Source organism: Dasypus novemcinctus, chromosome 12 (assembly GCF_030445035.2).
Source record: "Dasypus novemcinctus isolate mDasNov1 chromosome 12, mDasNov1.1.hap2, whole genome shotgun sequence".
NCBI classification, from domain to species: Eukaryota; Metazoa; Chordata; class Mammalia; order Cingulata; family Dasypodidae; genus Dasypus; species Dasypus novemcinctus.
Genome location: NC_080684.1, coordinates 50,877,020 through 50,949,108, shown reverse-complemented (window position 1 = coordinate 50,949,108; position 72,089 = coordinate 50,877,020). Strand labels below are relative to the sequence as shown.

The 72,089-nt window shown below is 36.2% G+C and overlaps 1 protein-coding gene across 3 annotated transcripts; it reads right to left on the bottom strand.

Moving 5' to 3' along the window:
• Positions 1-31,280: 31,280 nt before the first annotated feature.
• CPSF6 (cleavage and polyadenylation specific factor 6) lies at positions 31,281-68,620 on the bottom strand. 3 transcript variants are annotated; one of them, XM_004479185.3, is made up of 11 exons: positions 68,334-68,495; positions 61,335-61,544; positions 59,883-59,986; positions 53,772-53,917; positions 52,711-52,884; positions 52,472-52,582; positions 51,522-52,026; positions 49,739-49,854; positions 49,071-49,224; positions 42,974-43,165; positions 31,281-36,082 (listed from the first exon to the last, which is right to left on the bottom strand). In XM_004479185.3, the coding sequence occupies exons 1-10, from the start codon at positions 68,391-68,393 to the stop codon at positions 42,979-42,981; spliced, it is 1,767 nt and encodes a 588-aa protein (XP_004479242.1). In that variant the 5' UTR covers positions 68,394-68,495; the 3' UTR covers positions 31,281-36,082; positions 42,974-42,978. The 3 variants fall into 3 exon arrangements, with proteins under 3 accessions (XP_004479242.1, XP_004479243.1, XP_023440605.1); XM_004479186.4 differs by lacking the exon at positions 52,472-52,582 and having other exon boundaries at positions 68,334-68,620; XM_023584837.3 differs by lacking the exon at positions 52,472-52,582 and having other exon boundaries at positions 42,974-43,168; positions 68,334-68,486.
• Positions 68,621-72,089: the final 3,469 nt, after the last annotated feature.

Sequence of the window (72,089 nt, the reverse complement as noted above, 5' to 3'; positions counted from 1 at the left end):
AAGCTGCCTTTACAGTAATAAGATTGTATGCTAATGGATCAAACTCCCCAATCAAAACACACAGATTGGCAGAATGCATAAGAAAGTAAGAGCCATCTACGCACTGTCTGCAAGAGACTCACCTTAGACCCAAGGATACCAAGACATTGAAAGTGAAAGACTGGACAAAGATAGTCCACACATGCAATAACAACAACAACAACAAAATAAAAATAGAGAGAAAAAAAGCTGGAGTAGCTATACTTATATTGGATGAAATAGATTTTAAAATCAAAATCATTATTAGAGACAAGGAAGGGCATTATATATTAATAGAAGGGGTGATTCACCAGGAAGAAATAACAATCATAAATGTTATGCACCTAACCAGGATGCCCCAGGTTACATGAGGCAAACACTGGCAAAACTGAATGGAGAAATAGATATCTCTACAGCAATAGTTGGAGACTTCAATACACCACTCTCAGCATTGTGATAGAACATCTGGGGAAAGGATCAATAAAGAAACAGAGACTGATTAATAAAACAAACTAAACCTAATACACATACACAGGACACTGACTCCAAAATAGCATATAAATTCTTCTCAAGTGCTCATGGGTCTCTCTCCAGGATAGACCATATGTTGATTCACAAAGCATATCTCAATAATTTCAACAAGATCAAAATTATAGAAAGCAGATTCTCTGATCATAATGGAATGAAGTTAGAAATAACAAGAGGCAGAAAAAGGGAAAATTCACAAATATAAGGAGATTAAACAACACAGTGTTAAGTAATCAGTGGGTCAGAGAAGAAATTTTGAGAGAAATCAATAAATATCTCGAGATGAATGAAAGTGAGAACATCACATATCAGAACCTATGGGATGCGGCAAAGGCAGTGCTGATGGGGAACTATATAGCCCCGAATGCTTACATTAAAAGAGAAGAAAGAGCTAAAATCAATCACCTAACTACACAGCTGAAGGAACTAGAAGAAGAACAGCAAACTATTCCCAAAGCAAGTAGAAGGAATGAAATAACAAAGATCAGAGGTGAAATAAACACAGTTGAGAACAAAAACACAGTAGAGAGAATTAACAAAAGCAAAAGCTGGTTCTTTGAGAAGATTAACATAGTTGACAAACCCTTAACTAGACTGACAAAGAAAAAGAGAGAGAAGATGCAAGCAAAATAAAAAATGAAAATGGAGACATTATTACTGACCTCACAGAAATAAACAAGATCATGAGAGGATACTATGCACAACTGTATGCCAACAAAGTAGACTATGTACCTGAAAAGGAAAAATTCCTAGAAATGTACAAACAACCTACACTGACCCTAGAAGGAATAGAAGACCTCAATAAACAATTACAAGTAAAGAGATCAAAACAGTCATCAAACAAGTCCCCAAAATGAAAAGCCCAGGACCAGATGAGTTCTACCAAGCATTCAAAGAAGATTTAGGGAAGAGGACTTGGCCCAGTGGTTGGGGCATCCATCTGCCACATGGGAGGTCCGCGGTTCAAGCCCCGGACCTCCTTGACCTGTGTGGAGCTGGCCCACGCGCGGTGCTGATGCGCGCGGCAAGTGCCGTGCCACGCAGGGGTGTCCCCGTGTGGGGGAGCCCCACGTGCAGGGAGTGCACCCTGTAAGGAGAGCCGCCCAGAGCAAAAGAAATTGCAGCCTGCCCAGGAGTGGCACCGCCCACGTGGAGAGCTGACACAACAAGATGACGCAACAAAAAGAAACAAAGATTCCCATGCCGCTGACAACAACAGAAGCGGACAAAGAAGAACACACAGCCAATAGACACAGAGAACAGACAACTGGGGCAGGGAGGAAGGGGAGAGAAATAAATAAATAAATCTTAAAAAAAAAGATTTAATACCAATCTTCCTCAAGCTCTTCAAAAAAACTGAACATGAAAGAACACTGCCAAACTCATGAAGCCAATATCACCCTAAGGCACCAAAGGCAGATTAAGATATTATGAAAAAGGAAAATTACAAACCCATTTCCCTAATGAATAGGGATGCAAAATCCTCAAAAAATACTTGCTAATTGAATACAACAACACATTAAAAGAATTACTCATCACGAACAAGTGGGTTTTATCCCAGGCATGCAAGGGTTGTTTGACACAAGAATATCAATCAATAATACATCACATTAACAAACCAAAGAAGAAAAATCACATAATCCTATCAATTGGTGCAGAAAAGGCATTTGAGAAAACACAGCATACATTCTTCATAAAAATACTACAAAAGATTGGAATTGAAGGAAACTTTCTCAACATGATAATGGCCATATATGAAAAACGCACAGCTAACATTGTACTCAATGGTGAAAGACTGAAAGCTTTCCCTTTGAGATCAGGAACATGACAAGGATGCCCACTGTCACCACTATTGTTCAATATAGTGCTAGAGGTTCTAGCTAGAGCAATCAGGCAAGAAAAAGAAATAAAAGGCATCCAAATTGGAGAGGAAGAAGTAAAACTTTTGCTACTCAAAGATGATATGATCCTATACCTACAAAGTCCCATGGAATCTACAGCAAAGCTGCTAGAGTGAATAAAATTGCAGCAGCGTGTCAGGATACACGATCAATATGGAAAAATCAGTGGTGTTTCTAAACACCAGTAATGTGCAATCTGAGGAGGAAGTCAGGAAAAAAAATTCCATTTACAATAGCAACTAAAAGAATCAAATATTCAGGAATAAGCTTAACCAAGGGTGTAAAGCACTTGTATGCAGAAAACCACAATGCATCCCTAAAAGAAATTTTTTAAAGGCATAAATAATTGGAAGAACATTCCATGCTCATGGATTGGAGGACTAAATATCATTAAGATTCTACCTAAATTGATAGATGGATTCAATGCAATCCCAGTAAAAATTCCACCAGCATTTTAAAAACAAATGGAAAACACAATATCAAATTTATGTGGAAGGGTATGGGGCCCCAAATAGCCAGAAACATCTTAAAAAGGAAAAGGGAAGTTGGAGGATTCTCACTTCCCGACTTGAAATCATATTACCTACTACAGTGGTAAAAACAGCATGGTAATGGTGTAAAAATAGACACATAGGCCGATGGAACTGAATTGATGGCTCAGAAACAGACCCTTACATCTATGCTCAAGTGATTTTTTTCCCTTCTTTTTTTAATTGTTTTTTTTTTAAAGATACATAGATCACACAAAATGTTACATTAAAAAATATAAGAGGTTCACACATACCCCCCCATACCCCCACCCCCACCCCAGTCCACCCACATCAGCAACCTCTTTCATCAGTGTGGCACATTCATTGCATTTGATGAATACGTTTTGGAGCACAGCCACACTGCATGGAGTATAGTTTACATTGTAGTTGATACTTTCCTCCAGTCCATGCAGTGGGTTATGGCAGGATATATAATGTCCTGCATCTGTCCCTGCAATATCATCCAGGACAACTCCAAGACCCGAAAATACCCCCCCATCACACCTCAAGTGATTTTTCACAAGGCTGTCAAACCCATCCAGCTGGGACAGAATACTTTATTCAACAAATGGTGCAGGGAGAACTGGCTATCCTTATAGGACACAAAGGATAATATAGAAAGAATGAGGACCCCTCTCTCACACCTTATACAAGAATTAGCTCAAAATGGATCAAAGACCTAAATATAAAAGCTTGAACCATAAAACTCCTAGAACAAAATATAGGAAAACATCTTCAAGACCTGATGGTAGGTGGTGGGTTCTTAAACCTTACACTGAAAGCACGAGCAGTGAAAGAAAACATGGATAAATGGGACATCCTCAAACTTACTCAAAGGACTTCATCAAGAATGGGCAAAGGTAGTTCATCCAATGGGAGAAAATATTTAGAAACCACATATCCAATAAGGGTTTGATTTCCATTCTATATAAAGAGATTGTATAACTCAACAATTAAAGAGCAAGCAGTCCAATTTAAAAGTGGGCAAAGGACTTAATTAGGCATTTCTCCAAAGACAAAATACAAACAGCCAAAAAGCACATGAAAAAAATGTTCTCTATCACTAGCTATCAGGGAAATATAAGTCAAAACAATGAGATATCATCTCATACCGTGTAGAATGGTCATTATTCAAAAAAACAGAAAACAGTAAGTGCTGGAGAAGATGAGGAGAAATAGAAACACTCCTTCACTGTTGGTGGGATTGTAAAATGGTGCAGCCTCTGTGGAAGACTGGCGGTTTCTCAGAAAGCTAAGTATAGAACTGCCATATGACCCAGCAATTCCTCTACTAAGAATATATCCAGGAGAACTGAAAATCTTGATGCAAAAGGACACTTGCCCACTGATATTCATAGTGGTGTTATTCACAATTACCAAAAGATGGAAACAACCCAAGTGCCCATCAATCAATGAATGAGTAAACAAAATATGGTATATACATATACCATAGGATACTATGCTGCAATAAGTGAAATTGGGACACGTATGACAACATGGATGGCTACTGAAGACATTATGCTCAGTGAAAGTAACCAGATACAAAAGGACAAATATTGCATGGTCTCACTAATATGAACTAAATATGAAAATAAACACATGGAGTTAAAACCTTGAGTACTGGTTATTAGGAGGCCAAGAGGAGGGCTGAGAAGGAGTACTGATGCTTAATGTATATAGAAGTTTTCATTAACTTGATGGTAAAAATATGGAAATGGATAAAGTTGATGGTAACGCATTTTAGTGAGTAGAACTAACACAGCTTGTTTATAAATGGGAATGCTGAAATGGGTAGTCTATGGATGTAAATTTTAACTGAAAGAAAGCTAGAGAATTATCTAGGGACTCAATAACACCGTGAACCCAGAGGTGGATGAGAATTGTAGTTAATAGTACAAATTCAAGAGTGTCCTGTGAACTAGAAAGGTTGTACATTGCTATTGCACAGCTTTTGAAATGTGGAGAGGCATGAGAGACATACAATTAATGTAGCCTGTGGGTTATAGTTAACAGCAGAAGTGTAGTATTCGTGCATCAATGCCAAAGAGATACTTTTATTAGTAGGGAGATATGGGAAAACATGCCAAACATACACTAGTTAGTGGGAATAGTACACTAACTACACTAGTAGTGTATTTAGTGGAAATAGTACACTAACTACACCAATAGTGTAGTTAGTGGGAATAGTCTGGTGCTATTATCTCATAATCCATAACAAATGTTCCACAAATATGTGGTGTGTTGGTGAACGGGTGTGGTATGGGAATTCCACACATGTGCATGATTGTTTTGTAAGTTCATGAGCTCTGTAATAAAAAAAAAATTTTTTTTTAAATAAAGGCCCTGGGAGATTCTCTGTAGGATGGTAGAGACCAGAGAAGGACTCCTCAAACATTGATTTGAAAAAAGAAAAATATCAGATCCAGTGCCTTAAGCTGAAAGTGGACGTGCATTGTTAAGCTTTGCTCATTTTCTGTCTGTCTGGTTGTGAGCGAAAATACAGAGGAAGAAAGATGCCAACTGAGGTGGTGACAATGCCATCACAAGAGTTAGTGACCTTAAGAGATGTGGCTGTAGACTTCATCCAGGAAGAGTAGGTCCTGTTAGACACATCCTCATAAAAGCTGTTCTGAAAAGTGATGCTGGAGAATATTACCTGGTCTCAGAAGGAAAAGCGTCTTTAAAAAACAGGAAATGATAGAAATGATATTCAAACCTACCTGTAGGAAAGACTTCTAAAACCATGTCACTGAGAACATGAGAGAACACACAAAGGGCAGAAATACTATGAATGCCATCTTTGTGGAAAGGCTACTTTTGTCATTCTTGCATTAAACGGCATGTGAGAATTCACACTGGAGACAAATCACATGAATTTCATGTAGGTATCTGTCTATATTCTCATCTTAAATGACATGAAAGAGCTCACACTGGAGAGAAACCCTATGGATGGCATATATGTGGCAAAGGCTTCAGTCAATATTCTCATCTTACATGACATGAGAGAACTCACATCGGAGAGAACGTGATTTCCCACACAGATGACATTCTGTGTGAGAAACCATTCTTTCAGAGTCAACACCTTCCAGAACAAGGTATTAGTCATGTGGGGATTTCATCAAACTCCAACCACAGTGCCAGACCTATCTTCCCTCAACTTCAAAGGTATAGCCAGTGGATTTTACACTCTTGTCAGGCAGGGACTACTCCCCCTAATCAGCAGGAAGCAGCTATAGAATAATGACCATCATCCTTCAGCTCCCCTTTAAGAATAAAGGTGTAAGTTGAGGGGGGAGTTGAAGCAGATTTAGGAGAGGGAAAGAGGGAAGGCAGCTGGGACCCAGCAGATAGCATGGCCATGAGACCCTGCCTGGAAACCCCTGCTATTAAGAACAAAGCAGGAAAGATACTGCCTAGACCTTGGCTATGAGGTCCCATCCAGGGTCAAGGGAAAGCCCTGGATAACTCCAAACAGGCCTCCCATTCATACCCTGAGAGCTAACAGGCAAGGATCATAAGACAACCGATCAGAACAGCAAGCAACTCCCGTCCCCAACTTTAGTAATGGGGAAGAGGAAAGGTCTTAAAAAGGCCTAACTTGGGCCCCATGTGTGCATCTTGCCCTATAGCACTCCTGCAACCCATGTCTCGGATTATGTACTTATTCTAATTTTCTTGTTTCTTAATAAACTCTTTACTCCCTTGCCAAAAAGAAAATATGACTTCAAGGAAAAAGAGAAATCCAAAATTACAGTCAGATAGTTAAATATCCTTTTTTCAACAACTGATAGAACAAATATACAGAAAATCATCACTGATATAGTAGCCTTGAACAACACTAGCAACCAAAATGACCTGAGTGACATTTGTAGAACACTCCACTCAAAGACAGTAGACTATATACTCTTCTCAAGTACATGTAGAATGCTTACTAAGATAAACTATCATCTATGACATGAAACAAGTCTCAATAAATTCAAAAGGATTCAAGTAACACACAAAAAGTTCTCTGACCACATGGAATTAAATTAGAAAGCAAAAAAAAAAAAAGGAAGATCTCTAGAAATTACTCCAGATACTTGAAAATTAAATAACACTTCTGAATAATCCAAGGGCCAAAGAAGAAATTAAAAGGAAAAATGAAGAAAAATTATGAACTCCATTGCTAGACTAGTGCAGCCACTATTCCAGATCACTCCATACTCCCACTACTCCCTGATCTGAAGTAACTCAATGCAGGGTGGACGTTTAGTAAAAATATGCACTTCTTGGGACTTTAACATTTTATTAGGATAGACTCAAATTGGAAGATGGCCTATCAAATGCAGAATAGATATTCTGCATCTGTCATCATGACACTTGCCCTGTGCAAAGCCCCAGACTTTCATTGCTCCATAACATCCTCTTCTGGCTATTTTCCCATTTCTATGCTCTTCTTTTACAGCAATATTATTTTAAAGACCATCTGTACTTTTTCCTTCCATTCCATCCTGTATTGACTCTGATCATTCTTTTGTCCTCACCACTCCAAAGAGCCAATCCTACTCAGAGTCACCAATGAATTCCAGACTGCCAATTATCAGTCTATATCTTATTCAACTTCTCTATAGTATGTGATACTACTTCATTGGTTCCTTTTTTGTTAAACCTGGTTTCTGAGACATACCCACCTTCTTTTTGGCTCCCCATGATTCAGTCTACTGACTCTTCCCCAGTCCCCTTCTATTGTCACTCTATCTCTCTGATTCGACTCGTAAATACTATTTATACACTGATCAGCCCTGATCTTAAGAATTCCAGTTTTGTAAATACAAATTTCTACTTGACATCTTCACTTGATAGCCTAATAGTTTTCTCCAATTCAAAAATCCAAAACTAAACTACTGTCTTGATTACCCCGACTCCAACCACTGAGAAAACCCAGCACCCATCCTAGCTCCCCCATCTTTTCCAAGTCAGTAAAAGTCATCTCCATTTTTTGTTGCTTAGGTCAAACACTTTGGAGATATCCTTGATTGCTTTCCCTCCTATTCACTTCTGTTCTTCCAGCACAAGAAGATCTTTCTACCTTCAAAAAATATATTCAGAATATAACTACTTCTCACCATCTCCACTAATATCAACCTAAACTACCATAATTTCTCACCTACACTAATGCAAAATCAACCCAATTGTTCTGCCTGCTTCCACAACTACAGTGATAAAATGTTAAGATGATTTCACTCCTCTGTTTATAACCTTCCAAGTTTCCTATAACACAATGAGTAGAAACCATAATCTTTACCATTTCTTATAAAGTCCTACACAATACCCTGATACGTTTCTAAACCCACTTCCTACCATTCTCTTCCCTCATTCTACAGCCTTCTGAACAAACTGTCTCATTTACACTTTAAGGAATTTTCACTTACCTGTCTCTGCTACATGATCTTCTCCTTGATATCCACATGGGTGACTCCCTATCTTCATGTTTTGGTTCATACTGCACCTTATAAGGGCCTTACCTGTCCAACCTATATAAAAATACCCTGCTTTATTTCACTTAATAGAATTTAACACCACCCACTATACATACACTTATATACATACATGATCAATGATCAATGTATATTTGATCATTGTCTATCCTCACTAACATGAGCTTCAAGAAAAGAATGATAGTGCCTGTTATATTCACTCCTGCACACCCAAAGCTAGATCAGTGGCCAGTATATTTGTTTTAATGAATATCTTCCACAGAAGAGATACTATTTGATGTCCTAATTTAGTCCCCTCATTTGACCTTACATACTTCTGTCCCAAAACATCCAGAATACAGCAGCATCACCTCTTTTTGAACTAATCTTATAAATTACACACATGAAAGTTTAAAAAGTAAAATTCCTGAGCTACATCTTATTTAACAAGATACCAGTCATAGTAGATTGGGAGCCATCCAAAAGGATTTTTTAAGAATGCTTCATGTAAGAATTCACTTATTTCTTCACTAATCTTGAGATGCGAGGGTTTTGTTTGGCTTTGCCTTCACCCAGTTCCTTTTTCCCCCTTCATTTCATTTATTGTCAGAATACTGACTTACAGCTTTCTCATATAGATGACACTCATTGGATTTCTCTCCAGCGTGCATCTCTCATATTATCTAACAAGAAAATACTATCTGAACCCTTTCCCACATACATGATATTCATGGGGTTTCTGTCCACTGTGAGTTCTCCCATATTATTTAAGGAAAGAACAATGAACAAAGGCTTTCCCACAAAGATAGTATACAAAGGGTTTCTCTCTAGTGTGAATATTTTCATGTTGTCTAAGATTAGAAAATTGACTGAAGGTTTTCCCACATAGATGACATTCGTGGGGTTTCTCTCCAGTGTGACTTCTCAAATGTCATTTAAGGGCATAGGGATAAATGAAGGCTTTCCCACAAAATGGCATTCATAGGGTTTCTTTCCAGTATGAATTTTGTCATACATCTAAGATGAGAGTAACGACTGAATGGTTTCTCACACAGAATGTCATCTGTGTGGGAAATCACGTTCTCTCCGATATGAGTTCTCTCATGTCATGTAAGATGAGAATATTGACTGAAGCCTTTGCCACATATATGCCATCCATAGGGTTTCTCTCCAGTGTGAGCTCTTTCATGTCATTTAAGATGAGAATATAGACAGATACCTACATGAAATTCATGTGATTTGTCTCCAGTGTGAATTCTCACATGCCGTTTAATGCAAGAATGACAAAAGTAGCCTTTCCACAAAGATGGCATTCATAGTATTTCTGCCCTTTGTGTGTTCTCTCATGTTCTCAGTGACATGGTTTTAGAAGTCTTTCCTACAGGTAGGTTTGAATATCATTTCTATCATTTCCTGTTTTTTAAAGACGCTTTTCCTTCTGAGACCAGGTAATATTCTCCAGCATCACTTTTCAGAACAGCTTTTATGAGGATGTGTCTAACAGGACCTACTCTTCCTGGATGAAGTCTACAGCCACATCTCTTAAGGTCACTAACTCTTGTGATGGCATTGTCACCACCTCAGTTGGCATCTTTCTTCCTCTGTATTTTCGCTCACAACCAGACAGACAGAAAATGAGCAAAGCTTAACAATGCACGTCCACTTTCAGCTTAAGGCACTGGATCTGATATTTTTCTTTTTTCAAATCAATGTTTGAGGAGTCCTTCTCTGGTCTCTACCATCCTACAGAGAATCTCCCAGGGCCTTTATTTAAAAAAAAATTTTTTTTTATTACAGAGCTCATGAACTTACAAAACAATCATGCACATGTGTGGAATTCCCATACCACACCCGTTCACCAACACACCACATATTTGTGGAACATTTGTTATGGATTATGAGATAATAGCACCAGACTATTCCCACTAACTACACTATTGGTGTAGTTAGTGTACTATTTCCACTAAATACACTACTAGTGTAGTTAGTGTACTATTCCCACTAACTAGTGTATGTTTGGCATGTTTTCCCATATCTCCCTACTAATAAAAGTATCTCTTTGGCATTGATGCACGAATACTACACTTCTGCTGTTAACTATAACCCACAGGCTACATTAATTGTATGTCTCTCATGCCTCTCCACATTTCAAAAGCTGTGCAATAGCAATGTACAACCTTTCTAGTTCACAGGACACTCTTGAATTTGTACTATTAACTACAATTCTCATCCACCTCTGGGTTCACGGTGTTATTGAGTCCCTAGATAATTCTCTAGCTTTCTTTCAGTTAAAATTTACATCCATAGACTACCCATTTCAGCATTCCCATTTATAAACAAGCTGTGTTAGTTCTACTCACTAAAATGCGTTACCATCAACTTTATCCATTTCCATATTTTTACCATCAAGTTAATGAAAACTTCTATATACATTAAGCATCAGTACTCCTTCTCAGCCCTCCTCTTGGCCTCCTAATAACCAGTACTCAAGGTTTTAACTCCATGTGTTTATTTTCATATTTAGTTCATATTAGTGAGACCATGCAATATTTGTCCTTTTGTATCTGGTTACTTTCACTGAGCATAATGTCTTCAGTAGCCATCCATGTTGTCATACGTGTCCCAATTTCACTTATTGCAGCATAGTATCCTATGGTATATGTATATACCATATTTTGTTTACTCATTCATTGATTGATGGGCACTTGGGTTGTTTCCATCTTTTGGTAATTGTGAATAACACCACTATGAATATCAGTGGGCAAGTGTCCTTTTGCATCAAGATTTTCAGTTCTCCTGGATATATTCTTAGTAGAGGAATTGCTGGGTCATATGGCAGTTCTATACTTAGCTTTCTGAGAAACCGCCAGTCTTCCACAGAGGCTGCACCATTTTACAATCCCACCAACAGTGAAGGAGTGTTTCTATTTCTCCTCATCTTCTCCAGCACTTACTGTTTTCTGTTTTTTTGAATAATGACCATTCTACACGGTATGAGATGATATCTCATTGTTTTGACTTATATTTCCCTGATAGCTAGTGATAGAGAACATTTTTTTCATGTGCTTTTTGGCTGTTTGTATTTTGTCTTTGGAGAAATGCCTAATTAAGTCCTTTGCCCACTTTTAAATTGGACTGCTTGCTCTTTAATTGTTGAGTTATACAATCTCTTTATATAGAATGGAAATCAAACCCTTATTGGATATGTGGTTTCTAAATATTTTCTCCCATTGGATGAACTACCTTTGCCCATTCTTGATGAAGTCCTTTGAGTAAGTTTGAGGATGTCCCATTTATCCATGTTTTCTTTCACTGCTCGTGCTTTCAGTGTAAGGTTTAAGAACCCACCACCTACCATCAGGTCTTGAAGATGTTTTCCTATATTTTGTTCTAGGAGTTTTATGGTTCAAGCTTTTATATTTAGGTCTTTGATCCATTTTGAGCTAATTCTTGTATAAGGTGTGAGAGAGGGGTCCTCATTCTTTCTATATTATCCTTTGTGTCCTATAAGGATAGCCAGTTCTCCCTGCACCATTTGTTGAATAAAGTATTCTGTCCCAGCTGGATGGGTTTGACAGCCTTGTGAAAAATCACTTGAGGTGTGATGGGGGGGTATTTTCGGGTCTTGGAGTTGTCCTGGATGATATTGCAGGGACAGATGCAGGACATTATATATCCTGCCATAACCCACTGCATGGACTGGAGGAAAGTATCAACTACAATGTAAACTATACTCCATGCAGTGTGGCTGTGCTCCAAAACGTATTCATCAAATGCAATGAATGTGCCACACTGATGAAAGAGGTTGCTGATGTGGGTGGACTGGGGTGGGGGTGGGGGTATGGGGGGGTATGTGTGAACCTCTTATATTTTTTAATGTAACATTTTGTGTGATCTATGTATCTTTAAAAAAAAAACAATTAAAAAAAGAAGGGAAAAAAATCACTTGAGCATAGATGTAAGGGTCTGTTTCTGAGCCATCAATTCAGTTCCATCGGCCTATGTGTCTATTTTTACACCATTACCATGCTGTTTTTACCACTGTAGTAGGTAATATGATTTCAAGTCGGGAAGTGAGAATCCTCCAACTTCCCTTTTCCTTTTTAAGATGTTTCTGGCTATTTGGGGCCCCATACCCTTCCACATAAATTTGATATTGTGTTTTCCATTTGTTTTTAAAATGCTGGTGGAATTTTTACTGGGATTGCATTGAATCCATCTATCAATTTAGGTAGAATCTTAATGATATTTAGTCCTCCAATCCATGAGCATGGAATGTTCTTCCAATTATTTATGCCTTTAAAAAATTTCTTTTAGGGATGCATTGTGGTTTTCTGCATACAAGTGCTTTACACCCTTGGTTAAGCTTATTCCTGAATATTTGATTCTTTTAGTTGCTATTGTAAATGGAATTTTTTTTCCTGACTTCCTCCTCAGATTGCACATTACTGGTGTTTAGAAACACCACTGATTTTTCCATATTGATCGTGTATCCTGACACGCTGCTGCAATTTTATTCACTCTAGCAGCTTTGCTGTAGATTCCATGGGACTTTGTAGGTATAGGATCATATCATCTTTGAGTAGCAAAAGTTTTACTTCTTCCTCTCCAATTTGGATGCCTTTTATTTCTTTTTCTTGCCTGATTGCTCTAGCTAGAACCTCTAGCACTATATTGAACAATAGTGGTGACAGTGGGCATCCTTGTCATGTTCCTGATCTCAAAGGGAAAGCTTTCAGTCTTTCACCATTGAGTACAATGTTAGCTGTGCGTTTTTCATATATGGCCATTATCATGTTGAGAAAGTTTCCTTCAATTCCAATCTTTTGTAGTATTTTTATGAAGAATGTATGCTGTGTTTTCTCAAATGCCTTTTCTGCACCAATTGATAGGATTATGTGATTTTTCTTCTTTGGTTTGTTAATGTGATGTATTATTGATTGATATTCTTGTGTCAAACAACCCTTGCATGCCTGGGATAAAACCCACTTGTTCGTGATGAGTAATTCTTTTAATGTGTTGTTGTATTCAATTAGCAAGTATTTTTTGAGGATTTTGCATCCCTATTCATTAGGGAAATGGGTTTGTAATTTTCCTTTTTCATAATATCTTAATCTGCCTTTGGTGCCTTAGGGTGATATTGGCTTCATGAGTTTGGCAGTGTTCTTTCATGTTCAGTTTTTTTGAAGAGCTTGAGGAAGATTGGTATTAAATCTTTTTTTTTTAAGATTTATTTATTTATTTCTCTCCCCTTCCTCCCTGCCCCAGTTGTCTGTTCTCTGTGTCTATTGGCTGTGTGTTCTTCTTTGTCCGCTTCTGTTGTTGTCAGCGGCATGGGAATCTTTGTTTCTTTTTGTTGCGTCATCTTGTTGTGTCAGCTCTCCACGTGGGCGGTGCCACTCCTGGGCAGGCTGCAATTTCTTTTGCTCTGGGCGGCTCTCCTTACAGGGTGCACTCCCTGCACGTGGGGCTCCCCCACACGGGGACACCCCTGCGTGGCACGGCACTTGCCGCGCGCATCAGCACCGCGCGTGGGCCAGCTCCACACAGGTCAAGGAGGTCCGGGGCTTGAACCGCGGACCTCCCATGTGGCAGATGGATGCCCCAACCACTGGGCCAAGTCCTCTTCCCTAAATCTTCTTTGAATGCTTGGTAGAACTCATCTGGTCCTGGGCTTTTCATTTTGGGGACTTGTTTGATGACTGTTTTGATCTCTTTACTTGTAATTGTTTATTGAGGTCTTCTATTCCTTCTAGGGTCAGTGTAGGTTGTTTGTACATTTCTAGGAATTTTTCCTTTTCAGGTACATAGTCTACTTTGTTGGCATACAGTTGTGCATAGTATCCTCTCATGATCTTGTTTATTTCTGTGAGGTCAGTAATAATGTCTCCATTTTCATTTTTTATTTTGCTTGCATCTTCTCTCTCTTTTTCTTTGTCAGTCTAGTTAAGGGTTTGTCAACTATGTTAATCTTCTCAAAGAACCAGCTTTTGCTTTTGTTAATTCTCTCTACTGTGTTTTTGTTCTCAACTGTGTTTATTTCACCTCTGATCTTTGTTATTTCATTCCTTCTACTTGCTTTGGGAATAGTTTGCTGTTCTTCTTCTAGTTCCTTCAGCTGTGTAGTTAGGTGATTGATTTTAGCTCTTTCTTCTCTTTTAATGTAAGCATTCGGGGCTATATAGTTCCCCATCAGCACTGCCTTTGCCGCATCCCATAGGTTCTGATATGTGATGTTCTCACTTTCATTCATCTCGAGATATTTATTGATTTCTCTCAAAATTTCTTCTCTGACCCACTGATTACTTAACACTGTGTTGTTTAATCTCCTTATATTTGTGAATTTTCCCTTTTTCTGCCTCTTGTTATTTCTAACTTCATTCCATTATGATCAGAGAATCTGCTTTCTATAATTTTGATCTTGTTGAAATTATTGAGATATGCTTTGTGAATCAACATATGGTCTATCCTGGAGAGAGACCCATGAGCACTTGAGAAGAATTTATATGCTATTTTGGAGTCAGTGTCCTGTGTATGTGTATTAGGTTTAGTTTGTTTTATTAATCAGTCTCTGTTTCTTTATTGATCCTTTCCCCAGATGTTCTATCACAATGCTGAGAGTGGTGTATTGAAGTCTCCAACTATTGCTGTAGAGATATCTATTTCTCCATTCAGTTTTGCCAGTGTTTGCCTCATGTAACCTGGGGCATCCTGGTTAGGTGCATAACATTTATGATTGTTATTTCTTCCTGGTGAATCACCCCTTCTATTAATATATAATGCCCTTCCTTGTCTCTAATAATGATTTTGATTTTAAAATCTATTTCATCCAATATAAGTATAGCTACTCCAGCTTTTTTTCTCTCTATTTTTATTTTGTTGTTGTTGTTGTTATTGCATGTGTGGACTATCTTTGTCCAGTCTTTCACTTTCAATGTCTTGGTATCCTTGGGTCTAAGGTGAGTCTCTTGCAGACAGTGCGTAGATGGCTCTTACTTTCTTATGCATTCTGCCAATCTGTGTGTTTTGATTGGGGAGTTTGATCCATTAGCATACAATCTTATTACTGTAAAGGCAGCTTTTATCTCACCCATTCTGACCTTTGGGTTTTATCTGTCATATTTTATTTTCACCACTCTCTTACACTTTCAGTTACTTTTACTGATATAATCTCCATTTCTAGACCCTCTTCCCAACGTCTGTCTCCTGTTTCTGTTCAGGCTGCAACACTCACTTTAGTATGTCCTGCAAAGCTTGTCTCACAGTTACAAACTCTCTCAGTTTCTGTTTATCTGTGAATATTCTAAACTCATCCTCATTTTTGAAAGAGAATATCTCTGGATATAAGATTCTTGACTGGAAGTTTTTCTCTTGCAGTTTCTTAAATATACCACTGCCTTCCTGCCTCCATGGTTTCTGATGAGAAATTGGCACTTAATCTCATTGGATATCCCTTGTATGTTATGCTTTGCTTTCTCTTGCTGCTCTCAGAATTCTCTTTGTCTATGGCATGTGACATTCTGATTAGAATGTGTCTTGGAGTAGGTCTATTCAGGTTTGCTCAAATGAGAGTACGTTGCACTACATGGACACAAATACCTGTCCTTCGTAGGGTTGGGAAATTTTCTACCATTAATTCTTCAAATAATCTTTCTGCCCCTTTTCCATTCCCTTTTCCTTCTGGATACCCATGACATGTATGTTTGCACGTCTCTCCCCATCATTTGGTTCCCTGAGACCCCGTTCAAGTTTTTCCATTCTTTGGTTCTTTTGTATGGCCCTTTCAGGGGCCAGGTCTTTAAGCTCACCGATCCCACTTCTGCCTTCTCAGATCTGCTGTTTTATGCCTCTAGTGTATTTTTATTTCATTTATAGTGACTTTCTTTCCTTTAAGAGCCGGTATTTTTTTCTTTATGCTTTCAAATTCTTCTTTGTGCTCACCCAGTGTCATCTTAATATTCTTAATCTCTTTAGCCATCTCATTGACTTTATTAAGATTTGTTGAAACATCTGTGATTAGTTGTTTCAACTCCTTTATATCACCTGGAGGCTTATCATGTTCCTCTGACTGGCTCACATCTTCCTGTTTCTTGGTATGGGTTGTAATTTTTTGTTGGTGCCTTGGCATCTGCCTTAATAGATGTATTTATTCTGCATGCAGTTTCCCCCTTTAACTTAGGGCTTTCTTGCCCTTTCTCCCTTGCTGGTTGTGTAGTAGGAGCTGAAGATGTAGTTTGCACTGTAAGCTGGGGAGGCTGAAACTGTCCGTGTTGCCCCAGGAACTGATGAAGCTTCTCCTACCTTTCTCCTCTGCCAGGGGTAGAGACAGAGCTGCAACTATGTGTAGTTTTCCAAGCCATACATGCCAAGGCCATCTGTCGTTGCCCAAGGAGACTGATGAAGCTTCATGCTCCTCCTTCCCCTGCCTGTGGTGGTGATGGAGCTGCAGGTGTGAGCAACAATCTATGACATGTAGGTCCAAAATGACTGCAGTTTCCTAAGTAGACTGGTATAGTAGCAGCTCCTGTTCTCCTCTGCCAGGAAATGGACCCTCTGGAGTGCCCAACAATCTAATCCTTGTGGAACAAATGCACCCTAGGTTGCCATGAGAGGCTGAGGGAATACCGTCTCTCCTGCCCTTTAATGGGTGGGGTGTGAACCAAAGGCACACAAATGTTCAGTCCATGAAGGTCAAAAGTGCCTCCTGTTGCTGTGAGAAGCTGAGGAAACTCCAGTTCCCTCCCTCCTATTCTATTGTGGGTTGGAAGTAGATCCTCTGTCACCCAACAGATCTGTCCATGGAAGCTCAAAGTGCCTGTCGTTGCCTAGATAGGCTAAGCAAACACCAGCCCTCTTTTATCTTTCTTGAGGGAAGGGATGAACCTATAGGTTTCTGACTATTCAGTCTGTGTGGGCCAAAAATCACCTGCAGTTACCCAGAGAGGCTGAGGAAACATTAGCCCAGTGCATTTTACCTAGTGGGCAACTCAGAATATTCTGAATGAACACACAGAACCTTTTGGTAATTAAAACCTTTCACTTGTTCACTTTCACCCCAGTCCTAGCTTCCCCAACCTAATGGCAGTTGCTTACAATTCATACTAGAGGCCATACTGTCCCAAGACGACTCTGGTTCTGGTGACATACATTTTAGTCAATTTCTAGAGGAAGTAGATTCCAATGGAAGTCATTATTTTGGGAAAATTTGGGAGCTGTTAGCATTAAAATATATATATTTGAGAAAAGGAGGCACAAAACCTAAGCTAGGAAGAAATATTTTTGTATGGGCAGATTACTGCCTAGTTGCAAATTTGGAAGGCTGCAAAATAGGTTCACCCAAGTTGTTTTAAGAGGCATAAAATTCCTGCCTAGTCTTGCCCCATGAGGGAGGATGGCTGTACAGCCTGTTATACAGGTCTTCATATAAGTACATTATTTATATTGATCACTGAATCCCACTCAAGACAATGAATCCAGGCACTTCTGAATAGCTTCACACCCAACTCAATGTTTCAGACTGTTTACCTTGTTACTGACCTGGAAATACCATCACTGGCAATTGCACTTCTCCCAACACCCAGTTCAATACACTGGGACATTGGTGGCTAGGTACACAGTGCTGTGTGAAGACTAACTTTACGGTTATCATATGAGAAAGTAGTGTTATGAACTCATTTCTGATCAATATAAACTGTATACTGTCCTTTGATGTTATTTGATATTTTGAAATGAAGAATATAAAAGCAATAGTAGTTTTAAAATAAATGCTTTTTCAAACTCTACATGTCCCTTTATTCCAAGTTGAGAATCTCTGGTGGAAGAGGTTATAACACATTGCTAATTTATTACCTCCGTGCCCTTGCTGGGCTGTGTATTTCTCACTTTAAGTCAATTAAACTCAAAACAAACTTTCACACATAAATAGGAAACTGTTTTCAAGTAGCATTTGCCATATTTTCATTGGGGAACTATCTTAAGAATTATTTTAAATAATTCAATTAATATCATTTTCTAGGTTTCTTGGCAGTTTGAATGGTTTAGTATCCAGTTAACTTCAATAACAAAAACATGTTTCTATTACTTTAATTTTATATAAAAAATGTGTATTTCATTGTATGACTTCCTTGTATCCACGCTATTGTTGGTGGATATTTGAGCTGTATCTAGTTCTTTGCTATTAGATATAATATTGCTATAAATAATCTTGTAAACATGTCCTAGTGCAAAGATATGTAACATTTTGTTCAGAGTATATACCTAGCAATGAGACATACATGCACTTTACAAAATAATGCTAAATGCTTTCAAGTGGTCTATCAATTTACATCTCTTCCAGCAGTATTTTCCTTTGCAGCATATCTTAGACAATGCTTAGAAATGATTTATCAATGCAAACCACTTGGGATTTCAATAGAAGTTGCTTCGATGTTATAGATCAGTTTGGGGAGAATTGCTATACTGACTTTTACTATCTAAAATCATCATATATCCATTGTTCTTTTTTTTAAAATGTCTTCCAAAAAGGTTTAGTTTTCCCCCAAAAAGAGCTTGCACATCTTTTGTTAAGTTTAATCCTGGCCACTTTTCACTTGGATTTGATATCAATTTTGTCATTGCGCTTGCTAAACTTTAAATTCTAATAGTTTATCTGACAGCCACATTTCCACATAATCATACAACATGCAAATAATGACCATTTTGGTACTCCCCAACCCCATTTCCTTCCCCCAAGTTACAAGGCTAATTTATCTGTCAATTAGCCATTTTACTATACTGGATAGAGCCTCAAATATGATGTGAATGTGAATTGGTAAAAATGAGTATCCTTCACTTGTTCTGATGCTAAAGGGATTGTTTTAAACATGTCACCATTAATAATAAATTTTAAAGAACACTTCCTGCAGCAAAAAAAAACCAAGTTTTTGTTGTTTGACACAGTAATATAATCCATGTCACATGATCATAACAGACTTGTGTGAAATGCATGTGGTTCAGGGAAAAACAACTATGAAACTGCTCGTTTCTCCTTGTCTCCTTGCCAGTGAGGAAAGCCTCTTGTTTTATCTACTTCATGTTTTTCATTTTTAAACCTTAGTTTACATTGTGAAATATATGAAGGCACTTCTCTAGGCACAGTGACATGCCAGTGGCTGAGCCAACTTCTCCACACAGTGAACTGGCTTCTTCCAAGTAGCTAATGTACCCAGCCAGGATACTATTAGACCTCTCTTTCCACCAAGCTACCAGTATCTTGGATATTTCTATTGGATTGCTGGGACTCAAGTCACAAAGAGCATATACAGATAATTGTATACACTATGATATATCTTCATCCTGAGCATGCTGTATGAACATAGCAACAACCCAAGTGATATTTTTGGCAGCAGATGGGAAAAAATTGAAATTAACAATATGAAAATATTGATTCCTGAACTATTTTCAGATTCTGCACTCAAAGATTGGCTAGGAAGAATTAAATCAGCTAGAAGAGAACCAGAAGAGTCTTCCACTCTCTTAGCTAGAAATGGGCCACAAAACTTTGTCTGAAGGTTTAGTAGGTAATTGGTCAGAGTACAGAAGAGACAGCCTTTAGCAGAAACTCACTGTAACATGTTTTCTTCATATCTCTAAAGTTCCTTAAATATATTTAACTATCAGGGAGAGCACATCTGAAGAGTAGAAATTCAATTGCAGGTTTTTTTTTATCAATTCCATGTACAAAAAAAGATTCAGAGACGATGGACTGGCAGATTTCCATGTGTGCAGTGCACATAGGGACAGTGCTAAAATATGCTTCACATGCGAGGATATTCCACTTTGGACATTTTAGTACTTGTATATAAAAAATAGGTTTATTAACTCACCATGGTTCTGATTTTTCTTAACTTCATTTTTCTTAAAACTCTTGTGATTTTTATTTTTTAAAAATAAAGCAAACCCTGCACATTTAAAAATTGTAAATTTTTAGTAGATACTTTTTATCAGCTTGGGACAGTCCCTTTAATTGTTTTAACTAAAACAAAGAATGCATTGAATGCTTTTCCCTCCTTTATTGAGACCATCAACTCTTTATCCTTTGACCTGTTAACATTGAGAATTACATTATCTATTAAATCACCCTAGTATCCCTCATATAACTTCAATTTTGTCATAATAAGCTATCTTTTATACATTGTTCTTTGTGATATGCTAACATTTTAAGGATTTATGTATCTATGTTGATAAGTAAGTCTGGCCCATAGTTTTTCTTTCTTGTACTGTCTCTGGTAGTGTTCCAAAATGTATTCATCAAATGCAATAATGTGCCACAATGATGAAAGAGGTTGTTGATGCGGGAGGAGTGGGGGGATGGGGAGTGGGGGTATATGGGAACCTCATATTTTTTAATGTAACATTCTGTGTGATCTTTGTATCTTTAAAAAAAAAGATAAAAAAAGACTTAAAATTTTTGGAAAACACATTCGCTTCTTATTCTTTGGAAGAACTGTATTTATAGGATTGAAATAATTAGTTCCTTAAACATTTGGTAGAATTCATTTGTTTTTACACTGATTAAATTACTTCAATTGTTATAAACTGCTACAGTCTTCTAATTCTTCTTGAATCAGCTTTGACAAATATTATTTTTCTAGAAATGTATCATTTTTCAAAAAAGTTTTCATCTCTCTAGAGATAAATTTGTTCACAATTCCCTCTTAAATACTTAACATCCTTCCTTATGTTCCTTTTTCATTCTTCATATTAATTGTACTTATTATAAATTTTCCAGAGATTTGTCTATTACTATTGTCAAATAACCAAACTTAGACTTGATTTCATCTTGTCTACTGTATTGTTTTATACTTCCATTTTTGTGTTATATTGTTATTTTTCTAATTTCTTAAATTGGAAGCTTAGCTTACTTTTAGTCTTCTTTTCTAATGTAAGTTTTTAAGACTAATTTGCTTAACTGTTTAAATCTTCTATATCCTCAGTAACTTCCTGCTTAAGTGCTCAAATACTGGGGAACATATTAAAGCCTTTTTTTTTTTTTTTTAAAGATTTATTTATTTATTTAATTTCCCCCCCTCCCCTGGTTGTCTGTTCTTGGTGTCTATTTGCTGCGTCTTGTTTCTTTGTCCGCTTCTGTTGTCGTCAGCGGCACGGGAAGTGTGGGCGGCGCCATTCCTCGGCAGGCTGCTCTTTCATTTCACGCTGGGCGGCTTTTCCTCACGGGCGCACTCCTTGCGCGTGGGGCTCCCCCACGTGGGGGACACCCTTGCGTGGCACTGCACTCCTTGCGTGCATCAGCACTGCACATGGCCAGTTCCACACGGGTCAAGGAGGCCCGGGGTTTGAACCGCGAACCTCCCATATGGTAGACGGATGCCCTAACCACTGGGCCCAAGTCCGTTTCCCAGTATTAAAGCCTTTTAACACAATAATGTATGCCATTTCTCCTTGTAGTTCTGTTAATTTTGCTTTCTATAGTTTGAGGTTATGTTACTAGATACATATAAGTTTAGAATTCTTTTATTTACCTGGTGAAGTAAATTCTTAGGAAGTGACCCTCTTCATCTCTCTAGTAATGCTTTCTTCCTTAAAATCTGCTTTGTCTAATATTAATATTATTACATCAGCTTAAAAATTTTTTTTGAATTTTGTATGTTTTATTTCCTTATTTTTAAGGGTCTCACTATAAATAGTATACAAAAGAGATTTTTACTGTAATTAATCTCTTTAAGCTGGCATGTTTAACCCATTTACATTTATCATGATAGTCCATTTATATTTATTGAAATATTTTCATTTATTTCTATCATTTCATGATTTTCCCTGTTTTTACTTTTCTTTACATCTCATCCTTTGAGTTTTTCCCAACTCTCACATTTCTTTTAGTCTCCTTCTACTGTAGAAGTTCTACACTCTGCCTTTCCTTTTAGGAAAACTAGTTCATGATTTATATTTAAAGCATTTAGACTTTCTTAGAAACATATTGTATCTTAAATATTAACATTAAAAAAAAAGACTCCAAGATCAAAATCCCAACAGTTTCTTAAATAACAAATTTGCTGTGCAAGGCACCGAAGCCCAGGGATTCTTAGAGCTGCACATACATGCAATCACACACACACAAAACTTACATTTCTTTGGGCCAAAATTTCTCTACCACAATGTATATCTACTTTTCCAATAATCAAGTGATTGGTTTTTTTAAAAGGCAATAAAAATAGGCTAACTGGAGAGATATTCCATGTTCATGGATAGGAAGTCTCAATATTGTTAAGGGGTCAATTCTCCCTAACTTTATTTATAGATTCAATATTTAATTCCAATCAAAATCCCAGCAGGTTATTTTGTGAATATCAACAAACTGACTCTTAAAACTTATATGGAAAGGCAAAAGATCCAGAATAGCCAAATAAGACTGAGGAATTAAGTTGGAAGACACACTACCCAACTTTAAGAATTACTACATAAAGATACAGTAACCAAGACAGTGTAGAATTGACAAACTAGAAAATTGACCAATGCAACAGAATAGAGATCCCAGAAATGGTTCTACACAAATATAAAGGAGCAAAGGCAATTCATAAAGGAAGGAAAGCATTTCAAAATGGTGCTAAAACAACTGGACATCCATATCCCCCCCCCCCTCCCCAAAAAAAGAAGAAGAATCTAGACATAGTCCTTAAACCTTTCACAAAAATTAACTCAAAATGGACCTGAGACCTAACTACAGAAGGGAACACTATAAAACTTCTAGAAGATAACTTAGGAGAAAATCTACATCATCTTTGGTTTGGTGATGATGTTTAAATACACACCAAAGGCATTACCTATGAGAGAAAAAGTTGATAAGTTGGGCTTTATTAAAATTAAAAACTTCTGTTCAGCGAAAGACACTGTTAAAAGAATGAAGAAACAAGCACAGTCCTTTGGGTAAAGGATTTAAGCACCTACAATCTGATTTATTGGACTTACCACACTCAGCTAAGATGGAGTTGAAGAAGGACAACCACCACACCATGGAGCCTAGAGTGATTACAACTGAAAATGGGAGGATTGCATCCAGCATCCATGTGGAATCTGAGCCTCCTCTTGACATAGAGGTGCAATGGACACAACCAATCCAATGTCCACATAGAAGAGGTGGCATTGGATTGGGAAAAGTGGACATGGCGGACGACGGGTATGGGGAAAGGCAGGAAGAGATGAGAGGTGGAGGCGTCTTTGGGACATGGAGCTGCCCTGGATGGTGCTTCAGAGGTAATCACCGGACATTGTAAATCCTCACAGGGCCCACTGGATGGAATGGAGGAGAGTATGGGCCATGATGTGAACCATTGTCTATGAGGTGCAGAGGTGCCCAAAGATGTACTTACCAAATCCAATGGATGTGTCATGATGATGGGAACGAGTGTTGTTGGCGGGGGGAGAGGGGGGGTGGGGGGGTGGGGTTGAATGGGACCTCACATATATATTTTTAATGTAATATTATTACAAAGTCAATAAAAAAAAATTTAAAAAAAAAAGACAGAAATAGATTAGAAATTTTTATATGGCAGGGGAAGGATAGAGAGACTGAGAGGTGGTTACAAAGGGGTATGTTATTTGTGCATCTGTTTTTGCTTTATGTTGTTTCCTTTTTGGGGGAGTAAATGAAAATGCTCTAATATTGACTGAAGTGATGAATGCACAACTCTGTGATTATACCAAATGCCACGGATTAAATACTTTAGATGAAAAAATAAATAAATAAATAAATAACAAAAAAAAAAACTTAATGAGAAAACAAACATCTCAATTAAAAAATGGGTAAAATATCTGAACACACACCTCACTAAAGAAGATATAGATGACAAGTAAATGAAAGATTCTCAACATATGTCAATAGGAAATGCAAATTAAAACAAGATATCATTACACACCTATTAGAATTGCTTACCAAAAAAAATGATACCAAATGCTGATGAGGATGTGGAACACAGGAACTCTTATTCACAACTGGTGGAAAGAATATAAAATAGTACAGCCATGTTGAAAAAATGTTTAGCAGGCTCTTACATAGCTAAACAGCCTTGCCATACCATCCAGTGATCACACTCCTAGGTATTTACCCAACTGAATTGAAAACTTATTTCCACATAAAAATCCACAGATGAATGTCTACAATAGCTTTATTCATATTCACCAAATAATTGAAGCAACAAAAAAAGTCCTTCAGTAGGTAAATGGACTAACAGTGGTTCATCCCTACAGTGGAAATTATCTAGAGCTATAAAAAGACACAAGTTACCAAGCCACAAAAATATGTGGAGGAACCTTAAATGTGTATTGCTAAGTGAAAGAATCCAGTCCTAAAGGCCACGTAGAGTATGATTCCAACTATATGACATTCTGGAAAAGGCAAAACTAGTCAGTGTAGCAGTTTGGTATTATTTACGAATTCCAAGAATAGATATTGGATTAAGTTTGTAAACTGGTCTGTTCCTCTTTATATCCCCTTCCTGAATCCCAGCATAAAGTAGGCACTCAAATGTTAAAAACAGATAGGCTTTCACCAAGGATTAAAAACAAAAATGAAAAAACAAGCATTAGATAACCAAGTGAAAGCTCATTCTATTACGTGAGGGTACTACAAACTTCTTAATGTCAATGAAATGTTAACAGGATTCTCTAATTAAAATAATGATTCATATAGATAAAAAAATATCATTCTTTTAAGCATCCCCTGTAGTGTACAATGAGTAAATTTAGAAAAAGTATGGAAATAAAGTTAACTGATTAACAATAACAGGTCATTTGGTGGTGGTGAGGGGGGGTTCATTGTGGTTTGACTGTACTGCTGTGACTTCACAGAGACACCGGATTAGAAAAGAACATTGGGCCTGGATCTGCCCTGCATACCTTGAACTTTTTCAATGGTAATACATGATCACCTAATCATGATTTACTCATCTTACATAAACCTATCACTAGATGGCAGCACTCTACTTAAAACCATTCCACATAAAGTGGGATGAAGGTAAATCTGAGGGCAAATTAGATGTGTCAGAAACCTATGAAATGCTTATAGTCATTTAATCAGGCATTCAAAAAAACTAATTTTTGGAAAACTGAGATGTGCACTGAAGTTCATTTATGAGGATGCTTACTGCAGTAGTCTGTGTACTATTCAAAAGCCAAACTAGTGAAATAACCTGAATATCCAATAGAAAACTGGTGAAGATTGGGGTATGGCTGTAAGCTGAAAAAGCTGGTAACCACTAAAAAGCTGTAGAAATCAATTTATCAAACCTCAATGTGCAAATCACCTGGGGAACCTGTTAAAATACAAATTTTATTCAATGTCTGGGTGGGGCCCCAAATTCTGCTTTTGTATCAAATTCCCAGGTGATGCCAATCCTGCTGGTCTGCAAACCACACATCTAGTAGCAAGGAGTTAGGCCATTTTCATTTAGACCAATGATTTTTAAAACTGCTACTGATAACCAAAGAGTCCTCAGCTATTCTCCACATATCCTATTTATCTATTCCTTCTATAAAGTTTGTCCAAATGATGTATGTCTAAGAACATCTGTTCCTACTAACAGAGATTTTACTGAGACAGCTGTTTGTTCCTACCTGACATGTCAATAGTATTCCTCCTGGGAGTGGATGTCACTCAAGCGATTGAGTGCCTACTTCCCCCATGGGACGTCCCAGGTTCAGTTCCTGGTGCCTCCAAAAAAACCACCCCCCAAAAAAAACCAGACAAGCAAACAAATAAAAAAAAAAACAACTCAGGGGAGCCAATATGGCTCAGTGGTTGAGTACCGCCTTCCTATATGAGGTCCCACATTCAATCCCAGGCCCCAGTACCCAAAAATAAATAAATAAGAGTATTCCTTCTGTAACTCCTTAAATTGATATTATGTAAACCAATGAAGCAACAGTGCAGAGAAATGACCCCATTCAATGAAAAGTAACGTTTTTTTTTCAAGACTCAAAAGATGAGTCAATGAAAAAAGAATGTATTCGCTGTTACAATTGTAGTACTGTAAGTTTAACACAATGGGATAAACATACACTTGAAGGACACTCAACTATTTATTGAGCATCTTACTATGTGCCAAACATTGGTATAAGCACTTGAATGTGTGGGCACTTGAGATTTAAAGGAAAATTTTAAAAAGATCCTTGCCTTCATGGGGCTTTATCTCCTGGTAGACAAAAAATCGAACGATTGTGTTGGAAGGGAAAAATGTTTGGAAAAAGTAAAGCAGGGTAAGAGGAATAAGAAAATCCCATTTTAAAACAAAATGGTAAAAATAAACCTCATGAGATGACACTAGCCAAGGAAGGAGCTAGCCAAAGTATTTCAGGAAGGGGAAACAGCCCTTGTAAAGGCTCAGAGGCAAGAACATGCCTGGCCTGTTTGAAATCAATGAGGTTAAGGAGGCTAGAATGGAGTAAGTATGAGGAAGAGTATTGGGTGATTTGGTCAGAGAGGTAATAGGGGCCAAATAATGGAGGAGCCTTGTAAACACTGCAGCTTTACCCTGGGAGAAACTGGGAACCACTGTAGGATTTTGAAGAGATTTTGACATGAACTCTAGCAGCTATGCTGAGAACAGACTCTTTAGGGAGGCAAGAGCAGAAAGCAAGGAGACCTATTAAAAATGATTGCAGCAATGCAGGCAAAGCAGGACAGTGGCAAAACCAGGATGGAAGCAGTGCAAGTAGTAAAAAGTGGTAAGAGTCTAGGGATGTGTTGATATGAGACAATAGATTCCCTGACATATTTATTGGTTGTGGGGTGTGAGAGGTGTCTAGAATCTTTTCCATGGTTTGGGGCCTAAATGACCAGAATTAAGGTATAGATGTTAGCTGTTTGGGAAGACAGGGGGGTTCAAAAGGTGCAAGAGAAAAAATAAATTTTAAGTTCAGTCTTGGCATGTTAAATTGAGAGGCCTATGAGATACTCAAGTAGAGACAGATGCCCACCCGGTAGGCAGGTTAAGTCTCCAGTTTGGAAGAAAGGTCTGCATTGGAAATAAATATTTGAAGATTGACAGTATTAGATTAATACATAAAGCCATGAGACAAGACAGTAGCTCTTTCCCCCACTTTATTATGTATTATTTACATGTGGTCATAAAAAAAATTAAGTGAACATTTAACATGACCATAATTCCCAACAATTTTCTATGTAGCAAGAAGTATAAACTCATGTATTTATTATTTAAAATGTGTTAAAGGTTCTACCAAACTCCTGAACGAGTCACCTGACTTAACGGTATTTCTCCCAGTTTTATTTAATGGTTTTAGAAAATAATGTTCAATCTGCTTTATACTGTCTGCTTTAGGAAAGACAAGTCTACACACTTGCTGTATGACTACAGGCATTCCTGGAACAACTTCTGAGCTGTGTAAAAAGGATTTCAGCATACAAGTGTTTGCAAAAGATAACTTAAGATGATAATGTATATTACTGTTAACTAATAGTGTAACTGTGAAAATCCAGTCATCACTAATAGTGAAGAACTATTAACTCCCATCTCCAAATTCTGCAAATCATTAATAAATGGAGTATGATTTTATGTAAGTTAGATGCTTAGATTCTTTGGAAAAAGTGATTCCCACTCCTTGGGGAAAGCTGAAGAACAGGTAGCTACATAGTGACTTAAACAAGTTTGGGGAGGAAAAAAAAAATGGTACACAGGACTCAAGTTTCTATACTTTAATTGGTGGGGTTGAATTCCTGGATTAAATGCCAAAGTTTACCATAAGTGCTATATCTATATCTATGAATAATAGGACAGCTATAGTAACATGTTAAGTAGAACTTGTATAGGTATTTATAAGGGACATTAAAAAAAATGAGCACTAAATTGTTATGGCTTGTCTCACATGAAAAGCATCTAGTATTGTATCTTGTGCAGTTAAATGCTCTGTATTTATGAAAATTAACATTTTAAAATGAATTCCTAAAGGCTCTCATTTCAGGTATCAATAAAGCTGAATTGAACAACAAAAAAAGCAGGATTTGGAATCATAAAACCATTCTAATTCCCTATACTCACTATTCTGCAATTTGTAACCCCAAAACAGTTTACCTCTCAAAAAAGGAAAGGGAGAGTATGGGTCACCTCTCAAAAAAGGAAAGGGAGAGTATGGGTCACTTCTATTTTGCAGCTCGGTTGACAACCAGCTAGTGAAAAGCACTGGGTATGATAGCAATGCTTCCCCCACCATAGTTTAATCCACTGTCTACCCTCTCCTGGTTGAACGTTAAGTGGACTGCCACTATAGAGTCTAATCCCTGCTAAACTCCCAACAATCCTTCTACACATCAACATTCATTTTCTTCTCCCAAATCTAAGCCACTTCTCATCCCAGTGCTCCAAGCAGATGAGCTCAACTGGTTTCAGAGAAAACAGAAGGCACTACATTATCAATGTCCTAAAATGTCTACCACAGAACTACAGCTGACAAACCTCCATGTATTTTTACCTAGCCATATCTCCTCACCCCCGCCCCGAAAGGTTTTCCCCATCCAAAACTGTCTTACATTACTATCTCTGTATGAGTTTGTTTCCCAAGACAAAAACCAGTCATTTTCCCTTTCCCAACTTTCATATCCTTCCTGTATCTTGATTTCTTCTCTATTTTAACCATTATTCTATTTTTATTGCCTCATTTCAAGCTACAAAGTTACAGCTTTAACCCAAACTTGTTTTACGACCTCCAGAACCATATAGCTACATGACTACTTTACATACCTTGGAACTCAAAATACCAAATTCACAGTATCTCCCAAATCTTTTCCCAATCTTTCCCATATCAATCTCTAGTCATCCTTCTCTCAACTTCCCATATCCAAATTTTCACTAAGTCCTGTTAGTTTCCTAAGTCTTTCACTAACTAGACTTTTCTCTACCTCTACTGTCACCCTGCCATCTGAGAGTTTCTCTGACCCAAGCCATCTATTCTTCTCCCAATTTAATCAGCAGCCAAGAAACTTTTTTGGAAATGTTAAAGTATGGCACTCTATACTCAATGACTCCAGATCCTTCTTGGGACAATCATTTGTGATTACAAGCCCTGCAGTCTGGCTCTTGCCTACTTCTCAAGCCTTGCACAAAGGCTATGTTCCTCATTCCCTGCTACAGCCAAAATGGCATTTTTTGTTGTGCCTCTCTTAAAGGTGCTTTCCTCTGTGCCAAGTCTTATTCCTTCTCAAGTCTTAGTTTAATATTAGTGAAGCAGGCTAGTAAAATAGGAAATCAATAGGTGGATCTGGAACCTGGCAAAAAGTCCATGTAGACATCAATACCTGTTGATGTGGACATCAATGGCTGTTGGAAGACGCTCTGCGAGAAATGCATTTCGGAACCAGATTTCCTCCGCAAACCAGAAGCCCCAGATATTCCCCAAAGACATTATCATTGGGTCCTCCTGAGGGATCGATGAGGGGTAACCAAAACAGCTAACAGCCAGGACTCCTCCCATGTCATAATCAATGGTTTTAAAAGGAAGCGCAAAGGCCTTTTGCTCTTGCTTTTGTTCTGTCCGCTTGTGCCTTATTGTCTTCTCCGCCCCCGTATGGATCAATACGAAAGTAAAACGTGGGCATTTATAATCCGTAATGGGGATTAAAATCTGTAAATCAGCTTTACCACTCTTCAGCCCCTTCCTCTCTACCTGAGATTTCTCCCATTTCTCTTCCCTCTCTACCTTAATAAATGACTGGCCTAACTAACCCAAAGTACTCTTGAAATTCATTTCTTGTAGCTTAGTCAAGATCCGGCTACATTAGGGAAGTAAATGCTGTTTTCTAAAAGTTTTCCTGTGAACGGGACAGACTGTGAAGGTAAAAAGCGGATGCATCCCTTATCTGGCATATATAAAAATACAGCGCATATATATATATATATATATATATAATTCCTGGCCACAATGGGTTAGAATTATTAATATACTATTTGAAAACCAAGAACTCTGCTTATGAAATATAAAAGGGAGACAAAGACCCAAGACAAGGCAAAACTGGAAACCATTTCAAATAACATTTGATTCAGGGTAATGGCGGCCAGCAATTTTCTGTAAATTAAGTGTCTGCCCTCTTTTCACTAAATCAGGCCTTGACTGACTCGAATCCTGTTTAATGTGACATCTGGCCAATAGATGTTCCTAATAATCTTTTCTTTCAGTTAAATGTCCTTATCTCAAGCCATTCAAGGTAAATGGGATCAGGGAATATAATCTCTTTTAGCATGTTAAAATATAACAGAGTAAATAGGGAACCTAACAAAAGCTGAACCAATTTTCGTAAGGGAAAGGGATCCTAGTAATATTAACTTAGTAGTATTCTTAACATGGTTATGCCAGTTGCTTACAATTTTTTACTTTCAACACAGTACACTCAAAGCTTGGAGGTGAGATCTTTGGGACCTGATACAATAACGCCTGGCACACAGATTACTGAAATTAAAATCTGTTACATTAAAAAGCACCCTGTATTGTTTCCAAGCTAATGGGAAAATATTTTTGCTGCTCTAGAGACATTTTTCCTTGTTTATAGTCTGGTTATAATCCAAATGTTTTCAGGATCTTCGATTTAAAAACAATAAACCCAGAAATTTTTAAATTTTTCTTAATCCAAATTTTAGCCAGATATTGTCTGCTTTGAAGACCATCAAAATATCAATACAAGAAGAAGAGAAAAAAAAAAACAATTTCTAAAAAGGCTGGCTTAAATAAAAAATATAAACTATTAATGGTCTTATCTGTTATATTGCATATTTCCAATAGATAGGAACTATTTAAAACCATACAGTGATTAACAATATAAATCAAAGTAAAAAGGACAAACTGCAAAGTATTATCAAAACTTTTATTTTCAATACAAGATAAATACCATGCTTGTTACTAGTGCAGTTTAAGACCAACAATGGCCATATAGCAAACTGCTGAACAGTCACCTAAATGCTAAAGAAAGAAAAGACAAAGTAAACATTAAACACAAAATTGCAATTACAAACAAATTAATGAGTTTTTTAATAGACACTAATATGGAAGTCTAGTTCTCGTGGACATCAAAAAGATGTCTATTTGATCAAGTATCACCTTACCTTTGCACAGAAAATCTTATTGTGAAGTCACCAGAGTCATTGTTAAGACTTTCTTTGGCCTTCTGTTATTAAACAAATTATTTACAAACTGTGATTCAGTAATTCATGGATACTGGTAGTATGATACAATTTTCTTTTGTTTGTTAAGGGCTTTCCATCAAAAATTGTACAACAACTTTGTAAGGCTGTACAGGGCTGTAAACTACTTTGCAAATATACCATGGGATGAAGAGGAAGAAGGAATAATAATAGACCTTTTTTTCTTTTAAGGCTAGAGTCATCCATATTATAGAATACATTATGATTTACCCCAAAGGATCCTTTCCCATTAAATACCACCTGAGTACTACAGTTTTCAAAGTAAAAAAATAAACACAAATTCACCACTGTATTTAAAAGTAATTTAACTTACAGAATGCCAAAAAATGTTGTGCAGTAACAGTGTGGCAAAAAGAAAAAACCTTCAAAATGAAATGTTTTTACTAATTGCAGGGGCTGCCCAATTATGAAACTAATGTAAAACATGTAAAACCCATGGTGGAGTTGTAGATAACTCCTGTATGAAAAACCCCTGATATTTTTTACTATCTGCAGTTAGTGTTTCAGTATTTGTGTGACTTCAATTAAATTTTACCTCATATTTTAAAAGACTGCCATTATATTGATATTGCAGAAATTTTTTAAAGCATTAAAATCTGTCTATACCTAACCAAGTATTTATAAGTTCCATATAAAAACTATAGTAGCTGCATATACTCAGATAGTGAATGCCAACCACCTGAAATTTTAAAAAGAAACACTGGTTAAGACAAACCTAAATCAATCTGAACAGTAATTACCTGAATATTTTGAATATTCATAAAAATTCATATTGCTTCTTTCTAATGCCAAGAAAGAGAAGAACTTCCTCCCAGAAGCCTAGACATCTTAACACGTTTTTTATTCAACTTACAATCAAACTTCAATAATGAATATTTTATTTTTCTCCATCAAAAATCTCACATTGCAAACATAAGGAATGCCATACATAAGGCCACATCTTAATAAATTCATAGTTTTTGGTTGAATATTTTTAAGAAAGTTAGTCTAAGGCTTCTAAGAGTCAAGTTGCTAAAAAATAAATACATCAGTATTTAAACGGTAGGTTAATGTAAAATAAAAATTTTTAAAAACACTGTAAGAACAGAAAAGAATGTTTTGCTATGAAAATCCCACTTAATATATTTTAGCTAATATGTACAATGGATGATGTGCATATAAGTACATACAACTGGGGGAAACATTTACAGAGGGCTGTGGAATGCAAATGAATTTCATGAATAAAATTTAAAAAGCCATTATCTGTAAAACAGTAAGAACTTCAATATTGTATTCCCAGGAATTAGAACATAAACTTCCTCTAAAAATAAGCTGAAGCTTAAACATAAAACTGGAGCCATCTTATAAGACACATAAATTCCAATGATCATTCAGGTATGAAAACCAAAATGTTGAGAGCACTCCAACAGAAAAGTCTAATAGTAGCTTCTCATTGTATAAAAGTTATGTATTTAGACTATTGGCACATTGAAATACATAAGGGAAAGTCAAAGTCTTTGCCCTTTCAACAATTTCCCCTTTTACTACAAAATATTATACAACATTCATTAAAACCTCCATGTTTTATTTTAAGAACTGACTTTTAAACTATAAAAAACAAAGCAATATTCTCCACAGGAGAATTAAATGAAAATAATACCTTAAGCTACAATCCATAAGTTTTTTGTGATTATCCAAATTGTAGTTAACTGCTTAAGAACATTCTAGGTAAAGGGGCCATTGAAAGGGATAATCTATAATCAATAGCCACAGCAATTTACTACAAATATTGTTTATGAAAATTAACAAAATAAACACTTCCAAATTTACATTTCTGAATAACTTTCCCACAACATACTTTCTTTAACCAAAACCAGCACATTCAATTCAAAATATTGCTTCAGTAGCAGTAATACCACTCAGATATAGGTGCTGCACCACACATTCATAATTTTACTGGCTGAAAGTAATGTGACTGCATAGCACTAAAAGTGCTACAGCTTAAAATTAAGCTTGTTTGTTTTCACACCCACCACAATTATTGTTAATTAAGAAAAAATGAAAAGGTCTCTGGGATTCTTTTTTTTTTTTTTTTGGTGTCTATGCAAGGATTAATTTCTTTGGATTGTTTCTACACTTAAAAAAAAAAAAAAAAAAAAGGTGAAGAGTTTTCAACCAGTACCAGCCTATAAACAACAGAAGGGAGATGAAAGAGTAAAACAAGGCTTACAATTTTTACCTTTACTATTATACATTCATGTGTTATCAGGTAGAGAAGGACTTTGCAAAATTACTTTGCTAAACAAAAGTTATTTTCTTCTGACAACTTAAAATATGGACTACCAACAAGCATTTCTAGTAAACTCACATTGTCTGCAACAAGAGTCACATAATGAGATAAACCACATAGGGAGAAGAATGGTATAAGACGAGCAATTAAAGGGTCCCCTAATAAAAATGAAAAGGTAAATGAGACTTGATTAGTACAAAAACTCCAGTTTTTCTTTCAAGTTCAAGTGTACTTAGTTTTGTGATTCCATATTAAAATTGTTCATAGAAAACTTTTTTCTTATGGAGATTTTACTTACCTGTTAACCTCTTACTATTAACTAAATTTCCCTTGTACTATATTTATAGTTGTATTTCTTCCCAGTGGGGCATTTAAATTAAAATATAAGTAAGTCACAAAATGACAAAACCTAACAACATCTATACACAAAATAAGAAAATCAATTTTGATACAACTCTCAAATAATGTTAAAAAGGCAACTGCATTTTCAACAAGCTAAAACACACAAGCAAAAAATCATTTCTGAGAGCAAATAGTTCTGACACACACCAATGATCCCATGCAAACACTCCAATCACAAAATTTCTTAAAAATAAAACTGGCAATATGGAAAATGTGAAACAGGTAATTTTGTGAGAAGTTGTTTGATAACGGGACAAGAAGAAATTAAAGAACTGAAGTGCAAATCTCTAGAGGGCTTCCACAGTTGCACATTACATAATATCTAGGGTACTTTAAGCACTGCCCTAACTTTAAAATCATGAGTATTATCAGAGTCTCTCTTTCAAAGGTAATTATATATTAAAACTTTTATTTTTTTAAAAAAATGACTTAAGGATTTAAGTCAACAAATTCCTGAAGTAGTGATTCAGAATGACCTTCCTATAAAAATGTCTAATTTTACAATTAAGAATACATGCTAGCTACATGTTTTTAATGTAAGCCTGTATGTAAGGTAGGTTTGAAAAAAATCTGATTACGTAACTATAGCATGAATTAGTAGACTGCATGAATATACACAGAATTCCTTAAAATTTGGAGACAGAGTGCACCTGTACTACCCCATTTCAGATACAGAAAAATACAACCCAATGTTAAACATCACACCCTTCAGAAATTTATAGCAACTGGAAAATAAAACCAAAGGTCTCTTCACTCATATTTAACTGCTGCATGGTTGTATTTACACTGCCCATGGCTTCAAAAATAAACCATAAGCACCATCACTATGAAACAACAAATAACTGCGGCCTTGATCAGAATTGTCAAAGTATTTCCTTCAATGCTCACGTTCACAATTTAAGTGTTTCAATACATTTGTGTGGTAATTAAGCTGCATTACTGTAGCAAATAACATACGGGCTTTTACTAAAATAAAACCACAAATTTTTTTCACCCCTACGTATTGACTAGATTGCTGTATCTGTCAATTTCAGTTTTTACAAGATTACATACCATTCAGCAAATCACAAGCTAACTAGGTAAAAACAGCTAGAAAAGCAGAATATAGAAATATTAAATATCCATGTAATCACCTATTCTAATATCAAAATCAAGGGCAAGAGACACTTAATTATTATGTTTAATTCACTGAACGCAAGATTAGATTGATGCATACCCAAAAACACTATTGCAATGCTTTTCTTAAAGGACAGTATAAATGTTGTCATAGTAACATTATCTTTAGATATTGCTGAACACAAGACTTTCCCTGAGGTGTAAACATCAAATAACTTGAACAGCTTTACACATCAGCCCCATTAAACAGTTTATTACAACACTACATCTATTGTAATCAAAGTGGTGCTGTTTACAGACATTATCATATGAACATTTTTAACAAGAACAAACTACTATAAAAACAAGCATTTACTTGACTTTTTTTCCAATTGCTTGCACATTATAATAGCCAAATGTATATAACCAGTAATAAAGTTGCAAAAGCTATAACTTTTTAAATCACACAGGTTTCCTTCAAATAAAACAGTTAAGCAACATAAAAAGTAAAAGTAGAGCTACTGGTTACCATTTATGCAGATTTGCTTTATTCAGATCTATTCCTGTTCATTTTATCCATGAATCCTTACACGTTCAGTTCAATCACAAGAAGCAATCTGCTGGACAAGCGTCATTTTTCCCCCATGAAGACTGTTTGTCTTGGAAGGTGTTCCTCTTCCTTCAGCTGTAATGTGTCAAAATTTGTGATGTAGATTTTGCTATTCCCCACAATACACAGAAAAAATGCTGGCTTAACTATACATACACAAGTCGTGCATCTATGTCACTGTTTATGTATTCTAACACAAAATAAGAATTAGCTGAAACAGTAGCTGCCGTTGTGGTGGAGAAATGCTCCCAATTTAAGTGATGATTGAAAGTGAGTCTGAGTTCACTCTTCTTAGAGACTGTCTTATAAATTTAGTCAATAAAACAGAAATGAAACTATAGCAGCTACTGTTTCTATGATGATGAAAACATTTATAAAGTCATTTTCTAAAGTATGCATACTACAAAAGTAAATGGAAAAATACTTTGATGATTTCAATGTAGTTTCATTCACCCACATATTAATTCTATATTAATTCAGTTAACAATTAAATGCTGAACTGAATATAAAAATGCAGTAATTATTTTACAAATTAGTTGTATTTATTTAACACATACAGGAACTTCTGCAAATGTTATAAGTCAAAGCTGCTCCATGTTACAAAATTTATAAATAAAATTGATAGATAGCTCAGTATTGGCTTTTAAATAAATTCACATCCACATACAAATCTTTAGATATAATACAAATTTAAAACATTTAATTTTACCCTAATTCCAACTATATTGAAATATTTAATGTAGTATATAAAGCAAAAACAAGCTAAATGGAGTCTACAATGATAAATTTCATTAAAAACTCACATAAAGAAAAAAATAAACAGAATAAATTTGATAAACTAAAATTTCGAGAATACATAAATATGCAAACTTCAGGTGTGTTCACAATTCAAACATTCAATAACTGCATAACTACCAAAAGCAATTTATCCCTGATATGTGATTACCAAATTTTTAAAATGTAAATTTCCAAGACCATTTCAATAATCAATTTAAGAGTTAAAGGGAACAATGTTTAGTGATATTTTTGTCAGAAAAATAACTGAAAATTACTTGTTTTACAAGAAAAGGTCCCTAGTTACTTCTGTCACAACTACAACTTTCATCGTTTATGTCCTTTCTTCCTTAACAAGGCTATAAGCATCTAAGAGCCTTAATACACATACGCAGTTGCACTGTCTAGCAATAAAAATCTGAATCTTAAAACTGGAAAAGGAAAAAACAGATGATTCTGTACTTCCTTTTTAAAAGAGTTTCTATCTCTATTTGTGGAAGAAAAATGGTTTCTAATGTTATTTTTTATTGAAAATTATCTTAAAATTTGTTGATAAAGCTATTTAGTGGAATCATTCAATGGGAAAAATTTAAAATGGCAGCTTTCAAGTGTTGCACTTTTACTACTTAAAATGAACTTTTAAAATTTATTATAATATTTAAGAAGATATATGTTCTCATCTGAAAAAAAGGATTACTGGGAATTTACAAAATCTTACTGCAAAAGAATGCTATCTCCCTAAATATTTTGTTGTGCTGAGAGAGATGAAGGCAAGGGGTCAGGTGCGTAGAGGGAAACCTTATTTAAAGTCAACCTTGAGAAAAAAAAAAATCCAACCCTTTCAAAAATCATACAACATATTTTATAATTTTATACCGTTAGTCACACCAATGGGGGATTTGGCTACTTTTTCTATAGAACCCGGTTCATGAAATTACAATACCCATATTTATCCAGGATGAATGCAATCATCTTTTGCTTGATTTTATTTTAAAAATATATACTTTCTATTAATCTCTCATTTTCACCATACATACATATAAAACCTAGGACTAATCTGGCAGTTTTTATTTATGTTTATTTCTAAACACTTTACATTTAACCATCTGGAAATACAAATTTTACAATCTCAAATGGAAGCAAATTTGAAGGCAATACAACCCATTTCCAATAGTCCAATTTCATATTATAGTCTCAAACACCTAAGTAGGCATCTACATAAACAAAGTTATCAGAAAGAAGCTTAAAAGTGACAAATACATCCAATGCTCATTTTCAGAATACCTTTGGTTAAGTGTGAAATGTCAAAGTCACTCAATTACTTGATTTATCTATCAGTTATAAAAGACCTATGTAAACACTTGTTAAAACTACTAAGAAAATAAATGGAACCTACAGCTCTTCAATAAAGTCTGTAAACTGAAGTAAGCAATAAATAAAATTTTAATACGCAGGGAAGTACCTGCATTTTGAGGTAAATGTTAGGATCAAGGCAGTATTAACAACTCAAATAATGAGCACTTCCATTATAAACTTATCTAAGCAAATTTTCAAGCATCAGTATTTCTAAACTCATGTAGGTTCATCTTTCAAGAAATCCCAATATATATTTGATAAGGTTTCTTTTATAGATTTTCATATTAATATACTAAATTAAAAGGTTTCTAATATAATTAGACATGAACTAAGTAACTCAATGAAATAAAATTTACTTTTCTCTATCTGAAAATTTCTCATTTTAAAGAGCAGAATGGAAATCAGTGGGTAAAAGAAATAGAAGAAATATCTAAATACAAGTTAACTTTTAAAATCAAAATTCCTTCGTGTTGAATAGAGCTTATTATACAATACAATTCTGCATTGTAGATGTTTACAAAAAGTCCCTTACTATGAAAACATTTCATATTTTCATCTTTCTACCTGTGGACATAGTACTTACCTCATTTTAAGCAAAACATTTTTTTATACCATAAAACACATACATGACTGTCACTGTAAGGTAATCCACTAAACGGTAGAAACATTTCAAAAAAGTCTAAGAAAAATCAGCTTTGCTCCAAAAATATTCACAAAATGGACATTTCAAAATAATCTGTTATTTAAAATTCACTTTAAGAATTAAAATATGCTACCACAGAAGGCAAATTAGTAAAAGTGGATAGCATATATGGCACCCTTTCCCCCTTTTGGTTATCAGGCTTTATGTAAACAGCACTAATTAAATATTTATTCAGAACATTTATTCAAAACAATCTAATTTACAAACTGAAATAATGGTAGTAAATTTCACACTGAGATGAAGGTGAGAGAGCAAGGTGACCCACACTGGCATTGAAATTTTTTTTTAACAAGAAACAATCATTTTTAAACAAAACTATATTCTCAAACCACAGTGAGCAAAACACTATACATCCATTTAAGGGATCACTTCTTAAGCTCCTGTCACTTCAATTAAGATAGTTGTGTAGTAAAAAGGTTTTGCAAATAATCCTAAGAGCAAGGAAAATTAGAGTGAATAGAAGGAGAGCTAACATACCCAGATGAGTAGTTATGGATATTGGGGGAAACACAAGGAAACATAGCCTGGGAAATACTAGACAGGTCTCAGATGATCAAAGAGACACAGGAATCATTTAAAAATCTTATTCACAACAAATATTATTCAGGTAACCTAAAAAACTTAATTTCCACATAAGCCTCAATGCAGCACTCTCTTTTTCTTTTCTAATGGACTACTTTTATTATTATTTTTTTAGGAGATACTAGAGATTGAACACGGGACCTCGTACATGCAATGAGGCATTCAACCACGGAACTACACCAGCTCCCCAGCACTAACTTTTAAGGAGATGAAACTTGTTAATATATAAGAAAGAACAATAACTAAAATGATACTTTTGGCTTTTTTTGATTTTCCCAAATTAATACAAATTAATACAGCCTCTTAGTTGAATATAGTACACAAAGCATCCCAAGTCTTTTGCAGTAACAACAAACCATAAAATCATTTTATTTATGGTAGTAGGATGACAGTAATCAGCAAAGGAAAGTGTAGTTATTCAACCCATACCTCATACACGATGTTTAAAAAGTTTTACAAAGAAATGGATAAAGATTTAAGAATACATAAAACCTCATAAATCATGGAAAGGGGGAGTGGCTTGAATAAACAGTATTTACAAAAATAATTTGCATCTATTAATTTCCAGTACACCAAGCAAAAACTGAATTGTTAATAGAAATCTGATTAGGGCGTTCCAAACAATTAACAAGAGTAATACAGCCTAAAAGAAAATAACTCAATTATGAAGGTAAAATAAAAGTCTGTAAAAAAAGGTACAATGTTAACGAACTGGGCTACTTTTATTTTGCTCCTAGTGGTCTGAGAATAAAGGAAAAATTACAGAATACGAAATACAATGTATTTACATACTGAAATTTACAATACTGTTATTTTCCTATTAAAATATTATCTATTTTTACTTATTGAAAGCTTTTAGAAAACCAATACATTTTTTTTATAACTGAGAGAATGCAATTAACATTACCAACATTTCAAACACAAAAAAAATTAAGATGGGACAGACAATAACAGTTTGCCAATACCATTAAGTTTCCAGTTAAATTGAGAACTTGCCCTTTTAGCAATTCATCATCGCTTTAATAAGATTACATTCTTTTTTTGTACACACACTTACTACTGACATTCACTTTAGCTTTCAAGTTACTATCATTCCATTTAATGCATTTAAGATTTACAGGACAACTCAAAAGGACTCATATTTTAAAACTTCTAAAAAGGTCAACAACAGACCTTATTATGATGGTGATGAAATTTGCAGGTATTTTACTGTATGTTTTAAAAAGTTTTTCTCTTATAATATATTTGATCCCAGTTCCCACCCCTTGTTCACATCTACATCCACAATCAAGAGTTTGGCATACCAAAGGTACAATATTCCAGGTGACAGAATTTTTTGCACTAGAAAAGCTTATGTAAGATTTTGATTGGATGAAGGCACATAACAATATTACAACTCAATTTTGATTAATGTACAAACAAAACATGGGGATTTTGGCATGGTACATCAGTGATTAAGAAAAAAATGTCAACAATAGTTTGCAAGTTAGGAATTCAGAGTTAATTCCTGAATGTAATGAAACTCAAAGCCATGATATAGTTAGCTGTACTCATTACTAGAATATAATGTTAATTAATTAAAAGTATTTAAAATTAACAATGGACTTCTCAGAAAAAATTTACTTGATTAACAATGGACTTTTCAGAAAGAGTTTACTGGGTTGAGAAAGCTACTTTTAGTAAAATCAATAAGGAAAACTGTCATTAATTTTGGGGGTAAACTGGTCCAGAGACCTCTTGAAGAGCACACCCAATTTGGAGATGATTTTAAATGCACACAAATATCATTATCATGCTTTCAAAACTAGAGACTTGTTGATAACTAACAAAGTCTAAATAAAAATGTAACGTGTAGAACCTATACCTTTTTATAATGAAATAGCTGAAATACTTAAGCATTTCAAAAAATAACCTTGCCCCAATTCACCTAAACAATTGATAAAACACTAAAATTTTTTCATAAGATGGGATCATATCTATTTGACTCATGGAAAAATAAAGCTACATCTTTAAAATTTAGTCTTTAGATTTACATGATACAACATTCAATTCTTACATTCAAAAACAGTATCAATTTTAATTAGCTTAATTTTAAAAGTGAAAGATGTTTTGCCTCATTAAATAAATGTTTAGCAAATTATATCAAGCTTTATAATACAATACATGGACAACTATTTAAAAATTAATTTTGATAAATATTCAAGATGCACACTCAAAATATAAGAAAACTGAGCTTTCCACTTCAAAAAGCCCTTAAAACTGTAAACTGTAAACAATGTAATAGTTTTTGTATTCCAGAAAATAACAACTTACATGCTTATTTTCTAAATAGTATTATTCAAATTATCTCACTTGCTAAAAATAAATGTTTTGGTTAAAAAAAAAAACAGGTACTCTGTAACAGAATTACATGCACTTGATAAAGCCTTTGATTCTGCACATAACAATTTAAATGATTACCATGACTGAATCTTCAGGAAGTTTCCCATGACAGCGGAAATAATTTTGTAAGGAGTAGTTTTTAGAAGGGTTTTTTTTTTTTGTTTGGCCTGATTTAATTTGGATAAGAAATTAATATATTTTTAAATACATGAAAAAAAAATTTATTTTATTTACAAAATAACCTCTGTCACATGCACAAGCCTTACACTGTCTCCGTTTCCCCCACTTTTCACATGAATAGGTGCTGTTCACAAATGAAAAATAAAATTACAGGTGAAAATGAAGTATAAACAGACAACTCTTCTGACTTTATGAAAATGTACACAATTTTAAAATACAGGAAAAAAAGACAAAGATTATGGTTTATGAATGAGACATCAAAGAAAATCCCTTCGAGACTATTTTAATGGGGGATGCATGGTTTGATACAATTAAAAATTTTTAGATAGGGGCTATCCTGAAGCCATTTTAATTGAGTAGGTTTTATAATCTTCAACTTAAAGAAAACTGCCTTTCTTTTAAAAACAAAAAAGCAGATTTAAAATGCAAAGAAAACATTGTCTTTTCTTTTTAAAAAAATTTTTTTTAAAGCTCTCAATGCTGTGAAACCATCTTCCTGTATTATAAACTATTAACTGTTAGATTTTCTTTAAAAACTTAGGGAAAACTGAGGTTAGTTCAGGACAGAAACTTGAAATTTATTTTTAAAAATCCACATACATAACACATATGTGTAAGTAATTACTCCCTTTATTTTAGATTTTAAATATTTTAAATCACATGCAAACTATGTATAAGAATCACAATTTTTAGATTTTAGAAGTATACAATGAGTCCTCTTGATTATTTCTTGCTTTTGTAAAACCATTAAGAATTTGAAAACTTAAAAGTGGTAACTCAATAATATAATGTTCAAGGATAAAAGCTCAAAATTTTTACCTGTTATTACTTACCAATCATTTGGCCCAGATGTTTCCAGAAGATTAAACTCAGAACACGTAGCTGGACCATTTAAAATGTAGGTATATACTGCATAAACAATAGCCTTGGAGTTATAATTACCGTTAAGAACACAAATGCTAAATGCAACAGGAACAAGGAATACCCACCTTCTCTAACGATGGCGATACTCGCGCTCTCGATCACGCTCTCGGTCACGGTCTCGGTCACGATCTCGGTGTCTCTCTCGTTCTCTGCTTCTCTCTCTATAATAATCATCATGACGGTCTCTACTACGGGATTTATGGCGCCGACTCTTTTCTCGTGACCTACTATGGTCCCTCTCTCTTGATCGTTCACGTCTTCTAAAAGAAATTACTGGATTAATGCTCTCCATAATTGGACTGTTTAAAAAATCTAGTCAATATTTTGGTGTTTTGAAAACCTAAAAAAGCAAAAAATTCTTTCTAAATCTACTTGAGACTTACTCTTCTGAAATGGTGATAATGATTTACCAATTCATCGACAAACATAAACTGTATGGAAATGTCATTTTTAAAAATTATTCACCCAAAACTGGAAACCAGACACACCATGGCAATACAGCACATCATCTACTTAATAGAAGCATGAAGCAGACATGTAGTATTTACTAAATGAACAAACAGAAAAGCAAGGAGAGAAAATTTTAAAGCACTTGATTTAATAAACTTTTAAGAACATATAGAAAGTAATTTTTAGACATATAACCCATGAAATCACTCAACATACAATTTGGCTTACATTAGAAAATCATCACCCATTTTCCTAAGCCTATATATAAATACCAATTTCAAAATATTTCAAAAATGAATAACTAATTATTCATCAAGAATACAGCTCCCCTAAGAAATACTCTAACATATAAATATGTTTTGGGGGGGGGATTGGGGGGGAGGCGACAAAAGAGTTGCCTAATAATTAAGACCGCTGAAAAGGACTGGGACACTAATAATACTGTATTTAATAAGAAGAAATATTTCATCAGCTGCTTTTTTTCTAATAGATGGTTTGGCCAAAATATCTAAAAGAATATTAAAATTGTAAGAGATGCTTTCCATTAATATAGTCGAGTCCATTAAGATAATATAAAGCAAATATGAGATGAGGCAAACGAATCTCTCTTTAAGGATTAGAAATTCAGCTAAACTCACAATAAGGATATAACAACTACCTATTAGTTTAAATAAGAGTATCTCTACCTTGTATTTCTTTACCAGATAGACCTACCTGGTAAGTAATTAGGTGCTAAGCTCCCTGACCTAGGTAGAAGTTCTTATTTTGGACTTAAGATAATAAAAAAATTATTTAAGATACTGTCTTTAGTTAGGACAAATACATACATTAGCAAGTCTGTTCAGACATAAAGATCCTTAAACTGGATCAAAAAGGTAATAACTGTAAAGTTAGGAAGCATGCCAAAGACAAGTTCCTTTTCCTTGACATCAAGAAAAATAAACTATACCACCAGATAAAGTACACTAACGACAGATCTAAGAATGTTACGTAGCCCTGCCCAATCAAGATGGCATAGTCAAAAGTCGCAGGCCTACACACAAACACACACACACACCCCAGAAGCTTTCAACAACCAACAGAAACACCTTTCTCAAAGCTCTGGAAACCAGTTAAAGGACTGCAGTAACAGTGCTAAATCAAGAAAAGAACAACTTAGAAATGGCAAGCTCTCCTGGAACCCTTGCTGGCTCCTGCCCAAACTCCCCAACTCGGTAAGGAGCTGGCCCACACTCCCAGAGCACGTCCCAGGTCCCAGTTCTGGAGGGAGTACAGTGATTCTTATGCACATTCTGGGAGCATGTATGTGCAGACCAATTTGTGCGGTGGAGGCTTGAGGGACTGACCCAGGACACTCACTGCAGACTCGCTGTCACCAAAATTACCCTGATGGCAGCTCACAGAACTTTCTTACAGAAAAGCTGTGGAAGAACAGTCAAGTTGTAGCTGCCTGAAACAAGGGAACACTGGCTTGTGAGACATACAGTGGAGTACATAGGACAGTAGGAAACTGTTTCCTAGGGCTGATGGGACATTTGTATCCATATAAACAGGATAATTCCTAGGGCCACCTGTGCATGCCTGAGAAAAGACACATGTGCAGAAAGGACCAGAGAGGTCCCTATGCCTGGTCCTCAAGCATTAAACTCATTCTAAGGATCAAGACGCAAAGACTGGGAGAGGTGTTTTTTCTTCTTCTTCTTCCTTTTTTTCCCCTTAAACTCCAGCAGTAACACACTGTACTATCAGAATGTCCAGGTTTTCATAAAAGGATTACAAAACATACAAAGAAACAAGACACAATGGCCCAGGCAAAGGAGAAGATTAAATCATTAGTAACCATCAATGGGAAGTACCTGGAAGACACCAGACAAAGACTTTTAAAAAATGGTCTAAATATGCTCAAAGAGTTAAAAGGAAAATATTGACAAAGACCTAAAGGGAAATCAGGAAATAATATCTGAACACAAAAGAGATACCAATAGGAAGATGGAAATTACAGAAAGGAACCAAACAGAGCTAAAGACCAGAGTAACAGCAATGAAACTCTCTAGAGGAGTTCAAGAGCAGACTGGAGCTGGCAGAAGAAACATTGAATCTCAAGATAAAACAAGTGAAATCATCCAGCCTGATGATTCCAGTCTGCCCAGAGGGGTGATTCCCAGAGACATTATTTAAATACCACTTTGTTGCTGCTGAAGAAGATACACTCCCTGCTAGGGTTGCAAGGAAAGGTTTGTCAAAAGACACCATTCTCCTGGTGGACCAGGAAAGTGCGCTCCTAGGAATGTGAATGAGGGGTGGGGGAGGACACAGAAATGACACAACTTTTTGGCATCTTTCTTTCCCTTTCCCCAGGGGCCTTCGGAACTGGTCTGCAGCCTAATATTGGGCCCCTGGTCCTGTTTTGAGCAGTTAAACATGGGTGATTTTAAAGATCTAGAATAAGTTGAAACAAGAATCAAAGAGGGAGCAAATGTGGCTCAAGCGGTTGGGTGCCTGTTTCCCCCATGAGAGGGCCCAGGTTCAATTTCTGGTGCCTCTTTAAAAACAAGAACAAGCAAGCAAATAAAAAAACAACTCAGGGGAGCCAATACAGTTCAATGGTTGAGCCCTGGCTTCCCACATAATAGGTCCCTAGTTCAATCCTCAGCCCCAGTGTCTCAAAAAAAAAAAAAAAAAAACCCTAGGGAAGAGAGAAATTGACCATCAGAGTAAACTCACCATCACTATCAGATACCTAGACATCAGTAAAAAATTCGAGCCGTAGTGACAGGAACAAATTAAAACCTAAGACAGGACACAAAATTTGAAATAACTTATCGATAATGTTCAAACAAATGTCTTATACCAATTCAACGAGATGAAGGAAAATATAGCTAAAGAGATACAGGATATTAAGAAGAGCATAAAGAAAAATTTGGAAGCCTGCCCAGAAAAAAATCAGAATTTATGGGAATGAAAGACGCAATGGATTAGATTTAAAACACATTACAGGGATACAACAAGATTTAAACTGGCAGAAGAAAGGATCAGTGACTTAGATAGAACACCTGCAACTAAAGACAGGACAGATAAAGAATGGAAAAAATTGAGCAGGGTCTCTCAGAATGGAATGACAGCTTGAAGCACACAAACAAACATCACAGGTGTTCAGAAAGGACAAAAGAGGAAGAAAGAATATTTGAGGAAATAATGGTTAAAAATTTCCCTACTTTTATAAAAGACATGTATATCCACATCCTAAAAGCATAACATACTCTAAACTGAATAACTCTGAATATATCCAAGACACATATTAATCAATATGCCACAGACAGAGAGAGAATTCTGAAAGCAGCAAAGAGAAAAGTAATCCATCATATAACAGACATCAATAAGACTTATTGCAGATCTCTCATAAGAAAGCATGGAGACAAGAAGGCACTGGTATGATATTTCTAAGATACTTAAAAGAGAAAACCTGCCTGCCAAGAGTTCTTTATCTGGCAAAACTGTCCTTCAAAAATGAGGGAGGAGGGAAACAGATGTGACTCAAACAACTGAGCTCCTGGTCTACCACATGGGTGGTCCCAGGTTCGGTTCCTGGTGCCTCCTGGAGAAGATGAGCAAAACAGCAGGCTGGTGCAAGCTGACATAGTGAGCTGACTCAACAAGATGACACAGCAATGAGGCACAAAGAGGAAATATAATGAGACACAATAAAGCAGGGAACAGAGGTGGCTCAAGTGATTGAGTACCTCTCTCCCATATGGGAGGTCCCAGCTTCAGTTCCCAGTGCCTCTTGAAGAGAAGATGAGCAGAGAGAGCACACAGCAAATGGACACAGAGAGCAGACAGCAAGTGCAAAACAATGGGGGGGAGGGGATGGGATTAAATAAAATTTAAAAAACAAATCTTAAAAAAAAAAAAATGAGGGCAGTTTCAAGACCTAGGTAGCTACACTAATAACAGCAATATAGACTTTCAATGTAAAACAGTTAAAATATAAAAAGATTATATATTAATAAAAGGAGCAATCCACCAAAAAAAGTAACAATCATAATTATTTATGCACCTAAATGCAGCACCCCCCCCCCAAAAATGAGGCAAAAACTGACAAAACTGAAGGCAGAAAGACAGCTCTATAGTAGTAGTCGGACACTTCAATAGACCATTCTCACCAACAGATTACACATCTATAGACAAAGGATCAATAAGGAAACAGAAAACTTGAACAATATGATCGGTCAGACCTGAAAGACATATACAAAACACTGTACCCCAAAACAGCAGGACATACATTCTTCTCAAGTGTTCATGGATACTGTTCCAGGTTAGAACATATGTTGGGTCACAAAAGAGGTTTCAATAAATATAAAAAGTCTGAAGTTATACAAAGAAAGCACTTTCTCTGATCATAACGGAATGGTGGAAATCAGTAATAGAGATCAGAAATATTCACCAACATTGAGGCTAAAACAACACATCCTTAAATAATCAGTGGGTCAAAGAAATACCTCAAGATGAATGAAAACGAGAACACCACCTATCAAAACTCATGAGATGCAGTGAAAGCAATGCCAAGAGGGAAACTGCAGTGGTACACATAACTCTGTAGATGAATTTTTTGGTATGTGAATATACCCAACCCCCCAAAAATGCTTTTAAAACACATATAAGACTAGAGTACAGTGTACAATGAAAAATAAATGACCAGAGTGATATGACACACTAACCTGGGAGAAGGTCCCTATAAGACTGAATTGAGGCATGAAGAAGCAGCCAGCTATGTAAAGAGTTAGGAAAAAGGGTTACCAGCAGGAGGGACATTAAGTGCAAAAGCAGTGAGGTGGGAAGTGGATGAGGCTCAAAAGTGATTGGGTTTCCACCTACCATATGGGAGGATCCAGGTTTGATCCCTGGGGCCTTCTGGTAAAATAAACAAAAAATGTGCCTGCATGGCGAGCCAATGCCTGCACAAGTGAGTCACACAGCAAGATGATGACACAACGAAAAAGAGACAAAGGGGAGAGTCAGGTAAGGTGCAAAAGAAACCAGGAACTGAGGTGCACAAGTAACAGGGAAATTCTCCACATTGGAGGTCCCCAGGATCGAATCCCGGTGAATCCTCGAGGAGAAAAATGAGAAAGGAAGACAAAAAGAGAAACTGATACAGAAGATCACACAGTGAAAGGACACAGACAGCAAAAACAGCAGGGCAGGGGTAGGAGGGAGATAGATAGATTAGATAGAGAGATAGACAGAGAGAGATAGAGAGATACAGAGAGAGATTAGATAGATAGATAGATAGATAGATAGATAGATAGATAGATAGATAGATAGATAGATAGATAGATAGATAGAAAGCTGCTATTTAAAAAAAGCAGTGAGGTGGTCAAGTACTTGATGTGTCACTGGAAAAGAAGGGAAACCAATATGCCAGGAGTGTAGTGGGCAAGATAAAGGGTACAAAGACTGAAATGACAGAAAGAGAGACTACATTACAGAGAGCCTCAATGTTTACAGTTATATTCTAAGGGCATCTAGGAGCCTTCAGAGGGTTTTAACCAAACACCTAATATTTGAAATCATTCTGGCTACTGTGGCTACTGAGTAAACAATAAATATAATTGTGTAAAATAAAAGTCCTATTTTAAAGTCCTCTAAACACAATAAATTTCCATTTGTAAACAAGCAGTTTTAAATAGATATGAGACAGGAAAGTTTTACCTTGATCCAGAACCATAAGACTTAGACTCAATTCCATGAAGGCAATCTTGCAAAGAGCTAATAAGGACTTTGCAACGATCATCAGCAGACACTTTGGATTGTTTAATTAAGGAAATTGCCGTTACCAATGTCTCAATAGCACTCCCATAATCACCTACATAGGGAAAGATGGGGGAAGGACAGTTTAAAGTAAAACAAATTTTACTTTCAATTTACCACCTAACCACTTGGGCAAGAGTGATAAACACAGGTAGTGTACTTTAAAGTGACTACAGAATATAATGTCCTAAATTTTGTAGTATTTCACCATGTGCTTTCATATGCATGAAATTAACCTAATTTTTTTAGTAATACAGCTGTATGAGGCAGATTATTATTTTGCAAATATACGTATAAACAAGTTCCGTAAAGCCCCAGAGCTATTAAATGTCAGGGAAAAGCTTAACTGGTATACCTAAAATTTTAAATTAAGAGTCTTTTCTCTACACTGTGACATATAGATTCCTTCAATGCCTTTTAAAAACTTATAGGTAATGATTTGGGATATATATATATATATATATATATATATATATATATATATATAAAAGTATACATAAATTAACAACACCTTCAAGAATTCATTCCTAATAATCTAAGAAATATTAATACAGGAAAAATGTACAAACCAGCACTGGCATCAGACACAGCTCTTGAAATGGCACTGCTTGAGATTGCCCTATTTCTATTCATGATTTCTTCAAACTCAGCTTCACTCAATGGTGTTCTTGCAGTATCCATTTCCCTAAAAAAATAAAAATAAACCTAAAATTATATACAAAAGATTTTCTAAGTTAGTCGTTAATGGTGTAAAACAATTCATACAAGCCACTTTTGACAAGTATCTTAGACAGTGGTTACTTTTCCAGGTTGAAGCATACTATTTTCTCCTACAGAAAAATGTCTATACAAAAATTCTCTTATGCCACTATCTTTGAGCGAAAAAACAAAAAAGCAGCTTAGAAATCACATCTTTCTGGAGGACAAAAGAAAATATATTTACATATCTGCAATATAATACTTCACACAAAGTCAAACAAAAACAGGTTTAATAAAATGAAACACGGTAGCTTAATAATGCCCGCACTCTATCTGGGGTGTGAACACTCTCTTTTCTTGTTTCTTAATAAACTCTTTACTCCCTTGCCTAAAATAAATGAATGAATGAATGAATGAATGAATGATAGCTAAAGAATATAAAAACAAACTCAAAGAAAACTGAGTGGTGTAGTACTTGCAAATTCAAATGCTCTTCAGAGACAATAAACATAGCTCCCAAAATTATATTTTGAGTGTGAATAATGTCAAATTTAAATAAGCAAACTCAAAGAATGAGAAACCAGAAGCTGATTGGAGGAGGGTGGTAAGGAGGGAAGATGGGGAGCTATTGCTTAATCGGTACAGAATTTCTATTTGGGGATGGAAAGGTTTTGGTAATGGATAGTAGTAAGGTGTCACATTGTTTAAGTATAATTAAAAGTACTGAATTATGTATTCAAATGTGGTTAAAGGAGAAATTGAGGGTTCTATGTTACTAGAATAAAATATTTAAAAGAAAAAAAGATGAAAACACACAGCTGTACAACACAGTGAACCCTAGTATAAACTATAGTTAATAGTACAATTGCAAGAATATCCTTTCAGCAATTTTAACAAAGGTACCACACTAAGGCAAGGTGTTTATAGGCGGAATATATGGAAAGTCTAGTATCTCCATTTTTCTGTAAACCTACAATTTCTCTAATAAAAAAGGTAAAATAAAAAATATTAAAATAAAATTACTTTGGAAGGGGCTTAGTTCATCAGTACCTCACACCCAGCTTTTCACTAAGGATCTCCATTATTTTACTTTCCATAAAGCTTGAGTTTTAGAAGATTTTGCTTAGCCAAGTACACTTATTAAATTGATGTTCCCATTTTAATTAAAAATTTATCTGCTTTTCAAAACTCCTGATTAGCACGAGAAAATCAATAAATAGAACCTACCAAACAAAATGATCTAATTCCTAGCAAAATGAAGAAACTTTAGCATTCTGTGTAGTCTGATCAATGGTTAACAAGATTTAGACTTTAAAATATTGAAAATAGCTTAGAGACCCCATTTGCTACTTAAAATTATCTAAATCCACCTCTTTTCATTTTAAAAATGACAAAAATGAACTCATGGGATTTAGTGATGTGCTCTAAGTAACAAAGCTATGTAAGTGGCAGAGCTGGGATTAGTCTTCCTGACCGTATTCATCATGCTTTTTACCATATCATGCTATCTCTTCCAAACAGAAGAGAAACAATATAGAAAATTAAATATCTGGGGGAAAACCATAATTTTAAAAGATACCATGGTGATGGAGCTTAGAGAATTTTGTACCAATCAAATACTCAGTCTACTTTCATAGAAACATACTAACTTACCTTCCAGGGGGCCCATAGTCACCTCTATCATATGGTGGAGGTCGGCCATATGGGTCTGCTGGTGGTGGACCCCGACTGTCTGATGTAGGCATGCCGCTGTTAGTTGGTGGAGGGAAGAAAGCCGGGTTCACATGTGGAGCTGGAGGCGGGGCTCCTGGAGGTGGTCCAGGAAGATGCGGAGGAGGAGCAAGTGTAAGGGGTGGCCCAAGTGGGCCAGGTGGGCGAGGCGGAAAGGGGCCTGGAGGTGGAGGTGGTCCCTGTTGTGGAGGTGGTGGCCCAGGAGGGGGGCCATAGCCTGGAACAGGAGGTGGAGGACCAGGTGGAAGTGGACCCAATGGAGGCTGCCCAAAAGGCTGTCCAGGAAAAAGAACTGGTGGTGGAGGGCGATCTCCTCGATTAGGAGGCCCAGCTAGTGGAGGAGGCAGAACCTGACCAGGAGGTGGAGGACCTGGTGGACCAGGTGGGCCTGGAGGACCTAAGGGGGGACGTGGTGGAGTCTGTCCAGCTATAGAATAAAGGAGAGAGAGAAAGAAAAAAACACATTTCAGTAAGATATTTTAACCTGAAAGCCAAGATTATTCTTTTAAAGCATAACCCCTAGACAAAGATTATTTCTCTTTAAATAAAAGCCATATGGTAAAAGCTACACTAACCACATAGGTGAAGTATATCCTTACAAATAACTAGCTCAAACTTATGCTTAAGAAAAATTATTAAAACAAAAATTTTTAATAAAAAAAATATTACAATGCTTAGAGATATTTGCCATTTTTCAGTGTACACACACTTCTTACAGTGAAATCACCCACCTTATATTCTACTCTGATGCCACGCTAGAAAGTGAAACAAGGAAAAATGGTCTTGAAAGGATTTTTTTTAAGAGGTAAGAAAATAAGACGGATGTAAATACTCTATATATAAGTCAAGCAAGTTTGGAGAAAAATAAAGACCTTTTAGGCCAAAAATGGGTATTTCCTCTATGCTGTGCCCCATATGCCATGGAATCCTAGTTTCCAGGAACAAAGGCCGAGTTCCTTTAACAAGATGCTTGATCAAATTTCCTGGATTCCAAAAATAGCATAACAAGGAGAGTAAGTCACATTAATAATGCATTACTTGAAAAAGAGAGAAAAGGAAAGAGGGATTAGGTAGACATGTTTTATCCATGGTAATTAAAGAAAATTTTTACCTGGAAAAGGTGGGGGTGGCCCTCCTGGTCCTGCTGGCCCAGGAAATCTGTCCCCACCAGGAACAGCCCCTGGAAAACGGCCCCGTCCTCTACCACCTTGTGGAAATGCTGCACGTGAACTGCCTCCTGGAGGACCAGCTTTACCTTCCCCAGACATTTGTCCTGATTGTGTAGCTGCAAATATCCAAATACTCATAAATAGCATTTATTAAAATAGTTCTCTGAAATGTAACCACTGTTATTAGTAACAATTCTATTTCAAACTTTATTTACACTAAATCTTGCAAGGGCTTGGGCATACGTTAAAATGCATGAGAAGTATACTGATTAGGGAAACATTTGCATCTATTTAAGTTATTGTGACGTCTCAAAATATCCACATTTTAATGTATATTCAATAAATAAATATAGGTTACTTTCAAAATACCAGTACTCTGCAGCAGCCAAGACTGAAATTCTTCAAGAGAAATCTTAATTTCAGTAGCATAGATCATTTAAATTTTGTAATATAATCTTCAGTTAAGTCTTAAGTGCTAAAACATTAAAAGAAAAACAACCACTTGAATTTCTGTTAATTACACGATCATCCTCTCATCTTTTTAAATGATAACATTCCTAAGGGTGTAATAGCATGTATCTTTCTATATTCACTTTACCAAGTGGTGAAAGGTCTTGGTGCCAAGCAGAAAATCGACAAATACTTTCAAGTTATCAGTATTCCACCGTATCACACATCCATGTAACTTTCCTTCAATCTAAGGACTAGAATGTAGTTTCTTCCCTTCTATAAGATGGGAATGACAGGACAAGAATGGACAATGGACAAGACTCTAGAACTTGTGCACTGCTGAACAGTATTATGACTGTAACATCTACAGGAAAATGAAATGGGAACAGGTTTCCAATATTGAGGCCCACAGTCAAAACCAGCTATTAAATCAAATTTCTAAAATAGATTTCCCAACAAACTTAGATAACTTCTTCAATACAAAACTAACAAATGGCTAGCAACATTAGTTAAGATATGCTTCTTCAGTAAAAGCCTCTGAGAGATTGCTTACTTTTCCTGGACTGCATTTCAAATTGGCTCAGGAACTGTTTATTGCATGGAGTTACAACAGGATTCTGACCATGCAGTTCTCTTTTAGGCAACAGATCCATTAACTTTTTTGAGGATGCTTCAGATCCAACACCAACAAGGGCAAACCTAAAAAAGTTTTACAGGGAGTGAGGATAGAGAGTGGAAAGTAATTTTATTGTTATTAAAAGGAAATAACCTGATTTTACTTTTATCCAGGTGCTCCATCCCTAAGCAACCATTAATCTACTATCTGTCTCTATGAATTTGCCTATTCTGGACATTTCATATAAATGGAATCATTATATTCCTTTGTAACTGCTTTCTTCACTTAGTATTGCTTGACAATATTCTATTTATGAATATATTGTGTTTTATTTATCAAATGATGGATATTTTCTAGATGTTTGCACTTTCTGGCTATTATGAATAATACTGCTATGAACATTCAAGTGCAAGTTTTTGGGTGGACACATTTTCAGTTCTTTTGGTTATGTACCTCGGAGTAAAATTTCTTGGTTATGTGGTAACTCTAAATTTAACCTTTAAAGGGACTGCCATATTCTTTCCCAAAGCAACCTGCACCATTTTACATTCCAACCAGAAATGCATGAAGGTTCTGGTTTCTCTATATCCTCACCAGGATTTATGATGTCTTTTTTATTATAGTCTTAATGGGTGTGAAGTAGTATCTCATTGTCATTTTGATTTGCAAGAATCTTTCATGTGCTTATTAATCACTTGTGTATCTTCTTTGGAGAAATGTCTAATTCAGTAGATACTTTGTTCTTATTCTTTTTTTTTTTTTTTTTTAGGAGGTACAGGTGATTGAACCATAATGTGTCAAGCAGGGGTTTAACCACTGAGCTAAACCCGCTTCTGCTGTTCATTTTTCAATAGGGTTATTTGCCTTTATATCGTTGAATTTAAAAAGTTCTTTAAGGTATTCTAAATTCTAGATCCTTACCAGATATATGATTTGCAAATAGCTTTTCCCATTCTTTGGTTGGCTGGGTCATGTTCTTGCTGGTGTCCTTTGAAGCACAAACGTTTTTAATGTTGATGATGTTTATCTATTTCTTTCTTTTGTGGCTTGTGCTTTAGGTGTCACATCTACAGTAACATTTTCTAACTCAAAGTCATAAAGTTGTAGTAATGTCCAATTAACTAAGATTTATTTAGTGATAATAAAATTTCAACATTTACCCATGCTACTGAAATCTTCTAAAAGACTATCTACATCCATCTTTCTAAATTAGAGTACAATGAACACAACTCATAATCTTATGCTGTAATTAGTAATATCCTAGGGGTTTATGAGTTGAGCATTGATTCCTTCTCCTCCTAATCAGGCCTTCACTCCACACACATTCAAAAGCCTCAGAATCCTACACTTGAAGATATATAATTTTTTATCTTTCCAATGTCATTTCTTAATCTGCTATATAATACATGCATCTAAAAACACCCTGCAATTTTTAAAAATTTTCTGCTTAGAATGTTTAAACCAGAAAACCAGAGGAGCCCAAATACAATTACTCTTAGCTGTCTACAACACGACTCAGAATGGTTTCTTTTCTGATTAAATGTTTTTAGCATACTAACAGTGTGACATCTATGTTGGTAGCTCAGAAATTTCTGGCTTACTCTGCTTGTGCTTTATATTTTAGGAAAATCAAGGCATAGAGAAGTTAAATAACTTGCCCAAGAACAGACAGCACGTGAACAGCAAAGTAAGAATTTAAGCACAGGAAATTTAACCACAGGATCTGTGCTCTTAATCAAACCATAAGGCTACAGACACAATGTATAAAAGGCCAAAAAAAAAAAAAAAAATTTAGCCAGTTGCTTCTGGTGATGCTCCTGGAGCATTTACCATGCTGTACTCTTATGACATGTTTCCTTGCTCTTCCTAATTTACGAACTCCTCAAAAGCAATCAGTAAGTTACAAGCATTAATATAATGGCAGTCATTAAAATAAAGCAGACCTATATGTACTGGCAGCAAAAAGATCTTTAAAACATAAATATTTATGTTGGGCAGGGGAGAGCCAAACCATATATCAGATATTATAAAGATGTTTCAAAATTCAAAGAAAGCTAGTAACAGTGAAAGCTCTTTTTATCTCTAGGGAGTTGAGAGGAAAGAGGAAAGTGGGAAGGAGAAGCACTGAAAGGAGCAAGTAAAGGGCAATTCAACCTTTCTCTTTCATGTTTAAATTCTTCATAAAGTATTACTTGTGTGCTAGATACACCTCTCACAGTACAAATGAAATTCTTGTGTTCTCATAATTGCTTATGTAGATATTAAGTAGACTGGCCAAAAAAAGTGAAAGTAATATTAGAGTTTGTGAAATAATTTACTTCTCTATGCAAATTTTACAGAGGATAAATTGTATGTTACTGAAGAACTATAAAGATAGCATATAGGCCTTATTTACTGTGGTTTACAAATATGGCAGCTCTTTCTTAAAATATTGACAATGTAATTATTAACCAATGCAAACCACTATATCACACCACTGGTTAAGAAACTTTTCCACAAAATGAAATCCCAACCTATTTCTACTATCTCTGGTCTTCACTCATATTTGAGAGTTATGAAAGTAAAGTCAACAGCAGGAAACATCAAATAACAAATTCAGTTATTCTAACAAACCAGAGTCACAAGCCTTCAAGACTGCAGTCGTAATTTTAAAATTAAAAATGGCAACCATGTATTTCAAACTTCATTTGCTATGCTGGGACAACTGGGTATTTCTACATGGAAAAGAATGAAGTTGGATCTCTACCTCAAATCATATATAAAAATTAACTCAAAATGGATTAAAGACCTAAATATAAAAACTAAAATTATAAAATTCTTAGGAAAAAAGAGGTGTAAATCTTTGTGATCCCAAGTCAGGCAATGTTTTTTAGATATGCACATAAAGTACAAGTAACATAAGAAAAAACAGGTAAACTGGACATACCCAATTATTAAATATTTTGTGCTTCACAAGACACCTTCGAAACCATGAAGACAACCCACAGAATGGTAGAAACTATTGCAAATCATGTATCTGATAAGGTCTAGTATTCAGAATACCTAAAAGCACTCTTACAATTCAACAATATAAATACAATCAAATTTTTAAAATGAATAAAGGATTTATTGAATAGGCATTTCATCAAAGATGATACACAAGTAGCTAATAAGCACATGAATGGTGCTCAACATCATTAGCCATCAGAGAAGTGCAAATCAAAATGACAATAAGATACTATTTCACACCCATTAAGAAGGCTATAATCAAAAAGGTAAGTGCTGGTGAGGATGCTGGTGAGGATGTGGAGAAACTGGAAACCTCATGTATAACTGGTTAGAACGTAAAATGGTGTAGGCAATTTTGGAAAATAACATGGTAGCTTCCTCAACCCAATAATTATATTCCTAGGTAAAGAAATGAAAACATATGCTCACACAAAACCTTTACAATAAAAATTCACAGCAGCATTATTCATAATAGTCAAAAGCGGAAACAACTCAAATGTTCAACTCATGAATGAACAAAATGGGGCATGCATAAATATATGAAAAATAAATGAAGGCCTGAACAGTGCTATAACATGGATGAACTTTGAAAATATTATGCTAAGTAAAAGAAGTCAAGATATAAAAGGCCACAAATTGTATGACTCTTTCATATGAACTTTCTGGAATAGGCAAATTCATAGACAGTAAATAGATTAGCGGTTGCCAGGGATTGGGGGCGGGAAGGATATATAGGGAAGGGAGTGATTGCTAATAATCAGAGTTTCTTTTGAGAGTGATGAAAATATAGAATTAGATGGTATTGATGGTTACACTCTGTTAATATGCGGAAAAAAGAAAACTACTGAATTGTACAATTTAAAGAAAGAATTTTATGGTATATGAATTGTAACATAATAACAAAGGAATGATTACCAATGTATACAGTTACAGATTTTTTTAGGCCAAACCCAGGACTTTATACATGGGAAGCAGGCTCTCAACTACTGGTCTACATCCACTCCCTAGATTATTCTTGAGTATTTTCAGAGGGCTCTCCTTAATGTTCACCGCGGTCTTTTCAACAGACCCCCTATTCTACTCAACAAATTCTATTGTTCGATCCAGGATTATCTTGGGTCATCACATTTAGAAATAACAGATTCATTCGTTTAACAAATATTTATTGAGCTCTACCTCCTATATGCCAGGTACTGTTCTTGGGTTGGGGATACAATAGCAAGTAAACAAAATCCCTGTATTCATTCATGGAGCTTACATTCTAGTGACAGGAAACAAGACAATAAACAAGTAAAATATTTTATAGACGGAAAAAACAAGGCAGAAAAAGAAAACAGAGAGACAGGAACAAATATGCTATTTTATACAGAGTGGTCAGGGAAGGGTACTCTTAAAACAGTGTCCTACATGAAGTGAAGGAGTGACCCATATGGATATTTAGGGGGAATTAAACCAAGAAGGAGACACCAGGCAAAAGTACTAAGTAGGAATGTGTGTGAGGAACAGTCAAGAGATAATGTGGCTGAATCAGTGTAAGAAGGAGATATTAAGTTCAGAGAGGCAGTAGGGAAACAGATTACACGGCACCTTGAAGACCTTACTCTGGCTTTTAGTCTGAGACAGGAAGCCACTGATGTCACTTTTTAAAAAACTGCTATATCTGCCATCTGTAGAGTATTAGGGTGAAAGCAGGGAAACCAGTTAGGAGGGTATTACGAAAGTTCATGTGAGAGAAAGTTGCTTAGACGAGATTCTCTAGAAGTGAAGATGGTAAGGAGTGGTGAGGTTCTGCATGTATTTTGAAAATATTCTTAGTTTAGTGTTATCTGGTACAAGTTTTTTTGGAGAACTGAGCAATATAAAACACACACATGGGAAGCAGATGTGGCTCAAGTAACCCTATCTACCATACAGGAGGTCCAGGGTTCGATACCCAGGGCCTCCCGGTGAAGGAAAGCTGGCCTGTGTGGCAAGCTGGCCCATGCAAAATGCTGCCCCATGCAGAAAGCTGGCACAGCAAGATGACACACAAAAAGAGACAGAGAGGAGAGATAAGAGACACAGAAGACCAACAATCTGAGGTGATGCAAGAGAATGATCAGTTCCCGGAGCCACCTAATGAGAATATAAGCAGACACAGAAGAACACACAGCGAATGGACAGAGAGAGCAGACAATAGAGGGAGAGGGGAGAAGGAAATAAAAATATTTTAAAAAACATAAAAATAAAAACAAACATATTTTTTAACTTCAGCACTATGCATCTAGCAGTTTACCCTAAAACAACAAAATCCCAAATCTGTACCCACCTGAAGATTTATATAAAATGATGCCTTATTGCAACACTATTTATAATAGGCATAAATTGAAAACAAGGTAAATAATCAATAAGAATGGCAAACTATCTTAGCATACTAGGTATGATAAAAGGAACTTGATAATTGTTTTACTTCTTATACTGAACAAGTTATAAAATGAGAATATAATCCCTTATTTTTAAAGAAAATTATGATAAATAAGTACTAGAAAAAATGTTAAAGTACATTCACGAAAATGTTAAGAGCAATCACCTATGGCTAGCGAGATTGTGGATTTTTATGTTCTTCCTTTTAGATTTCTGTATTTCCAAACAGTTCTATAACAAAACTGTTTTATTTGAATAATTTTTAAAAAGTAAAACAAAATATCCAGGTTAATCACATTAATCCCCAGTTGCCCGTCTTCCCCTATCCTTAACCAAAGGGAGAGCAGAGCAGTGCTTTCTAAAACTGTCCTTTCAATAATCATTGCGATGATAGAGGGAGGAAATTCAGAGAAGGTTAGAAAGGAATAGATCTAATCTTTCCAAACCACTAGCTCCACTAGTTTTAGTTAGTTAGATCGCAGAGTATACGAAAAGAGAGTAAGATTCTTTGTCCAAGAACTCACCTCCAACGAGGATAATCAAGTGTCTTATACAGGAATGTAATCAGTATGAGCTTTAAGGGAAGTTACCAAAACACCATATACAGTTTCTATTAACTTATATTAGGGGGGAAAAGAATTAAAACAAAATTCTTACCCCTTGGACTGGCCATTTGCCCGATTTTCAAAAAATTTTATCTCCAAAATATCATTTACTCCCAAAGAATGAACTGCTTCAGTTAAGTCTTCATCTGTTGTCCACTACAAAACATTTTCCCCTCATTAATCATCAAAACATACCCAATTGTTTTAGTTTCAATTTAGTTTTTAAGGGGTAAGTCAGAATAAAGACAAGAAAATTACCACTCAATGCAAATCCAAACACAGTGACTGCCAGTAAACTGTACTTGAGGACTTAACTTCATACCCTGATAGATTTTCAGAAATTATACGAATCATACCCTCAAAGACAAGGTAGCTATTTTACTCTTGAAAGAGTTTCTGGTCCCTTCCAGCTTTCAAGTGCTATGATTTTATATTTTCAATAAAAACAATCATGCTTGTCACTTCTCTCTTTAAACACTTTGTGAAATAAATTCAATCTAAAAACTAACAAGTATTTGAGTACCTGCCCAGCCTACACTTTACATTAACAATTTCTGAATTCTTAGAATAACCCCTTTAAGCACTATTATCCCCATTTTACACATAATACAGCGGAGAGATTGAAGAGCTTACCCAAGGTCATAAAACTAATACATGAGTGAAGATTCAAATTCTCATTTAGAACCCACACTCTTCATAAATTATGCTACTGCTCCAACTCTGTAAAGACTGCTCAGCCTGGGTGTTAAGGCATTGATCACAATCAGGATTTTTAAAATTTTAAATAAAACATTTAAAAATAACGTATTATTAAGGAAATAGAAGGGTAACAAGTTTTATTGTTTTGAATTTTTAGACATAATTTTATAACTTCAAAGTATATGAAATGTTTTCAAGAAGAGATGTAAAGATTCTAAGGAATGCTTTAATAAATATTTTAAAATTTAATGCCAATAAAAAATATACATACATTGAACATGCAGTTAATATCGCTCCCAACCAAAAATCTTATTTAGAATCTCATGAACAGTGCAAATTAAAATACAATGTATTAGTAATGCTACTAAAAATTAGATTTCAAATTAAGAGCAGAAATAAAACTCAGCAAGTCTGTAATACAAATTAGAAAATGAAAATTATCTTTAAGCCAAGAGTTGTATAGTGTCCCTCTCTTTCATTCTACATTTCTAAAACAACCTCAAAGTTTATAGGAGCATTTTTCTTCGTAAAAATAGGGTATCTTAAGTGAGGTATAAGTAAAACACAAGAGACCTATATTAAATTGGTATCTAAGGTAAGTTGAATGATCACAAAATTCAAAACTAGAAGAATTTGAATAAACAAGGTTTTAGAGTTAGTTGTATTTCCTCATCACATAAGAAAGCTTACAAAAAAGTCTAGTGACTTCAAATTTACATTTTTTAAAAGTAGAGAAAAACAATAATTGCCAGAGCAGTTCAAAATCAATTACCAATAATTTAATTCATACGTTAACTTTACCTACCCATGTTAGATTTCCAATATATAATGCAATTCTCTTTCCAGTATACGTATAGACAACATTTGGTGCTGCTCCTTTACCCACATCATCGCCAACAGTTGGGGGGAGAGTATCCAAGTAATCCCGGTCTTCAGGGGCATCTCCATTATTTGCAGATGGAGAGATGACATCATCATACAAATCTATCTGATCATGCCCACCATATTCAGCTTCCTGAGATACAGAAATAATGCTCTAGATTATACAATAGTCAGAATACTAATAAACATATTTGAATACAATTAAACTTTACTTCAAAAATCTGCCAGAAGATAGAAAAAAGCCCAACATCTAGTATAAATCTCTCATTTTATGCAAAAGATGTATTCCTGAAGGTGCATATAAAGTGAATTTCTATATAATGAATCCTATTTTCCCTGATTTTTATTATAATGTAGGCAATAACATTCTTCTAGGAAAAAAGTGACATGGAGACAAAATATAGGAAATAAAGTACTCTTAAGTAAAAGTCATGGTACATGAATGCAAATACACATGCTTTTCAAAAATTTATCTTAGACATAAAAATATCACAAACAAAAATCAGAACTACCCTTAATCGTTATTACTAACAAGAGAGAAATACAGCTAATATTTTTCTATGGTATTTAGATCTATTTCCCAAAAGCGGAAGCTATTCGTTTTAGAAAAATGCACAGTGAGCTAAGCCATAGGGAGGGATGACCAAATGCAGGTGTGAAAATGATTCAAAATGTCATTACCAATGAAATACAAGTATCCAAATTAGTATCTTGCAAGTTTTATTATGCTCAGTCTACAGAACTAAGGCTTACCTCATTAATTAAAGATTTAGTCAAGTAAATCAGCATGAGAAATGTATGAATTATGATCTAGTAAAGCTTTGCCACTGAGTATCACCAAGAAAATTAAAGCAATGCTGGGTGTTACTTACATGCCTAAATGATAAGCTTGAAGAGGAAAATGGAAAAGAAACAGATTCGTGAACAGGAGAAAAAGGACAGAAAAGATTCAGTTTCTATATAAACACGAAGGAAAATGAAATGTAGGTATTGGCTGAACACTTAACACATTCACACTGCCTCTGGGCAACACACAGATATGGGCGAAGAGAGCTCCTTTTTAACTCTTCCCTTTCCATCACACTAAACACCTGAATTGGTGTGAATTGTTTTATTCTTATGAGGTAGGATATAAGGGTTCAGACAGTTCATATCTTCTCCCACTAATACAATGTATTTAGGAAGAAGTGTTATACAAATGGCACATAAGGAAAAGCTAATAGTTCTGGGAAATAACAATTACACAGACAGAATGTGACCCAAAGAAAGCATTTGTTATCTGATTTTTATAATCACAAAGATCAAAAAGTAGTTACTATAGGCCCCAAGGGAACACAGCTACTATTTTATTATTCAGAATTTTAAAAAAAGGTAAAAACAAACACATACAGGCACTCAATTCTAAAAGGGGAAATAACATTCTTACACAGAGGCAAAGGGACCTGGAATATGTAAAGTCATCTTCAGATAACCTTCTGCATAACTAAATGTTACCCAATTTACTAATTATATAACAGACTCTACATACCAATTTTATTTGTAATCAAGTAGAAGATGACTGCGACTCAGTAAGGGATCTAAGAGCTCAAGGTAGATAAAATACAAACGATGCTCAGTAATGGGCAGAAACTAAGACAACAAGTCACTGAATAATGGTAATAATTTTATTTTGTTTGTACAGCAATACCAAAATGATCTTTAAGAAATGAGTTGTTTAAAAAAAGGTAACAGGCTCAAACTACAGTAACACTAAAAGTGAGAAAAAAGGACAAGTGTATTTTATACTGAAGTTTCAATATAGCTGAAAGCTTCAGGTGGCCTGGCTGCAGCACAGTAGCTTCCATACAGTTAAAGATACTAAAAAGCTTCCCACAAGGGCTAGTGGGCACTTTAAATTCACTTGCAATCCAGTTCTGTATATAGAATCATTATTATCATCATCATTATTCGAGGGGAACTGTATTTCCAAAATTCCTCATCAGAGACTATAGTCACAGTAAATTGTCTAAGGGAAAATTAAAAATATAAGTTATTAATAGTATGATGAAAATAAAAATACTTAAATTTATACTGACACAAAAATGTTAACATTATTTTTCATTAGTTGTAAACCTATGAAAATATTTACACAAGTATACAATTCACAAAACATAATTGCAGCTACACTAACCTGGTGCATTACAATCACTTACTATTTTTTGTCTGTCCATGAATTCCTATGTTGACATCAACTAATTTTCCACATTGATATGATTCTACCAATATTAGGATCAGCCATTTTGTCTTGTAGTTGGATAGCTTCCAATTGGTTGAAGTATGATGCTAACTGAGACCATGGTCCTGGGATTTTATCTCCATGTGCACTAGTTAACCATCACTCTTCCAAGGCCACACAGCCCGTACTCCTAGCCCCAATGGTAACGCATTCACATTTGGTGAAAATATACTAATAGACCTAAATACATTTGTCAGCATACAAAAAATGCAACTCAAATCACAGTCTTTTGTAGTATTAATAATCTTCCTATTTAGCATCCACATACAACACCTATTTTCCACATTAAAAAGATTCAACTTTCTATTCCCACTTTAATGAAGTGGGAATAGATATTCTGAACATATATTCTGAAGTTATGCAGATATATTGAATGCCACAGATCATAAAGAACGTGTGCTCTGAAAGCCTACTGAATGAACTAAAAATAGTTTCTACTTTGTCAAAGAGAAAAGGTCAACAATGTCAAGACCTACTATGTAAAGAGATCTTTTCAATTATTACCTTTTAGAAGCTTTCAAAAGCAATAAAATATCATTACCCCTTCTAACTATTTTAGATACCAAATGCTGTAGAGTAGCTAATCACTTATGAGCTGCATATTATATATAACTTGGCAGTAAGCAACAGCTCTTATGGTCTATTCATAAACCCATTAAGTAATACTTTTCAATTCCTACCATTCTAAATCACTGCTATTTAGAGACCTAAAGGCAAGAGACCCTCTTAAGATTTTACACAAGATTACATTCTACATGATATACAAAAAGTTGTGCCAAGCCAAAAGGAAAAGAACTTAAAAATGAGATGGATAGTAAAGTGACCAAAATCCTTTTAGCTCCTTCAAGGCAAATGTTTCTCAACCTTTTTTTCATTATCACCCTTCCTTTCCAAGAAGTCTTTTAAGACATTCCCCCTAATCTCTAATCTCTACCCCACCCCCACCCCCCATCCCAGCACAAAGCCAGGAAATTTTAATTACCAAAGTTACTCTATATGCCATTATTGGAATGACCATGGTATAGCTTTCAAAGAACTCATCATTCCCTGGCAGGTCCCAAACTGCTTTTGGTGGTCCTAAAACTGCAGTTAATACCTTTTCTGTATTTACAATGCTATACTATCAACACAGCAAAGGTCACTTGTTTCAAACACATTTAAAAAAAAAAAAAAAAAAGAAGAAAGAAATGAAGAAAGGAATTTAATAGTCATTCCCATTTAGAGAAATACATGCAGGGAGGAAAATTACATTTTGCATATACAGAATGCACTCTACATCAAGGAAGCGAAACATTAGCATGCAAAATCCAATAGCAAAATGTTTAAGAAAATATACAATTTTCTGATTTGTATCTAATAATATTCTGAGTAGATATTAAAATTAGTTTGTAACCCCTGAAAATAGTTCAACTAATGATAATAAAGTCATCTTGGTACTAAAAGTACGCCAGATAAACCACAAAGTAAGCAATTCATAGGAAGCTGAATTAATTGTACTCATCAATAATAAAACAGAGAATTCTAGCTCCCCTAAACATTTCTACCCGTTTCTGAATCAATCTCTACCTACCTCATTCCTGACCTTATCAGACTGTTTTATATGAAACATAAATTTAGCAGAAATAAGGGTTCACTGATATTTGTACAACGAAACTTACTTTCCATAATTGGATAAACTGGATATACTAAATATAAATCATAATGACTTGTGAAATAAAGACAGATTGTCATATAGTAATACCTAGGTCCCTAACTTCCAAGTGATTTTTTTTTTCTGGCCGCTACCCATATACTTTCACTTTAAAGTTGGGTGGTCAGATTACTCTTCAGCACTGATATCAAGAATCTATAGCCTGAAAGACTAGAAGCTAATCTCTACATTAGCAGCTTTTTACCCCCAAACAAGTAAAATACACACTTCAGTGCACATAGTATAAGCTTTCCTGGCATTCAGAGAATTTTTAACTTGCCTTTTTCCCCCCACAAAAATTCTACAGATAAAGATATACATAAAGGAGTGGTATCTACATTACTGCATCTGTCACAGCATTAAAATTTTGTCGGTATCTCTTGCCCCAAGGACAATGAACTTGAGAGGCGAGACTTTATCTTCATATCCCTCATTGCAAGCATATAACAAATACTCAAGAAATATATTTTGAATGATTTGAGTTTTAAAAATCATTATAATTTAATAAATAAAAATATAGTCTGTAACTACTAAATATTACGCTACTTACTATGCTAAGTACAAATTCCAATGCAAACAGAATTAAAATGCACCCATTAAATAGCCAAATCCATTCAGTGTGCTTTCACCTCCTCTACCTTTATTTCCATTCTTAAAATTCACCAGGTGAAGAAAGGAACTCTATTGTTTCACTCTTATTCTCACTCCATCCCCAAACAAATTAGTTTCTTCTAAGACAGTTGAATGCTTCACACTTTTTGAAATAGATAACTTTAAAAGCTTCATTACAGTAGGGCCATTTAAAATAGTAAAAAAAAAAAGGGGGGGGGGAATAGACTACAAAGCATTTAAAGGTACACAAATGCAGTTTAAATAAGCACATCCTGGAGAACAAAAACAAAAATTTCTTCATTGTTACAGCAGTGTCGAAATTAAGACTCATTAACACTTAGTAAAATAATTTATCCAACCATAACTTAGTCAATTCTAAGTCTTACAGTTTACTATAGCAACCAGTAGAGATAAAGTCATCAGCTAATAGAGTGCAAAACTAAATCAGTCAGCAATAACTTTGCAGTTGTCTCTAATTTCAGAAAAATATTTCAATGACAATAATGTTTTTAAAATCCAGAACAAACCTTGAAAATAAAACTGTCCTTTTGTGGCCATTTTTTAAAACAGGAATTACCACAGCAAGAAATTATAGAGGCCAATAATATGCAAAATAACAACAAGAACAAAGCCTCTTAATACAACTGCAGTCACCTACCCCCATGGATCTAGTCAAAAGTATAATGATTTTGGGGTTAAATTTATGCAACTATTTGTGAGATATGATGTAAATACAAGTCAATGAAAAGTTACATTTTAAAAGAATCTCACAAAATTAAGAGTTCCTTATCAAATCTAAAAAAATTTAAACTCTTCTTACCTCCTGGCTCAGACAACACTTATTGCACAGGGATAAGAAAGCAACATTCCAACCAGGCATCTGGACATGGGGGATGTCCCTCAAAATTAAGTATGTAAAAGTCCAAAAACAGTTCATTAAAAGGAGGCACTTAAGAAAATTTAACCACTAAAATGGGCCTAATTCTGCCTTTATTGGGGTTAGGAAGGGGAAGAAAAACTGTCTTGTAAACACTTAATTGTTCTTTACTTGCAGGTATGGCTTCTTTTGGAAGGAATGCTATACTCTCCTAATAAATAAAAGAGAAATTTCCTAGAAGTCTTTGTCTATGGACCAAAAAATGATTTTATCACATAAAATGCAGTAAAGTTATGGACACAGGCTTAGGGCTTAAACACACTACTCTAGTACTAACTGGACCTTCTGCAAGGATGCTCATCATCAGACACCACAGCTCCGCGGCTAATTCTAGGCAACAGTGGCCTGTGATACCGGAATAAAACCTCGCTTTCTCACTTTCTTCAACCTTTCAAAGGGCTAAGTAGGTCCATCATAGGTAACTGACAATCTTGCTTTCAAATACTGGACCATACCAACTATTTATAAACTATACTGTAAGGATTTCGGGTGAATTCCCCTTTTTTTAAGTCACACTTCCACATCTGATCTCCAGGTGAAACTACCGTGTATCTTTTGCATCCTATCATCGCGCTTCCAAGAATTCCTTTTTGCCCAGGCCACTCATCTTCACAGGATTTTTTAATCGCAAAGACCAAGCGCGACTGGGCCTCAAAGGAACTGCAAGCTCTCGATTAACAAGGCGAAGGACCAGTCAGCGCAGACTTTTAAATAGGATCTATGGGTCCAAGAGTCAAAGACTTGTTGCAAAGGTGCCCACATTTAACCCGCACTCCAAAAGTGTCAGGAGGGAAGGAGCAAGGCGCCACGCCGAAGCCTGTCGCAAAAGCAAGCCGGAGCGCCCAGGAAGCTAGGGCGCGCGGGATACAAAGGGCCGTGAACGCGGCCTTCCATGAGGCGACAGTGCGCGGACAAGGAGACAAAAATGGAGCGACGGGAGGAATCTGAGCCCGGGCGGTAGCGCAGGGGAAGAGGCGGCGGCCAGCGCGCGCCCCTCCGGGGCTTCGTCCTCGGGGCCCAAGGGGGAGGGCGTGCGGCGGTGGCCCGTTCTGCCCGCCGCGCACACGGCGCCTTGCCGCCCGGGCCTAGCGCGGCGGGAAGCGCCTGCCGGCCGCCGCCTACAAAAGAGAGCGAGGCGGCGGCGAGGGAGGGGCAAGCGGGGGCTGCAAGGCGGCCCGCGTCCACGCTCGGGGCGCCGCAGCTCCGCGCAGCGCCCGCAGCTCGCGAAACGAGGCCGTAGAACGAGGGGCGAGGGGGCGTCGGAGCCGGGAGGAGCGGCCCAGAGGCGGCAAGGGCGCACGGTCTGCAGCCGCATCGCCTCGCGGCCCGCCTCGGGCCCCGTGTCAGCGTCCGGGCCGCAGCGCCGCCCACTTCGGCGGCGCGGGCCCGGGCTCGGGCTCTCACGTACCTGGTTGAATTCTTCGCCCACATCCGCGTAAATGTCTATGTGGTCCACGCCGTCCGCCATCTTCCTTCGGCCTCGGCCGCCGCCGCCGCCGCCACCTCCTGCAGGTCTGCCCGCCGCGGCAGCAGCAGCGGATCTAGCGGCGGGGGCGGGGCGCTGTGCGTCACTTCCGAGGCCCGAGGGGCGGAGGCAGCAGCGGGCCGCGGTGACGGTCGCCTCCGCAGCGCAGCCGCTCGGCTGCCTGAGAGGACCAGCTTCGCCTCTGAGGACTGAGGCGGTTTCTTTTGTGTCTGGGTTAGGTCGGAGGGGGCGGGGGAAGCAATTCCCTTCTCTTACTCGCGCACCTGACTTGCTGGTGCGTCCCAGTTGTTTTCAGACGCTTATGTTTTCACGTTGCCTCTGGCACACTTAAACGTGGTGGAGTTTTTATTGTTTTTAAAAATGTATTTTCGTTTTTCAGTTTTCCTTCTGTTTCTCACTACCAGGGTGTCTAAAGAGGTGGCGGTTATTTGCCTATGGTTATATACAAGATGTAACCCTTCGGTCATTCTGTGAGCGCCCTGAGAGCAAGAACAATGTCTTTTTCCTTCATCCTCAGAGACTAGCGGAGTTTCATTTGCATCGTAAACGCTGGAAAGCCGTTTGTGGTTATTTTGAGTCAATTGCATGTTATTCTCTTTATGTTTCTATCTCAGTATCTGATCACTGCCTTCTTTCATCATCCCGAAGCTCCGTTAATTTCTTCCTCATTTTTTCTTCCTTGGGTCTGCAGCTGACTTTCTCTGGAGTAATTCAGATGTCTCAAACTTGAATGCAATTATTTAGGGCCCATCCTGTAAAGTGGAGGCATCTTGAAGCAAATAGCTTATCAATTAGAATCATAAAAAGGCCAAAAGGGAAGGGAACTGGAAATGTGTTATCAGGTCCAAACATCTCATTTTGGGGGAATTGAGGCCAAAGAGAACCCAAGCAATGTAACCGGTCAATAAAAGGAAGAGCCTTTTGCCACCGATACTTAAAGATGTCTCACCACTTTGAAAACTTCCCCTATTTTTAATTTGTTTTAACCCATTTAAAACCCACCAAATTAGAGTGTGTTTCCTAAGATAAGGACTAGCCATAAATCTTACAGCAATAAACCAAGCAACATCTACACATGTGCTTTGACTGGAGTCAGAGTACAAATTTGTCATCAGCCATTTTATGAACTTGGTGGCCTTTGTCAAGTTACCTAATCTCCCTCGTTTTCTGTCTCATAATCTTTAAAATCGGGGTAATACTATCTAACTCTTGAAAGCTGATGGTACATTTAAAAATATGCAAAATGCCTGCTGTTGAGAAATACTGATTTCCTTTCTATCTTCTATGGTTCTATATGGAAGAGAAGAACCACACAAGATAAAGGGTGAGAGCATTTTTTACAATAGCGGTTTGGTAGTGCTACCGGATTTTGTCTAGGTTCTTGGCCATGGTGCAGAAATGAATTTCAAGAGCATGCCCAGTGAGTTAGGCCAGTAATTTATTCAGGGAGGGAGGGAAAAGAAATGGGAGAAAATAACAGAGCAGGGGTCCCAGGTAGAGAGGAAGGAGTTGAAAAGTGATAAAGAGGGCTGGTTTACAGACTACAATTCCCCATTACAGGTTATAAATCCCCGGGTTTACTTGTGTGGCCACATGGCAGAGGAGAAATAGCGAGATCGGTGCATAGAGGGTAGGAAAGGGTCCAGAGGTGAGAGAGTGGAGCGAGAGCGGTGCATAGACCTTGAAGTCTGCCTTATAAACTACTAATTATTCCACCCCTTTGCTAATGGCAGGGGAGGGGTTCCAGCTGTTTGCTGTTTTGCTTGATTACCCCACCCATCAATTCCCCATAAGAGCTCAATGATAAAGTCCTTGGGGGAGTATCTGGGGCTTTTCCTTGCTCCCAGAAGAAGTCTTTGTTCTGGACAGCAGAATCCTGGGGGTGGGGTCCTCCAGCAGCCATCTTGGGCTTACTGATGTCCACGTGGACTCTTTGCCAGGTTCCAGATGGTCTATTAATTCCCTATCTTACTAGCCTGCTTCAGTAGGAAGAACAATGACTAATGACCCACCCAATATGTCCATGCCCTAATCCCCCAGAACCTGTGAATATGTTACATTATACAGCAAAAGGGACTTTGCAGGTGTGATTAAGTTAATGATTTTGAGATAGGAAAATTATCCCTGATTATCTGCGTGAGCCCAATGTAATCACGAGAGTCATAAGATAGGCAAGAGAGAGAGGTAGATATTACTGTGGAAACAGAAGCTGGAGTGATATGTTTTTTCGAAGGGGTCCTCAAGCCAAAGAATATGGGTAACCGAATTTAGAGGCTGGAAAAGGCAAGAATAGACTCTCCCCTAGAGCCTCCGAAAGGAACGTACACCTGCCAAAGCCTCGATTTTACCCAACAACCCACTTTGCACTTCTGACTTCCAGAACTGTAAGATAAATTTGTGTTCTTTTAAGCCAATAAGCTTGTGATAATTTGTTACAGCAGCAATAGGAAACTAATACAGGTGGACTGAAAGGAAGTTCCTCCACAATATTTAACTCCCCAGGATACCTTGGGCTTTCAGTTCTATGCATACTTTAGTCATAGAATTTCAGAACTAGGAGGGACCTTTAAAATTATCCACCCAGCCCTTTATGAAGGCATTGAGGTAAAGGATTTGTCTGTAGTCAATTGGCTAATTCAGTAGTGAATCCAGGATAAGAACCCAAGTCTCGAGACTTCTTATTTGCTCTTAGAAAGAGCACCGATTTTTTTTCATCTAAATACAATAAAAACTATAAGATGACTAATAAAGAGACTAGTATGTAGAAGGTACTCACATTTTGTTATTATTAAGTATTTTTTCCTATAGTCTATAGTAATGTTTTATTTTTTGAACATTGCTAAGTAAGGAAGTACCCTGCAACATCATTTTTAAGTCATCAAAAAGCTAATGAATCTAAGCCCCCTCTCGATATACAGGTGGAGTGGACATAACCATCCCAGGGTTATAGAGGAATAGAGTATGGATTATAGTGGACTTACTGGTATTCTACTATGGAACTATTGTGTCTAGTAATGGAAGAAATTGTAGCAGTGCTGTGGAGAAAGTGGCCACGGTAGCTGCTGAGGGTAGGGAGAGGGAAGAAGAGATATGGTGTGGGGGCATTTTCAGGACTTGGAATTGTCCAGAGTGGTACTGCAGGGACAGATGCTGGATATTGTATGTCCTGCCATGGCCCACTTGTGGACTGGGGGAGAGTGTAAACTACAATGTAAACCATTATCCACGTGTTGCAGTAGTGCTCCAAAATGTATTCACCAAATGAAATGAATGTCCCATGATGATGAAAGAGGTTGTTTATGTGGGAGGAGTGGAGTGAGGGGGGTAAGGGATATATGGGGACCTCTTACATTTTTTAATGTAACATTTTAAAAATATATTAGAGAAAAATAAAGAAATCTAAAAAAAAAGAAAAGAAAGAAAGTAAAAGCTAATGAGAGTGATAGAGGAATTTCCTGGCCAAGAAGCGGAAGAGGATAATGTCTGTACATTCAAAGTGCCTTTGCCCTGGGAGGGGAGGGGTAACATTTGCAGATCAAAAAAGGGTGGCAGAAAGGCTGAGCTGCACTTTTTACAGCTGGGGGACAGAATATGGAATCTAGACCTACTAATAGCGGTGACCCTGGAAAACTCTGCATGCTTTGGGCTGGTAGTCAGAGCACAACAACCAGGGAGAAA

What these genes read in the sequence shown, in the direction of transcription:
- CPSF6 (XM_004479185.3), bottom strand. Translation starts at nt 68,393, where the DNA reads ATGGCGGACGGCGTGGACCACATAGACATTTACGCGGATGTGGGCGAA. An exon ending in TGGGCGAAGAATTCAACCAG is followed by an intron (nt 61,545 to 68,333) that starts GTACGTGAGAGC and finishes TCTGTATCTCAG; the next exon opens with GAAGCTGAATATGGTGGGCA. An exon ending in GCAAATGGCCAGTCCAAGGG is followed by an intron (nt 53,918 to 59,882) that starts GTAAGAATTTTG and finishes AAACTTTTTTAG; the next exon opens with GTTTGCCCTTGTTGGTGTTG.